Here is a 53716-nt window from a genome sequence, read left to right on the forward strand (position 1 = left end):
CCTGAAATAAAGATGGACAGACGTGCACTGGGACAGCCCAGAGACAAGCTGAAGGAGTGAATGCTCATTCCCCAAAGCTCTTGGCGGGGCTCTGGGGTGCAGAATCCCTCCCGCTGTGTATGGGAACTGCTGAGTCCCGGCATGATGCGCTGATTGAGCACCTGGGGAAATGAGCCGGTCAGCCCTGGGAGCAGAGTTGAAGGGTTTTTAAATTCTCAGAGATGGGGGCTTTAGACGGGATGTGAGGAGGAAATTCTTGACCCCCAGTGGGCGGTGAGGCCCTGCAATGTGCTGCCCAGAGGAGCCATGGATGCCCCATTCCCGGAGGCGTTGGAGACCAGGTTGGATGGGGCCCTGAGCGCCTTGATGCAAAGGGTGGCAGTCCTGTCAGTGGCAGGGAGTTGGACTGGGATGGTCTTAAGGTCCCTTCAGACCTCAGCCATCCTAAAGCTCTATGAGATAAGTGTGACAGGAAGCAGAGCTGGGCAGGTTTTGGGGAGTGCCAGGCGCAAAGCTGAGGGTAGTGAAGCTGTCTACATACCCAGGGATTTCAGAGCCCAGTTGGGCATCAAGTAGCTGTTTTCCACGATGCTGTCAATTTCAATCCGTGTCAACAGAAAAATTTCCTGGCAACAAACAGGGAATGGAGAGACAGCAGTGAGCACAGACAGGAGATGGGTGTGAGCAGGGAGTCCTACCCAAGAACTGCACTCCAGAGACACAGCAAAGATGGACTTTGGGCTCTGCCTGATCCCAGTGTTGCCAGCCCCGTGTCTGCTGTAGAACAGCCTGGACAGGCAGTCAGATCGTGCCCTGAGCCAGCCAGGCTCTGCAGAGCTCCAGTTGCAGCTGGCCTGGAGAATGGCCCTTCCAGCTAAGAAGTCTGAAGCACAAGTCTCTTGGCAGGGGCCGCATCCAGCCTCCAAGCCAAGCCCAGCAGGCCTCTGGCTGGGGCCCAGCCAGGGGGAACTCATGGCTCTGCACAGAGCACCCTGATCCCAGCTTTACCATGCAGACAGCACCAGCAGCAGCTCTCAGTGTGGGGAGCAAAGTAGCTCCAAGACACAGGGGAGGCTGAGCCTGAGAGCCAGGTGTGGGGCAGGCGGCCAGAGCACAGAGCTGTCCCTGTAAAGGGCTGGAAGGGAGCAGTACCATTACCTGTCTCGTCAGTTCGTCGATCCCATTCTCCTCCAGGACATCATACACTGATTGTGCAATGAGATGCTTCCTGATTGACAGCTCATAACTTATCAGGTGTAATTCTGGCCCAACCATTGAGTTCCTGAAGGCAAAGCAAAGCAAGTCTTGTTCAGCAACGCAGGTCAGAGTTTCAGTGCCACGAGGTGAATGATTCCGGGGGGTTGTGCCCTTCCTTATCCCCCAGCCCCTTTGGTTCCTTTGCTTTGCCAAGGGCTGCCTTCACCATATAGATGGGAAAGGCTGGAGCCCTGGGCACAAAGTGAAGGCGTGCATGGAGCACACAGCCAGCCGAGGCCAAGCTACAGAGCCAGGTGCATAGCAAGGAAGTGTTCTTACCCCTGAGACGGGAGCTCATGCACAGGTCCTGCTGACACCACCTGGAAGAGAAAAGCATTTGATGGGAGGAAGCACCAGGAGCACGGCCAGAGCTTCCAAAGGAGCTTCCCAGGGAGCCGCTGGCAGAATTTCCTGCTACTTCCCAGCACTTTGCAGAGGACCGCTGCCCAAAGTTGGGCCTTCAGCCCTCCACGTGCTTCTCCGTTTGCTCTCCCATCCCCTCCAGACTCCACAGTGTCACGGACAGGCCAAAGGCCCCTTCTTCCCATGTGCTGTTGCCTTCAGCCTGAGCTCCGTGCTGGGCACTGGGAAGATGCTGCCACACCAAAGCCCGTCCTGCTGCCAAGGCAGCCCCCAGCCTGGCTCAAGGGCCCACAGAGTCTCAGCAGCGATGGGCCCGTGGCCAAACTCCCCCTGTCCCCACGGAGGCTGAAGGGCAGAGCTTTGTCTTCTGCCGCACGCTGTGGCACTGACCTGCAGGACATTTCCCCAGGCTCCCAATATCCAGAGGAAGGCTCCAGCTGTGGGAGACATCAGTCAGGAGAGACCATTAGTTTGCCAGAGTGCTCGGAGCCCTGCAGCCCATTTCCCTCCTCCCAACCCAGCCGTGTGGGACAGTCCCGCTCCTTGGCTCCCGTGGGTTTGCCTCCAGCCCAAGGCTGGAATTCCCAGAAGCAGCTCCGAGCTCCTTTGGATGCCCTGGTAAAGATGGCTGTGCCATTGCACAACTGCTCCCATCCTGGGCACGGACAGGCCGTGTGCTGCTGGCAGGGGCTGTGAAAGTCACAGACTCATAGAATGGCCTGGGTTGAAAAGGAACGTAATGCTCATCCACTTCCAACCCCCTGCTATGTGCAGAGTCGCCAACCAGCAGCCCAGGCTGCCCAGAGCCACGTCCAGCCTGGCCTTGAATGCCTGCAGGGATGGGGCATCCACAGCCTCCTTGGGCAACCTGTTCCAGTGCGTCACCACCTTCAGAGTGAAAGACTTCCTCCTAGTATTTAATTTAAGCCTTCCCATCTCAGTTTAAAACCATTCCCTCTTGTTCTAACACTAGATCTAGATCAATCCATGTCTGTGACAGGGGTGCCGTAGGCCTGTGCCCCCCATGGTCTCCAAAATGTGGGAAGGGAAAAAGGAAAATGGTAGGTGGATGGGAGCTGGGCTCAAGGAAACAAACAGAGCAGCAGCAGCAACGAGTAACTACAATGCTGGAATGCAAGATAACACAATATAATACAATGTAATTGAAATTGAGGTCCTCTGGGCTGTGTAGTTCTTCTCTGCGCTCCACAGGATGTTGTGAGGTGGGAAACCAATAGCAAACATTACACAACCATGACAGTTATGCAGCTGCAGACATCTGGCCAGAAGGTGTGGTACAGGCGGCCGGGTCATGCCCCAGTACAAGCTGAAGCGTTGACCCAGGATAGAAATACGACCTGTATCTTGCCCTGGAGGGCAGACACTCCCCTCCTGCTACCCCTGAAACATCCGTATTACTCCCGGTGAGTCTTTGGGCCTCTAGGATCACCGGAAGGAATGAAATGCCATCAAAGCATTCCAGTGCTGCTGTCAGATCATGTGCAGCATCTGGTGATGGTCTGCATGGGACTGATGGAGCGTAGGATGGACCTGCACCTCACAACCACATGCCTCCAGTAGCACCATCTGGCACTGGCCCATAAAAGAACATGAACTTTAATTGAGCATCACTCATTTTAAATTGTGTCAGCATGTATTGTGACAGGAAATTATACAAGCATTGCGAGAGGATTTGGCAGAGGATTTGGTGTGTTCTGTGCTGAGCCTGAACACTGCCAAACAGGCTTCTCCTCAGCCGTGGCATCCTGTTCCCTTGTGTCTATTAGCACAGGCCACCAGCAGTTGTCCTGAGTATGGAACACTGCCATGAGCAGCCAGCAGCCCTGCTGTATGCCTGGAGGGCACTGGTTGTGTTCCCCCAACCCCCCCCAGGCCCCATGCTAAAGTTGTGTCTGTTTATGTCCACTGGTTATAGTATACAGAGCTGCGGAGCACGTTGGAATGGCTCCTCTGGGATCAGGTGGCCTTCTGCAGAAGCATCTCCAGCTCCCATCCTCGGGTCCATCTATGCTGACATGCTGGATGTAGGGATGTTCCCAGTGGCTGGCTTTGGTCACAGTGGGCGCTTCCTGACGGTGACCCCTCAGATCCAGGGGTAGATCACACAGCAGAGCTTAGCTGGGTCCTGCTGGCTGTTCAGATTGCTTGTTTTTCACTTGTTTTGTTTTCAATTGACGGAGTAGCTGGTGTGAATGGGGAGTGCTGCGCAGTCAGGACCAGTCGGTTATGGAAATGACACATGCCCAGAAATGTTATGAAAACAATTGTCCAGGCAGTGAGAGGTTCTGGTGGGACAGAAGGTGAAGCAGAGATGAGAATTTCATTTAACAAGGAAAGGAGGAAAAGACAGAAGAATACAGCAAGAATGGGGGATAGATTTACCTCCTAGAAAATTCAGTAAGCTCTGCATAACCTGACATGTGTGATGTCTGCATATTCCCCTAGAACGTGCAACACTTTGTTTCTTCATGTTATTTGAAGCTCTGCTGTGGTTTGATCAAGTTGCTCCTGATGCCAGCCACGGGTGCAACTTAAAACATTCTCAGCAGAACGGTAATAGAGGTTGCTCAAAAGGAACTAAAGGAATTAAAGAGTTAAACTGAAGCCAGCACTTAGCGTCCTCTCACCAGCCATCACCTCTGGTCAGCCATCAAAAAGGAGTGTACCATCAGTGGCCTTGAGGCCTAATTCCTACTGGCCTGTGTGGTGGCCCTGAGGGCCTACACCTAGTAACCAAGGGGTTAATGGAGACCTATGGAACAAGAAGCTTTTCAAGAGGCTGAGAGACCACGGATGCCAATGAGAGAGAGCACTAGACCTGGCCTGCAGGCCAGGAGAGAGGCCTCTAGTCCTCTAGCCATCTCAGCCTTCCTCTGGACCTCCATGTCTCTAAGCCCTCCCGTAGGTGTCTAAGTCTGTACACCTCTGCACCTTCTTTGGTGCCTGAGTGCCCCTGGGCCACCCTGTGGCTCTCTTGGCCTCTCTGTCTCAAGACCTCTAGTCCAGCTTCAAGGCCTTCAGACTTCTTGGGCTGTGGGTGTCCAGACCTCAAGGTACAAGTACAACCCCCAGCTCCTCTTGGCCTTTGCTCTTCTAGGCTTTCTCTTGCTTGGCCTCCATGCCTCCCTTTGGCCTCAAGACTACTAAGCTGCAAGGCCTCTTGGCCAGGCTCTGGGCCTCCCTCCAGGCTGTTTCGCCTTAAGGCCTCTAAGCCTCCTGGGCAACCTCTAAGCCTTTAGGCCTCCCCCTATGCCTCTAGGACAGCTTACAGGCATCTGTGCCTCCAGGTGTGTTCTCCATTACAGCTCTAAACCTTCCTTTGTGCCATAAATGCTCATGGACACGTGGTCTCTTTTTTGGCGTCCCTCTGTGCATCAGGCCCTCAAAACCTCAGTGCTTCCAGTCCAGCCCTTTAGTACCTCGGCTCCAGGCCTACCCTGAAGCTTCAAGGACTTTAGGCTCTACAGGGCTGTTAAGGCCTCTAAGCCCCCTTTTTTTGGCTGTGTCCGATAGAACCACCACTGCCCTTGATGCTCTGTCCCATAACCCCCACAGCTTAGCCCCGTAAGCTATGCACCATAAGCTTCTGTTTGCCTACAAGCTATGGCCTCTAAGGTTCCCCATGGGGCTCTACGCAACACGGCCAGGGACAGAAATGGGGCTGTTTCTGCCCTTCTTGTCACCCGGCCCCTCCCACCGTCTGTCAGGGGCAGGAACCCACAGGACCCATAGAGAACCAAAAGAACATCATAGAGAGTCATAGAGCCACATAAGAACGACAGGGAGCAATAAAGACCCACGGGGAGCCAAGGGGAACAAATACAGACCCATATGGGAGCTATACTAACACACTCACACATGTACCTGCAGGGACCCATAGAAGTGCATAGGGGAACATACTGCCCTGTAGCAACCAACTGTGCCCCACAGCCAGTTACGATGATGTTCAGTCACCATGGATCAAGGTTCACGGCACTGTGGGATGGCCTGAGTGGCCAACTCACACTCTTGGCCACCCTCCATCTCCCGTGGCTCCCACACCAACCCCACAGCACCACCCACACTAAGCCCTGTCCCACAAATGCAGCTGCTGCCGCTCAACAATTCTTATTGGCTGAAAGCAGGAGAGTTGAGAGATCCAAAGGGGTTGTGAGATCAGAGGTTGGGGCTGGAAGGCAGAGCATCTGCAGCTTTCGTTCCTCACTGAGTCCTTTCTATTGGGAAAGGAGATGGAGGGAGGTGAGAAGATGGAGGGCAGGGATGTGGGGTAGGAACCCACCTTGATGCTGATGTCACGGCTCCGTGCCTGCAGCTTGTCACCCTGGGACTCAGCCGTGTCAGCACGTTCCTCTGCCTCATCCAGCATGTGCTGTGCCCTGGGGAACTTGGCCAAGTTGGCCTGCTTGTCCTGTGGCTTAGCCCCGGTCCCCACCCCAGTCCCCCCCCCAAACACCCACCCAACTCATCCCCGCAGCTCCTCCTTCCCCCCAACCAGCCTCGAGTCGGGCAGAAAGTTATCGACATCTCTTCATTGAATGATCAATCCCTAAATAAAACCCTCTGGTAGACATCAGAGTTTAGGGGTTTTTAGGGTTTATTAGGGTTTTTTATGGTTTTTAGATTTTTTAGGGATTTTTAGGGGTTTTTAGGTGTTTTTAGATGTTTTTAGGGGTTGCCGTGGATTTCCACTCGGTACACGCAGGTGTATTCCGCGTACCCCCAGTTGCTCCACACATCCAGTTTGATCCTTTGGTAGGATTGAAGGGGCTTCTCCTGCCAATGCAAAGAGGAGAGGCTTTGTTATGGGCTCCGTTATGGGCCGGAGGGCTTATTAAGGGTTCATCAGGAGATGGATCCACCTCCATGGTCTCATCAGGGGTTGGATCCACCTCCATGGGCTCCACGGAGGGGGTCACACGTCTGGTCCAGCCGTGACGGGAACGGGCTCTCTTGCCTGTCTGCCGCCTGATGGTCATGGCGGGCCCCCTCCTCCTCCTCTTCGACCCTGCGGTCCCCAGCTACATCTTCCCACCTAAATCCTGGGAATCCTCCAGCCTCGCTCTCTTAGCTCCCCACATGGCTGTTAATGGCCAGAGCTCTCAGAGGTGAGTGCGTTGCGTGGGGCAGCAGTGACCAAGGTGACTGCTGTGACATGGCCAGGGTTCTAACATGGTGACCGCACTGCTGGCACTGGCGTTCCACATGGCATGAGGAGGGGGCTGTAGGACAGGGCACGGCACGGGAGCCAGAAGACAATGGTCCTTGGGTTAAAAGGGGAGGGGGACTGCGCACATTCCCTTTGTGTCCGCCCCCCCTCCCCACCGACTCCATCCCATAACCCCTGTAAACCACCCCAACACCATCCCATAACCCATCCCAACCCCAAACTCATCCCATAACCTCTAGAACCCCTGCCGGCACATGGGGTCCCATCCAGGCCAAAAGCCAGATGGCAAGGAGGGCCCGAAGGAGAAAGCCGTCTGGTCGGATGGTTGCGGGGCGCCTGCCAGGCCAAAGACCGGCTTGGGGATCCCTTCCAGGCCAGAAGCCTGCAGGCCTGGGAAGCCCTGCCAGGCCAAGAGCCTGCCGCCGGCCGGCAAACACTGGAACGCCAAAAGCTGACTGGCCAGCCTGGGGAGTCCTACTAGGCCAACATCCAGCCTGCCCGGGGCTCACTGCCAGGCAACAAAATGGCTGACTGACCTGCTGGGCCTGTGAGGCCAAAAGCCGGCCACGTAGTCCGGGGGGGACCTTGCCAGGCCTGAAGTTGGTAATGCGGTTAGATGGGCACTGCCAGGCTAAAAGCCAGCTGTCTGCTCTGGGGGGCACTGCCAGCTCAAATGCCTGCAGGCCAGGGAAGCCCTTCCAGGACAAAAGCCTGCAGACTGGGGTCCCTGCCAGGCTAGAAGCCGGCTGTCCGGCCTGTGGGGCCTGGCTTACCTTGCATTCCCTTGTCATAGTGAGTGAAATAAGTTTGCCTCCTTAGATGGTTGCTGCTGCTCTCTTGGTTTCCTTGTGCCCAGCTCCCATCTCCCTGCCCCTTTCCCTTTTCCCTGGTGGCAAATTCTCATCTTTTGTTGGCTCTGTGCTCCTCCCCTGGCTTTCTGCAAGGCTGCCATTTGCTGGAAGGCTGCTTCCATCAGCTTCTGACAGAAAGGAGACAAGAAATGCATGAAGAGCATCTCTTTGGAGGAGGATCTGAGCACAGCCAACCACAAGCTTCTGGTCAAGAGCAGTTTCTTCAGTTTACCGTTCCACTGCTACAGTGTTGTGCCACTTCTGCAGTGTCCTTTCCTCTCTCCTGCATCACACACCCTGCCCTTCCCTTCACGCGGCCCTATTTAGAGGCAGGTACCCACACCACAGCTCACAAGAGCTTCCTACCCACAGAGGCTTTCTCTTGCTTGGCCTCCACGCCTCACCTTGGCCTCAAGACTACTAAGCTGCAAGGCCTCTTGGCCAGGCTCTGGGCCTCCCTCCAGGCTGTTTTACCTTAAGGCCTCTAAGCCTCCTGGGCAACCTCTAAGCCTTTAGGCCTCCCCCTATGCCTCTAGGACAGCTTACAGGCATCTGTGCCTCCAGGTGTGTTCTCCATTACAGCTCTAAGCCTTCCTTTGTGCCATAAATGTTCATGGACTCGTGGTCTCTTTTTTGGCCTCCCTCTGTGCATCAGGCCCTCAAAACCTCAGTGCTTCCAGTCCAGCCCTTTAGTACCACAGTTCACGGCACTGTGGGATGGCCTGAGTGGCCAACTCACAATCTTGGCCACCCTCCATCTCCCGTGGCTCCCACACCAAACCCACAGCACTACCCACACTAAGCCCTGTCCCACAAATGCAGCTGCTGCCGCTCAACAACTCTTATTGGCTGAAAGCAGGAGAGTTGAGAGATCCAAAGGGGTTGTGAGATCAGAGGTTGGGGCTGGAAGGCAGAGCATCTGCAGCTTTCGTTCCTCACTGAGTCCTTTCTATTGGGAAAGGAGATGGAGGGAGGTGAGAAGATGGAGGGCAGGGATGCGGAGTAGGAACCCACCTTGATGCTGATGTCATGGCTCTGTGCCTGCAGCTTGTTAACCTGGGACTCAGCCGTGTCAGCACGTTCCTCTGCCTCATCCAGCATGTGCTGTGCCCTGGGGAACTAGGCCAAGTTGGCCTGCTTGTCCTGTGGCTTAGCCCCGGCTCCCACCCCGGTCTCCCCCCAAACACCCACCCAACTCATCCCCGCAGCTCCTCCCTCCCCCCAACCAGCCTCGAGGCGGGCAGAAAGTTATCGACATCTCTTCATTGAATGATCAATCCCTAATTAAAACCCTCTAATAGACATCAGAGTTTAGGGGTTTTTAGGGTTTATTAGGGTTTTTAATGGTTTTTAGATTTTTTTAGGGGTTTTTAGGGTTTATTAGGGCTTTTTAGGGGTTTTTAGGTGTTTTTAGAGGTTTTTAGGGGTTGCCGTGGATTTCCACTCGGTACACGCAGGTGTATTCCGCGTACCCCCAGTTGCTCCACACATCCAGTTTGATCCTTTGGTAGGATTGAAGGGGCTTCTCCTGCCAATGCAAAGAGGAGAGGCTTTGTTATGGGCTCCGTTATGGGCCGGAGGGCTTATTAAGGGTTCATCAGGAGGTGGATCCACCTCCATGGTCTCATCAGGGGGTGGATCCACCTCCATGGGCTCCACGGAGGGGCTCACACGGCTGGTGCAGGCATGATGGGAACGGGCTCTCTTGCCTGTCTGCCGCCTGATGGTCCTGGCGGGCCCCCTCCTCCTCCTCTTCGACCCTGCGGTCCCCAGCTACATCTTCCCACCTAAATCCTGGGAATCCTCCAGCCTCGCTCTCTTAGCTCCCCACATGGCTGTTAATGGCCAGAGCTCTCAGAGGTGAGTGCGTTGCGTGGGGCAGTAGTGACCAAGGTGACTGCTGTGACATGGCCAGGGTTCTAACATGGTGGCCGCACTGCTGGCACTTCTGGCACTGGCGTTCCACATGGCATGAGGAGGGGGCTGTAGGACAGGGCACGGCACGGGAGCCAGAAGACAATGGTCCTTGGGTTAAAAGGGGAGGGGGACTGCGCACATTCCCTTTGTGTCCCGTCCCCCCCCCCCCGACTCCATCCCATAACCCGTGTAAACCACCCCAACACCATCCCATAACCCATCCCAACCCCAAACCCATCCCATAACCTCTAGAACCCCTGCCGGCACATGGGGTCCAGGCCAGGCCAAAAGCCAGATGGCAAGGAAGGCCCGAAGGAGAAAGCCGTCTGGTCGGATGGTTGCGGGGCGCCTGCCAGGCCAAAGGCCGGCTTGGGGATCCCTGCCAGGCCAGAAGCCTGCAGGCCTGGGAAGCCCTGCCAGGCCAAGAGCCTGCCGCCGGCCGGCAAACACTGGAACGCCAAAAGCTGACTGGCCAGCCTGGGGAGTCCTACTAGGCCAACATCCAGCCTGCCCGGGGCTCACTGCCAGGCAACAAAATGGCTGACTGACCTGCTGGGCCTGTGAGGCCAAAAGCCGGCCACGTAGTCCGGGGGGACCTTGCCAGGCCTGAAGCTGGTAATGCGGTTAGATGGGCACTGCCAGGCTAAAAGCCAGCTGTCTGCTCTGGGGGGCACTGCCAGCTCAAATGCCTGCAGGCCAGGGAAGCCCTTCCAGGACAAAGGCCGATGATCTCACTATAGTGTCATACTTGATCCCAACAAAAAGACATTTTCTTCCAAAAACACTGCTTTTCATCTCCAAAAGAAGAAATTTTCTACAAAAAATCACTCTTCTTAGCACAATATGATTCTTTCTCCCCAGTATAAGATTTTTGTCTCAAAAATGCAATGATTTCAGCATTCAATATCTATTTATGTCAAGATTTAGACAGTTTTCACCCGAATATCACTATTTATCCCAGAATGCAGAAAGGTGCATTCTTTCTTTCCAGGATCCCAATAACCAGCTGTGCTGTTTATGACGCTTCATGGCTTCTCCTGGTGGTTCGACGTGTCCGGCCTCACCTAGAAAGGAAAACTCAAAGCACAAACAGTTCCTAACAGGTGCCACAGGAGGATTTTCTCTCTGCCACTGGATGGACCAACCAGATGCTGCCTGGAGGGTTTCACTTCACTGGAAGGACAGGAATGGGAGCCTGAGCACATCCAAGCTGAACTTCAATACTCAATGTGTTCAATGCTCACAACGAATGGGTTGGTTCCAATGGGCCCTATGCCCCCACTAAAGAGCTTTGACAGCTCACAGCACTTGCCCAGAGCACTGCGGGTTGTTTCTCCTCTGCACTGTGGGGTCTCAGGGGTGGGAGCCTGCAGTTTTCTAAGCTTATTTTGGCTGAAAACAAGTCCCGTGTCAAAGAAAGCCAAGCCTGCCCCTTGATCCTCATTGAGCTCTGAGGCCGACCTGCCCTGGGTGCCCAATGAGCACCAGTGAGAGCTGTAGCAATCGAGATGCTCATCATTAGAGATGGCAGCGGTCAAGAGGTTCAGGCCCATGCAGGAAGATGCTGAGAAGGGCAGCGGGCTCAGCATCTCATCCTGAGGCCAGCCTGCCTGAGGAGGCCACCTCCATCCCCACTGGTGGGGGCCATGGCACACAAGGGGTGAGCATCAGCCTGAAAAGAGCTGGGCTCCTGCAGGCAGGGCAGGCAGCAGGCGGGCTCAGAATGGGCAGCAGCCATCACCGCCTGCATTCCATTGCGTCGAATAGGCTGCTGTGTGACATGGAACCCAGGAGCCACATCAGAGCGGCTGCAGGGCGGTGGGTGCCACATCCTGGAGGAGCTTCTGGCGAACGACTGGAAGCATTTGGAAGGGATGAGTTCCCACGTGGCTGTTGCCAACAAGGAGCAACCCGCGTGTGTGATGCGCACCAAGATGAGCTGGTGGGAGGACGGCCCCGCAACAGGCTGTGGCTCCCAGGAGTCCAGATGGCACCAGCAAAGGTGTGGGGATCCACAGCCAGCACACGGCACCGTTGCCAATGGGCACCAGCCGGCCCCATTCCGCAAGCGGTGCGGGTCCTGCAAGCAGCTGTGTGAGTGGTACAGCAATGCGGGCCCAGTTTGCCAGCGGAACATTAACAGCATGCAGCAAGTGGAGCTGCTGCAGGAGCTGGAGCAGGTGAGCACCTAATGGACGGGCACACAAGGGCCGAGCTGCCGGCTGAAGGGCACCCTGCCCATGGCATGGCAGCAGAGGGCCAGGGGACAACGCTGCTCCCTTCCCCTCCCACAGGCTCATGAGCAGCTCATGGAGAACCGCACGGCCACGGCCAGGGAGTCTTTGTTGAAGGTGAGGAGATGCTGCTGTGTGGTGTGGGGTGGGAGAAGTGCCCTCGTGTGGGTCTGCAGCTCCAGCCCTGCAGGCCCTGCTTGCCCCGATGGAGGAGGCAGGAAGGGACGGAGCCCCATGGGAGCACCGGTGCCCTGACGGTCGATGCTCTTCTGCTTTCCCACAGAATGCCCAGCAAATACGGGCTGAAAGAATGGCTGCCCGTAAAGAGGAGCTGGAGCAGGTAGGGGGCAGTGAGGGCTCGTCCTCACAGCTCGGCATCCTCACGCCTCTGGCTGTGCAGGAGGACCTCGGTCCCAATCCCTCGGGTCCATGGGACCCAACGCAGCCACCCCTGGTGGTACACGCTTTGTCTTGCAGGAGAAGCAGCTCATTGCCCAGCTGGAAGAGCAGCTGAAGGCTGAGACAGAGGAGTTCGAGCCTGCCCGAGGAGCCGTCTGTCCTCACATCCACATCGCTGCCACCCAGCAACGAAGGAACGGGGTCTCCCACTGAGGAGATGGCAGCAGCAGGGGCTAACGGATCGTTGGTCAGCTGCTCATCCCGCCCGTGCCGGCCTCTCATTGGTCAGCGGGTACCCCGCCGACGCGTGTCGCCGTCTCATTGGTCAGCGGCAGCGCCGCCGGCTCCGATTGGCTGAGGCTCCGCGCGCGGGAGCGGCCGCCATCTTGTGTCTCGGGGCCTCCCGGCTCTCCCTTCGTTCGGCTGAAGCCGCTGCCGCAGCCCGGGCCACCCCGCACGGCAGCGCCGGTGCAGCCGCTGAGTGCCGGAGCTGTCCGGGCAGCACCGAGACGGAACCGCGGCACGACGGGAGCGGTGCTGAGGACGGCGGCGCCGGAGGTGTGCGGGAGAACGGGGCCGGGCCGGGCCGGGGAGAGGAAGCTGAGGTGGGCTGTGGGTGTAGGGGGCAGTGGGGGAGGAGTGGGGGGGATGGGGGAGTTGAGGGGGCTGTGGGGTAATGTGTGGCCGTGGGGGGGCTGTAGGTCCTATGGGGCTGTAGGGAGGGCCTAGGGTAATGTGGGGCTGTGGGGGGCAGTGGGATGGATGTAGGGGTGAACAGTGGGGGAGATGGGGTTGTAGTGGGCTGTGTGGGGATCCCGAGGGATAGGAGGAAATGGGTGGCTGTGAGGGGAATGTGGGGTCTGCCGGTGGCTGTAGGGGGATATGGGGATGTAGGTAGGTGAAGTGGGAATGTAGAAAGGTGTGAGGGGCTTATCGGGAGAGCTGTGGGTCTCTAGGGAGCACTGTTTGGGCTGTAGAGGGTTATAGGGCTGTGCGGGGTTTGTTAGGAGGATATGGGGCTGTAAGGTGCTAGGGGGAGTGTAGGGGTAGATGTAGGTGTATGTGGGGCTATGGGGAGCTTCCTAGTGGCCATAGGAGGGGGTATGGGGTTCTAGAGAGTTGTCTGGGACTTTTGATGTGGTCTAGGGCTATATGGGACAGCGGGGGCTGTGGGGAGAATATAGATGACTGTGGAGGGGCTAGAGGGCTGATGCTGGGCTGTGGGGGGCTCCAGGGGATCATGGAGCTCTAGGGGGCTGGGGTGCTCTGTAGGGCTGTGGGGGAGTTGTAAGGTTCTAAAGGGGGGGGTGTAGGGTGCTCTGGGTGGATTATAGGAGGATATGTGTCTCTAAGGGACTGTGGGTGGGCAGTAGGAGGATTCTAGTGGGATACAGTGTTATAGGGGATGTATGGGGCTATAGAGTGGGTTATAGGGGCATGTGGGGCTAGAAGGCTCTCCCTCGCTTCCCCTTTCATTTCCCCCTCCCCTTTCCCCTTCCATAGCAGAGTGGGTGAAACGCTAGTCCTGAAATTTCAGTCAGAATTGGAAGAGAGAAGGGAACGGCAGGAACGGATCAGCCGGGCCATGGGGCAATATCTGCTGGGGAGGTACCGGATGTTGGGGAAATGCTGCCCCCAGTGCCAGGTGGGGGGGGGGACATGGTGGGTCGGGAAGGGGCCCGGGGGGGGGGGGGCAGTGTGGGGGTTGTGGTAGAGATGGGGGGGCTGAGGGGGGGTCTGGAGGGGATAGTGGGGTGTTGTAAGCAGGGGAGCTGCTGCCCCCATTGCCAGGTGGGGGGGTTATGGGGTGGGGGATTGCTATGGGGGGGTATTACTGTTGGGGATGGAGAAATGTTGTGGGGTCTGAAGTGGGGGGTTGGGTTCATGGTGGGGAGGCGGGGGTGGGAGTGGGCCATGGCACTGTGGGGGGCTCCCTGTGACTCCCCCACCTCTAAACTGTACCCACCCCTCCCCACCCCCCAGACGATTTTCCTACAGGACTATTAGCAGCATCTCTGGAAAGGGGTGAGTTGGAGGGGGGAATTGGGGGTCAGGTGGTGGGGGGATGGGAGTGGGATGGGGGGTTGTAGATGGGGGGCAAAGGGTTGGAGGGTGGATACGGAGTGGGGTCAAGGGACCCATACTCCATGAACCCATGGAGTGGGGTTAAGGGACTCACCTGGCAGCCTCGTTTCGGGGGGGGCGGTGCCCCGAGCACCCCCTGCCTCAAAGAGGCGCCCAGAGCCCCCTGCCCCCCCTGTGGCCTCTAAGATCTGGGGGGCGAAATGGGGGCAGCGCAGCAGCAAAGATGTGGCGGCTGCGACCAACACGACGGGGGTGGGTCCTGCTGCACCCCAGGTGTTTAGATAAGGCCACCAGAGCCCGGCAGAAAACACCGGGAGGACCCCCCCGAGCTGCCAACCCCACCACAAAAGCCCGGAGCCAACAGCTGCCCCGCTGCCCTTCATCCCCTCCCCCAGCCGCCAGCTCTAAGTGGGGCAGGAGAAGCTCGGGGGGGTCGGAGAACGTGGGGAAGAGGCTGGTGGCCAAATGGGTGGTTAAGTGGGGCGAGGGGGGGGTCCTGAGGCAGAGGAGGAAGAAGAGGCGCAGGGAAGGGGCAGAGCTGGGTGCTGGGCTAAGGAAGCCAAGCAGTGTCGGAAGGAGGCAGGGATGGGACAAAGACCCCCCTGGGACCCCCAGAGGGCGGCGTGGAGCAACGCCGGCTCCGCAGTGGACAGCAGTTGGGCTTCTCAGAGCCCCCTAGCACCCATAGCAGCTGGGCCTGGGCTGCATGGGTTAGGAGGAAGGAGTGGACAAGGAGGTGGTGTGGAAGGGGAGGGATGGGATCCAGCGAGGGGCTGCTATGGAGGTCCCCCCTGGGATCCTGAGGTGCTCCATCATTGGGAGCCCTGGAGGTGGTGCCATGGGGGGGATCCTTGTGATCTGGATCCCACAGTGCTGTGCCAAGGGGACCCTTGGGATCCAGCAGCGCGATGTGGAGCGGATCCCCAGCATCCAGTGATGTGACAACACTGGGACCCTTTGCCTCACCACTGATGGACGCATCTCTCTCATTTCAGCCTGATATTTCTGTTGGCAACTGCTGGGCTTTCCGAGGTTCACAGGGCCATGCCGTCATCCAGCTGCCGGAGAACATCTGGCCCACAGCTTTCACCATGTGGCATGTCTCCAAGGCGGTGTCTCCCTCTGGGGATGTCAGCAGTGCCCCCAGAGACTTTGCCATCTTGGTAAGTCTCTGCCTGCTGCTGCTTCTGGAGGCCCCCGAGGAAAAAGCTTTGCCATAGAGCCCCATAAGAGCCCATTGAACCCCTATAGAGCCCCAGAGACAAGCAACAGAACACCATAACCACAACATAAGACCCTATAGACCCCCACAGACACCCTGAAGAGCCCTATAGAGCCCCCACAGACACCCCAGAGAGCCCCATAATGCTCCGTAAAACCCCATAGAGCTGCACAAGAAGCTCATAGAGAACCAAAGAGCCTCATGGTGCTTCACAGACACCCAACAGGGCCCCATAAGGGCCCTACAGACACCCAACAGAGCCCCATAACTGCCGCATAGAGCCCTGTAAGACCCCATAGAGCCACACAAGAGCTCATAGAGCACCATAGAGCCACACGGTAGACACTCAACAGAGCCACATACGACCCCATACAGTTGGGAGCTCCCAAATTTCAGTGGTGGGCTGCTGCAGAGCACGGCATCCTGCCTGAGGGCACCGAATCCCTCGGCTGGTTCCATGTCTCCAAAGGCCTCTGCTGCTCTTTGTGGCCGAGCAGCTGGGAGCAATTGCTCCACGTGCCCTGACTCAGGTTCACCCTCCGCTGTGCTCCAATCCTACCAGAGCACAGGGAGGGTTGGAAGGGCTCCCACCTTTGGCCTCAGTGTGTTCTTTATGGCACGGCCTGCCTAAGTGTGACCGCCATCATCTCTTGTCTTTGAGGGAGTGGATGAGGATGAAGTGGAAACTCTCCTGCGATCGTTTATCTATGACGTGGACGGAGAGATCGCGCAGACCTTCCATGTTCAGGTATGGCAAGTGCAATGGGGGAGGCTGGGCTGCCTGCACGGCATGGGAAGAAAGAGCTTTTTTTTTTTTCCTTTTCCCCTTCCATAGCAGAGTGGGTGAAACGGTAGTCCTGAAATTTCAGTCAGAATTGGAAGAGAGAAGGGAACGGCAGGAACGGATCAGCCGGGCCATGGGGCAATACCTGCTGGGGAGGTACCGGATGTTGGGGAAATGCTGCCCCCAGTGTCAGGTGGGGGGGGGCCATGGGGGGTTGGGAAGGGGCCTGGAGGGGGGGAGCAGTGTGGGGGTTGTGGTAGAGATGGGGGGGCTGAGGGGGGGTCTGGAGGGGATAGTGGGGTGTTGTAAGCAGGGGAGCTGCTGCCCCCATTGCCAGGTGGGGGGGTTATGGGGTGGGGGATTGCTATGGGGGGGTATTACTGTTGAGGATGGAGAAATGTTGTGGGGTCTGGTGTGGAGGGTTGGATTCATGGGGGGAGGCGGGGGTGGGAGTGGGCCATGGCGCTGTGGGGGGGTCCCTGTGACTCCCCCACCTCTAAACTTTTCCCACCTACCCTCCCTCCAGATCATTCTCCTACAGGACTATTAGCAGCATCTCTGGAACAGGGTGAGTTGGAGGGGGGAATTGGGGGTCAGGTGGGGGATGGGGGGGGGTTGTGAATGGGATGGGGGGGAGCAAAGGCTTGGAGGGCGGATACGGAGTGGGGTCAAGGGAGGGGGTATGTGGGGCTGGGACGGGGTAAGGGGTAGGGATGGGGGGTGAGGAATGGGGCTGTGGGGTGCTCAGGGGTTGGGCATGTGGGGGTTGGAATGGGGTCTTTGGGGGTCAAGGGGTGGGGGTGGGGGTGATATGGGATAGGGTCATGGCGGGTGAAAGGGGAATGGGGTCATGGGACGGGGGGGTGAAGATATGAGGAGGGGTTGCAGGGCCATGGAATAGGGATTTTTGGGGGGGGCGGTGAGGGATGGAGTGGGGAGGGGTCCAGGGGGTGGGGATTAGGTTGGGGTTGTGGGTCTAGATGGGGATCTGGATGGGAGGGTGGGGGCAATGGTTATGGGGGGGATGTATGGGATGGGGTGAGGGGGGACCTGGGGATGGGGGCGATATGGGATGTGATCGAGGTGGGGGGGTTGGGGGCTGTGGGATGGGGTTATGGGGAGTTACAAAGGGAATGGGATGGCAGTTGGGCTGGGTTACGGGATGGAGTGGGGGGGTCACAGAGAATGGGATGGGGTGGGGTGGGATGGGATGGGATGGGGGGGTTATAGAGGTGTTGGGATGGGTTTGGGGTTGGGATGGGTTATGGGATGGCGTTGGGGTGGTTTACAGGGGTTATGGGATGGGGTTGGGGGGGAGCTCACAGGGAATGTGAGCAGTCCCCCTCCCCCTTTAACTCCCATCCCCCCCTTTTCCTCACAGCGCCGCAGTCACAGGGAAGGGGCTGCAGCAACATCAACTGCTGCAGCAGTGAGAGCTGAGAATCCTAAGCACTAGGCCAACAGGGATATCTGTTTTTCTGCAGTATGAACCTTTTAATATTTAACATTTGCTCTTGCTCTTCTACATCACGACGTTATACTTAATATAAACATCTACATAGAAATAAACTATAATCAAAACATAATATGCGCATGGGTCTGCATACAAATATATACACAGAGTTACCGACTGTACTGCCCTAGCATCAGATTCCTTTGCGGTACACATTGAACATCCCCCCTAACCCTAACCCTGCACTAACCCTACACTAACCCTAACCTCTCCCTTGTTCTGCCTTTCTAAGGCCCTGGACTGGCCCACTGCCTTTTGGCCTGGCAGGGCACCTGGCCGGCTCGATTTTGGCCTTGGAGGGCTTCCTTTGCAATGTGCTGTGGAAAAGGGAGTTGAAGGGAAGGGAAGGGAAAAGAAGGGAAGGGAAAAGAAGGGAAGGGAAGGGGACCCAGTGTGTTTAGTGGAGCGTGGGAAAGATTGTGAGCCTGAAGTATTCGGCCCATGAGGAACCGGGGGAGATAGAGATGAGCGTGGAGTAACAGGGTTCTGATGTGCACAAGGGGTTGCCTGCATGTGAGCTCCTGCTCTGAGTCCTCGGTCCTTCAGCAGGGAGGTGGTTGCTCACACACAGACACTGGGTGATGCCCAAGGTGCCTGGGCTGCTCCTGATGTGTGCCAGTGCTTGTAAACCGTGTGGGAAGTCCCTTTGACAGACACCTTCTTCCTGGGCATCAGCTGAGGGCCAGAGAGGGGATAGCACCGGCTGTCTGGTGAATTCACATGCAGCTGCAAGTGCGGCACAGGGCCTTCAGGAAAGCCATGCCTATGGTGTGTCCGTGCTGCTACGTCAGCTCCAAGACCCACGATGGCTCTGATGCCTGTGTGCCACCTTCTGCACACTGATACCATAGATGAGCTCTCCAGTCCAGCTGTGTCCAGGGATGCTTTCCAATGAGGATGTTGACACGTGTGGTTTTGCACTAATGCAAACAGCAACACACAAGAAGCTCGAAATCTTGGTAGAGCTGCAGGCCTGAGCTCCTGTTTGGACCACAGGGGCACAGCTGAATGGCTTCCACAACTGCACTGTAGCACAAGGAGGATACAGAGTCTTTAGGATGGATGGGCGAGGAGACAAGGAAGGGCGGCTGCCCTCTGTGAGAGTGCACTGAGCTCTGCCGGGGGATGGAAGAGCAGCCATGTCAGAGCTAATGGAAATGGCCAACAGAGGAGACCAACAGTGACTGTTCTCAGCTTCCTGATCAGGGAGAGCAAGTGGAAGGTGCCCTCTGCAGACAGATGGGAGCCTGATGTTGTCAGGCTCTTGTCCCCTTTGGCGGCCTTTTGCACTCCAGTATGTGCTGCAGGGACAGCACAGCAGGGCATGTGGCATCCAGCAGATCCCTGGAGAGCACAGATGGCCGCTTCTTGACCAAGCCATGGAGGAACCAAAGAGGAGAGGTGCTCTGCTGGATCTCATACTCTCCGGCATGGAAGGTCTGGTAAGAATTGTGAAGGTCAAAGGGGCATCAGGCCATGTGCAAGATGCAAATGGATCTCTTTTTATTTATTTATTTATTTATTATTATTTATTTATTTAAATTTATTTATTTATTTTTATTTATTTATTTTTATTTATTTATTTATTTATTTATTTAATTTAAATTTATTTATTTTTTATTTCTCTTTTTATTTATTTATTTTATTTATTATTTATTTATTATTATTTATTAATTTATTTATTTATTATTTATTTTATTATTATTTTGATGCTGATGTCACGGCTCCGTGCCTGCAGCTTGTTACCTGGGACTCAGCCGTGTCAGCACGTTCCTCTGCCTCATCCAGCATGTGCTGGATGGCAGGAAATTTCCTGGCAACAAGTTGGCCTGCTTGTCCTGTGGCTTAGCCCCGGCCCCTACCCCGGTCTCCCCCCAAACACCCACCCAACTCATCCCCGCAGCTCCTCCCTCCCCCCAACCAGCCTTGAGGCGGGCAGAAAGTTATCGACATCTCTTCATTGAATGATCAATCCCTAATTAAAACCCTCTGGTAGACATCAGAGTTTAGGGGTTTTTAGGGTTTATTAGGGTTTTTTATGGTTTTTAGGTTTTTTTAGGGGTTTTTAGGGTTTATTAGGGTTTTTAGGTGTTTTTAGAGGTTTTTAGGGGTTGCCGTGGATTTCCAAACGGTACACGCAGGTGTAATCTGTGTTCCCCCAGTTGCTTCGCACCTCCAGTTTGATCCTTCGGTAGGACTGAAGGGGCTTCTCCTGCCAATGCAAAGAGGAGAGGCTTCGTTATGGGCCGGAGGGGGACCAGTGCCACATAGTGCCCCATAGCTCCCACTGTTCGCCCCATAGATCCCAAAGCATCCCATAGATCTCATAGTGCCCCACAGCTACCACTGTTCGCCCCACAGTCAATGATTTCCTGGAATTCTGATCCATATTCAATAGTTGTTTAGCATGCAGACCCCTCTCTTGTTATCACCCATCTTATCAGTGTGGGAATCAAATGTTGTTTGTGCCTTTAGAACAAGAGAAGAATCTTTTCTTTCAAGGTTTCAGTATATAAGTGAAGTAGTTTGTAGTTATTTCAAGGTCTCATTATATAAGTGAAGTAGTTTGTAGTTATTTCAAGGTCTCAGTATACAAGTGAAGCAGTTTTTAGTTATTTCAAGATCTCAGTATATAAGTGAAGCAGTTTGTAGTTATTTCAAGGTCTCAGTATACAAGTGAAGCAGTAGCAGAGGAGAGAGGCTTTGTTATGGGCATGGGAAGAGCCCCGGCACAACAAGTGCTTCCAAAGGCTTGCAAAAGGGACCCCGCGGGAGTCGGCCATGTTGGAGAGCAGAGGGTGGGCAGGAAAGCTCTTTCTTCCCATGACTTGCAGGCAGCCCAGCCTCCCCCATTGCACTTGCCATACCTGAACATGGAAGGTCTGGGCGATCTCTCCGTCCACATCGTAAACAAATGATCCCAGGAGAGTTTCCATTTCGTCCTCATCCACTCCCTCAAAGACAAGAGATGATGGCGGTCACACTTAGGCAGGCCGTGCCATAAAGAACACACTGAGGCCAAAGGTGGGAGCCCTTCCAACCCTCCCTGTGCTCTGGTAGGATTGGAGCACAACGGAGGGCGAACCTGAGTCAGGGCACGTGGAGCAATTGCTCCCAGCTGCTCGGCCACAAAGAGCAGCAGAGGCCTTTGGAGACATGGAACCAGCCGAGGGATTCGGTGCCCTCAGGCAGGATGCCGTGCTCTGCAGCAGCCCACCACTGAAATTTGGGAACTCCCAACTGTATGGGGTCGTATGTGGCTCTGTTGGGTGTCTACCATGTGGCTCTATGGTGCTCTATGAGCTCTTGTGTGTCTCTATGGGGTCTTACAGGGCTCTATGCGGCAGTTATGGGGCTCTGTTGGGTGTCTGTAGGGCCCTTATGGGGCCCTGTTGGGTGTCTGTCGGGCACCATGAGGCTCTTTGGATCTCTATGAGCTTCTTGTGCAGCTCTATGGGGTCTTATGGAGCATTATGGGGCTCTCTGGGGTGTCTGTGGGGGCTCTATAGGGCTCTTCAGGGTGTCTGTGGTGGTCTATGGGGTCTTATGTTGTGGTTATGGTGTTCTGTTGGTTGTCTCTGGGGCTCTATAGGGGTTCAATGGGCTCTTATGGGGCTCTATGGCAAAGCTTTTTCCTCGGGGGCCTCCAGAAGCAGCAGCTGGCGGAGACTTACCAAGATGGCAAAGTCTCTGGGGGCACTGCTGACATCCCCAGAGGGAGACACCGCCTTGGAGACATGCCAAACAGTGAAAGCCGTGGGCCAGATGTTCTCCGGCAGCTGGATGACGGCGTGGCCCTGTGAACCTCGGAAAGCCCAGCAATTGCCAACAGAAACATCGGGCTGAAATGAGAGAGATGCGTCCATCAGTGGTGAGGCAAAGAGTCGCCAGAGCTGGATGCTGGGCAAGGAGCACAGAATTTGTCTTCTGTGTGGGCTGCCGTGCTCCCCATAATGGAACGCTACTCAAGGGACAGGAGGGGAATATGCAAAGGTTTGGACAACAGCTCTGGAGTCAACCGCCTTTCTTTGCTTGCCCAGAGTCGGCGGGGCAGCCCTCCCCAGCATCTGTCAGCCCAGCACCCTCCCAACGCTGGTGTCAGTGATGTGGGGAAGAGTGTGGGCTGAGCAGAGCAGCTGGGCCAAAGGAAATGGATGTGCAGCCAGAATGGGGTGAGGATGGGGGGAGGGAGAATGAGGGGAAGGGTTGGGGGTAGGAAAGACTGGGGGAAGGATCGGGGAGGATGGAGGGAGGAATGGGGAGGATGGGGGGGAAGGATGGGGAAGTATGGGGGGGAAGGATGGGGGCAGAAGGATGGGGTGAAGGATTGGGAGGGGGAAAGGATGGAGGGGGACGGATCAGGGGAAGGAAGGACTGGGGGATGGAGGGGGAGCCCTTATGGGGCTCTGTGGGGTGTCTGCGGGGGGAGGGGGGCGAAAGCAAGGGGGGAAGCCCACAGTCAGCACTTCTCCTGCCATACCTGCAAGAGGGTCTCAGGGGACTTCGCAGAGGAAAAGAGGGGAGAAAGCCGGCCTTTCCCACCGTAACTCTTGGTTGTCCTCTCCACATCAACAGTGGCACCTGAAATAAAGATGGACAGACGTGCACTGGGACAGCCCAGAGACAAGCTGAAGGAGTGAATGCTCATTCCCCAAAGCTCTTGGCGGGGCTCTGGGGTGCAGAATCCCTCCCGCTGTGTATGGGAACTGCTGAGTCTGATGCGCTGATTGAGCACCTGGGGAAACGAGACGGTCAGCCCTGGGAGCAGAGTTGAAGGGTTTTTAAATTCTCAGAGATGGGGGCTTTAGACGGGATGTGAGGAGGAAATTCTTGACCCCCAGTGGGCGGTGAGGCCCTGCATTGTGCTGCCCAGAGGAGCCATGGATGCCCCATTCCCGGAGGCGTTGGAGACCAGGTTGGATGGGGCCCTGAGCACCTTGATGCAAAGGGTGGCAGTCCTGTCAGTGGCAGGGAGTTGGACTGGGATGGTCTTAAGGTCCCTTCAGACCTCAGCCATCCTAAAGCTCTATGAGATAAGTGTGACAGGAAGCAGAGCTGGGCAGGTTTTGGGGAGTGCCAGGCGCAAAGCTGAGGGTAGTGAAGCTGTCTACATACCCAGGGATTTCAGAGCCCAGTTGGGCATCCAGTAGCTGTTTTCCATGACTTTCTCAATTGCATGCCGTGTCAACAGCAGAATTTCCTGGCAACAAACAGGGAGTGGAGAGACAGCAGTGAGCACAAAGACAGGAGATGGATGTGGCCCATCCAGGGGGAACTCATGGCTCTGCACAGAGCACTAATGCCGGGGGCGGGGGCCACACGGATGGTAAGAAGCCCAGCGCCTGGACCAGCAATGGTGGAGCTGAGATGTTACTGCTGCAGGGCCTGGCACGGTGGTATGGTGCCAGGCCAGCTATGCTGCGGGCGGATCCACCTCCATGGGTTCATCAGGACCAGCCAGGGGGAATTCATGGCTCTGCACAGAGCACCCTGATCCCAGCTTTACCATGCAGACAGCACCAGCAGCAGTTCTCAGTGTGGGGAGCAAAGTAGCTCCAAGACACAGGGGAGGCTGAGCCTGAGAGCCAGGTGTGGGGCAGGCGGCCAGAGCACAGAGCTGTCCCTGTAAAGGGCTGGAAGGAAACAGGAGGGAGCATTATCATTACCTCTCTCTTCAGACCGTGGATCCCATTCTCCTCCAGGACATCAAACAATGATTCTACAATGAGCTCCTTCTTGACTGACAGCTGAGTACTTTTCAGGTTTGGTTCTGGCCAGACCAGTGAGTTCCTGAAGGCAAAGCAAAGCAAGTCTTGTTCAGCAATGTCCACCCCGCAGGTCAGAGTTCCAGTGCCACGAGGTGAAGGATTCTGGGGGGTTGTGCCCTTCCTTATCCCCCGGCCCCTTTTGTTCCTTTGCTTTGCCAAGGGCTGCCTTCACCATATAGATGGGAAAGGCTGGAGCCCTGGGCACAAAGTGAAGGCGTGCATAGAGCACACAGCCAGCCGAGGCCATGCTACAGAGCCAGGTGCATGGCAAGGAAGTGTTCTTACCCCAGAGACAGGAGCTCATGCACAGGTCCTGCTGACACCACCTGGAAGAGAAAAGCATTTGATGGGAGGAAGCACCAGGAGCACGGCCAGAGCTTCCAAAGGAGCTTCCCAGGGAGCCGCTGGCAGAATTTCCTGCTACTTCCCAGCACTTTGCAGAGGACCGCTGCCCAAAGTTGGGCCCTTCAGCCCTCCACGTGCTGCAGAGCATCTGCTGCTTCTCCGCTTGCTTTCCCATCCCTCCAGACTCTACAGTGTCACGGACGAGCCAAAGGCCCCTTCTTCCCATGTGCTGTTGCCTTCAGCCTGAGCTCCGTGCTGGGCACTGGGAAGATGCTGCCACACCAAAGCCCGTCCTGCTGCCAAGGCAGCCCCCAGCCTGGCTCAGGAGCCCACAGAGTCTCAGCAGCAATGGGCCCGTGGCCAAACTCCCCCTGTCCCCACGGAAGCTGAAGGGCAGAGCTTTGTCTTCTGCCGCACGCTGTGGCACTGACCTGCAGGACATTTCCCCAGGCTCCCAATATCCAGAGGAAGGCTCCAGCTGTGGGAGACATCAGTCAGGAGAGACCATTAGTTTGCCAGAGTGCTCGGAGCCCTGCAGCCCATTTCCCTCCTCCCAACCCAGTGGGGACATGCCGTGTGGGACAGTCCCGCTCCTTGGCTGTGCTGGGATGGCTTTGGGTGGGGAACACTCACCAGAAAGGACCGCTAGAAGCAGGACGTGAGTCCCCCTTCCCCTCTCTTGAGCGACACGTTGCCTAAGGGAGAGATCAGATGGTGGTTATCACAGCCCAGCGTGGGGACACGGTCTCCTGGGATCCTTTTAGCAGACAGCTGCCACCGGGTTCCTCTGCCCAGCAGAGTTGTGAGTCCCAGGGGGCCCTTTAGCAAGAGCTGGCCAGTGCCACAGCACCCATGGGACGCATGAGAGTGAGGGGCTCTGCTGTGCTAAGGTGGGCAGCGGCCTGGCCCCGTTCTGGCCCTCCCGAGAGCAGGAACAGGGCTGTGCCCACGGAAAGGGAGTTTGGGCTGCCTGGCTGGAGAAAGCCCGGCAGCACGCAGTGATTCTGGCTTCCCCTCCCCACATTCTGGGCCTGCTGCACCCACCTGCCCAGCTGGGCTGGCATTTTGGCTCCTTCACTCCTCGCACAGACACAGAGAACGGCTTGCTCTCCTCCCAGGAACACAAGCACCTCTCCACTCGCCTGCTCTGCACTCCTCGCGGGACTGCAGTGCTGCACAGCTCTGCAGTGTGGCTCAGTGGGACGGCAGGTTCTGATGTCATAATGGCTGACAGCTGTGAGGGCCAAGTGACGCCTTCTATGAGCTCACAGGGTGTGCCCAGGAGGGACAGACCCCGTGGGTTTGCCCCCAGCCCAAGGCTGGAATTCCCAGAAACAGCTCCGAGCTCCTTTGGATGCCCTAGTAAATATGGCTGTGCCATTGCACAGCTGCTCTCATCCTGGGCACGGACAGGCCGTGTGCTGCTGGCAGGGGCTGTGAAAGTCACAGACTCATAGAATGGCCTGGGTTGAAAAGGAACGTAATGCTCATCCACTTCCAACCCCCTGCTATGTGCAGAGTCGCCAACCAGCAGCCCAGGCTGCCCAGAGCCACGTCCAGCCTGGCCTTGAATGCCTGCAGGGATGGGGCATCCACAGCCTCCTTGGGCAACCTGTTCCAGTGCGTCACCACCTTCAGAGTGAAAGACTTCCTCCTAGTATTTAATTTAAGCCTTCCCATCTCAGTTTAAAACCATTCCCTCTTGTTCTAACACTAGATCTAGATCAATCCATGTCTGTGACAGGGGTGCCGTAGGCCTGTGCCCCCCATGGTCTCCAAAATGTGGGAGGGGAAAAAGGAAAATGGTAGGTGGATGGAGCTGGGCTCAAGGAAACAAACAGAGCAGCAGCAGCAACGATCTAAGGAGAAAGACTTACTTTACTAACTACAATGTTGGAATGCAAGATAACACAATATAATACAATGTAATTGAAATTGAGGTCCTCTGGGCTGTGTAGTTCTTCTCTGCGCTCCACAGGATGTTGTGAGGTGGGAAACCAATAGCAAACATTACACAACCATGACAGTTACGCAGCTGCAGACATCTGGCCAGAAGGTGTGGTACAGGCGGCTGGGTCATGCCCCAGTACAAGCTGAAGCGTTGACCCAGGATAGAAATACGACCTGTATCTTGCCCTGGAGGGCAGACACTCCCCTCCTGCTACCCCTGAAACATCCGTATTACTCCCGGTGAGTCTTTGGGCCTCTAGGATCACCGGAAGGAATGAAATGCCATCAAAGCATTCCAGTGCTGCTGTCAGATCATGTGCAGCATCTGGTGATGGTCTGCATGGGACTGATGGAGCGTAGGATGGACCTGCACCTCACAACCACATGCCTCCAGTAGCACCATCTGGCACTGGCCCATAAAAGAACATGAACTTTAATTGAGCATCACTCATTTTAAATTGTGTCAGCATGTATTGTGACAGGAAATTATACAAGCATTGAGATGAGTCAGATCTCTGTATTAGGGAAGACTCACCCTTTAGTTAACGCAATCACTGGTTCAGGCCATAAAGGGGTGGAGTATATGGGAGGTGTTGAATCATGGCCTGTACCTCTGATCGATCACCTGAGGTGAGCAATGAGTCAGCCAAAGGAGCACAGGTGAAGGCTTCATCTCTCCTAGACCCACTGAAGGGCTGACTGCCACAGGGGCAGGATCTCTTTTTAGAGATCGCTCCTCTTGGAGTTTTCTTGTGAGCCTACAACACTGGTGACCATTTTCCATTTATTTCTGATTATCCTTTTCCACTGCAATCATCTTTCCTGCTATATGCTCTCTAAAGACCAGCCTTGCTTCTCTGTATACTTGTCATTTATGTACTTGCTGATTATACAGTGGGTCCCCCTCAAACTGCCGGGCATCCAACCTTCCTCCTCCTCTGCCAGCTCACCCCCTGGCCCCGTCCACCTTTGCCACCTCCCATGTTGTGTTTGTCATGGAGATGCACGGTGCTGGGGCAGGCCAAAACTCAGTACCCTGACAGCAAGCACATTTCCAAAATCTCTGCTCCATTCCTCATCCTGCTGGCTCATTAGAAGATCCAATTGATAGCTTAGCCATCCAACCAGAGCAGAGGAAATGTGATTGCTATGGTAAGCCTGGAGAACAGAGCAGGGGAGTAAACATTTCCGCCTCTGGCTGTTTGTTCCTTGAGGGATGCCATCCATCTCCTTCCCACCCTTCCTAGACTGCCCACGTGCCAGCTCCAGATTCTGCCCAGCCTTTGGGGGAATCGCTGTGACCACACAGTCGCGCCACTGCCTTGTGCACTGGATTTCACAGCATCCTGATGGTGAGTAGTGGTCTTGTGAGGATGCTGAGCAACGCTCTTGAGCTCTGCCCTTTTCCTGGACCAGTGCCTCAAGCCATCCTGAGCCCAGAGCCTGTCTCTCTTTTTCCCTGATGTTCCATGGCAAAGTGAGCAAAATTGGACTTTGCCAGCCACTAGCTTCACAACCCAAAGGACAGCAGCAGAGCAGTCCTGCAGCTCATGGCAGCCCTGTGGCTCTGCCCTTTGCCAAGCTGGAGAGCTGAGTCAGCTCCGAGATGTGGGACCAGTTGTCCTCCTGACAGTTGATCCTGATCCTCCCCTGAGTCCTGTTGCTAACCACTGATAAGAGGAGCAGGTAACAGACAGAAGGATCTGGCCTTCTTCTGGGTAATAGACATCTGCATGAGGGAGATAGATTGTGTTTTTGCAGTGAAGCAAGTGCTTCTGGTATGTAGAGCAGGCCTTTGTTGTGGGACCAACATTTTCTGTATGCAGTGCAGGCCTTTACTGAACCCTCTCATGAAACAGTGAAGCTGTGAGGTGAGTCATTTTTCTTCCACTAGAGCAGTGAGCACTAACAGGGGTTGACTGTTTTTCTTCCACTAGCGGGGCAATTTGACATGGGTAGGACTGAGCACTGACGTAAGGCAGGTGTGCAGGGAAAAGGGAGAACCCAGTACAGAACAAAGTGAACATGCCTTAAGAAAATTGCCCACCTGCTTCACAATGACAGCACATCAAAAACAACAGGTTGGTAACCACTGCATATTAAAAAAACCAATGAGTGAACGCCAGGAGAGCATCACCCGCATTAGACTTAGAGTATATAACGGCATGGATTGCACCCATCAGCATGCAATTTCTCCCTTACCGGCAGGGGTTGCGTGCCCGTTATTGCAATAATGAATAAACATTGCTGCTATCACTAAGATCCTTGCCTTGCCTGAAAATTTGGATGTTGAGCTTTTCTCACACAGAGGTCTCACACACATGGCAGGGAGCATCCCAGGCCATGGTGTCAGAGGTGGCTGTCAGCTGGGGAGTAGGAATCGTGTTGGAAGCACTGGATGGCAATGCTTGGTGTCTTGAACAGAAGCACTCTGTTAGATTTGATGCAGGAAAAAGTGCTGTGCCACAGCCTTTGAGAGCATTTTGTCTGTTGTGCAGGCCTCACTGAGAAACTATGGCAGAGGATTTGGTGTGTTCTGTGCTGAGCCTGAACACTGCCAAACAGGCTTCTCCTCAGCCGTGGCATCCAGTTCCCTTGTGCCTATTAGCACAGGCCACCAGCAGTTGTCCTGAGTATGGAACACTGCCATGAGCAGCCAGCAGCCCTGCTGTATGCCTGGAGGGCACTGGTTGTGTTCCCCAACGCCCCCCCCCCAGGCCCCATGCTAAAGTTGTGTCTGTTTATGTCCACTGGTTATAGTATACAGAGCTGCGGAGCACGTTGGAATGGCTCCTCTGGGATCAGGTGGCCTTCTGCAGAAGCATCTCCAGCTCCCATCCTCGGGTCCATCTATGCTGACATGCTGGATGTAGGGATGTTCCCAGTGGCTGGCTTTGGTCACAGCGGGCGCTTCCTGACGGTGACCCCTCAGATCCAGGGGTAGATCACACAGCAGAGCTTAGCTGGGTCCTGCTGGCTGTTCAGATTGCTTGTTTTTCACTTGTTTTGTTTTCAATTGACGGAGTAGCTGGTGTGAATGGGGAGTGCTGCGCAGTCAGGACCAGTCGGTTATGGAAATGACACATGCCCAGAAATGTTATGAAAACAATTGTCCAGGCAGTGAGAGGTCCTGGTGGGACAGAAGGTGAAGCAGAGATGAGAATTTCATTTAACAAGGAAAGGAGGAAAAGACAGAAGAATACAGCAAGAATGGGGGATAGATTTACCTCCTAGAAAATTCAGTAAGCTCTGCATAACCTGACATGTGTGATGTCTGCATATTCCCCTAGAACGTGCAACACTTTGTTTCTTCATGTTATTTGAAGCTCTGCTGTGGTTTGATCAAGTTGCTCCTGATGCCAGCCACGGGTGCAACTTAAAACATTCTCAGCAGAACGGTAATAGAGGTTGCTCAAAAGGAACTAAAGGAATTAAAGAGTTAAACTGAAGCCAGCACTTAGCGTCCTCTCACCAGCCATCACCTCTGGTCAGCCATCAAAAAGGAGTGTACCATCAGTGGCCTTGAGGCCTAATTCCTACAGACCTGTGTGGTGGCCCTGAGGGCCTACACCTAGTAACCAAGGGGTTAAAGGAGACCTATGGAACAAGAAGCTTTTCAAGAGGATGAGAGACCACGGATGCCAATGAGAGAGAGCACTAGACCTGGCCTGCAGGCCAGGAGAGAGGCCTCTAGTCCTCTAGCCATCTCAGCCTTCCTCTGGACCTCCATGTCTCTAAGCCCTCCCATAGGTGTCTAAGTCTGTACACCTCTGCACCTTCTTTGGTGCCTGAGTGCCCCTGGGCCACCCTGTGGCTCTCTTGGCCTCTCTGTCTCAAGACCTCTAGTCCAGCTTCAAGGTCTTCAGGCTTCTTGAGCTGTAGGTGTCCAGACCTCGAGGTACAAGTACAACCCCCAGCTCATCTTGGCCTCTGCTCTTCTAGGCTTTCTCTTGCTTGGCCTCCATGCCTCCCTTTGGCCTCAAGACTACTAAGCTGCAAGGCCTCTTGGCCAGGCTCTCGGCCTCCCTCCAGGCTGTTTTACCTTAAGGCCTCTAAGCCTCCTGGGCAACCTCTAAGCCTTTAGGCTTCCCCCTATGCCTCTAGGACAGCTTGCAGGCATCTGTGCCTCCAGGTGTGTTCTCCATTACAGCTCTAAGCCTTCCTTTGTGCCATAAATGCTCATGGACATGTGGCCTCTTTTTTGGCCTCCCTCTGTGCATCAGGCTCTCAAAACTTCAGTGCTTCCAGTCCAGCCCTTTAGTACCTCGGCTCCAGGCCTACCCTTAAGCTTCAAGGACTTTAGGCTCTACAGGGCTGTTAAGGCCTCTCAGCCTCCTTTTTTTGGCTATGTCCAATAGAACCACCACTGCCCTTGATGCTCTGTACCATAACCCCCACAGCTTAGCCCCGTAAGCTATGCACCATAAGCTTCTGCTTTGCCTACAAGCTATGGCCTCCAATGTTCCCCATGGGGCTCTACACAACATGGCCAGGGACAGAAATGGGGCTGTTTCTGCCCTTCTTATCACCCGGCCCCTCCCACCGTCTGTCAGGGGCAGTAACCCACAGGAACCATAGAGAACCAAAAGAACATCATAGAGAGTCATAGAGCCACATAAGAACGACAGGGAGCAATAGAGACCCACGGGGAGCCAAGGGGAACAAATACAGACCCATATGGGACCTGAGGTCGCCCTATTAACGGTTTCATGCCCCCTTGAACTCTCTCTTCAAAGTTCTTTTCAAATTTCCCTTACGGTACTTGTTGGCTATCGGTCTCATGCCGGTATTTAGCCTTAGATGGAGTTTACCACCCGCTTTGGGCTGCATTCCCAAGCAACCCGACTCCAAGAAGCTATACTGACACACTCACACATGTACCTGCAGGGACCCATATTAGTGCATAGGGGAACATACTGTCCTGTAGCAACCAACTGTGCCCCACAGCCAGTTACAATGATGTTCAGTCACCATGGATCAAGGTTCACGGCACTGTGGGATGGCCTGAGTGGCCAACTCACACTCTTGGCCACCCTCCATCTCCCGTGGCTCCCACACCAACCCCACAGCACTACCCACACTAAGCCCTGTCCCACAAATGCAGCTGCTGCCGCTCAACAATTCTTATTGGCTGAAAGCAGGAGAGTTGAGAGATCCAAAGGGGTTGTGAGATCAGAGGTTGGGGCTGGAAGGCAGAGCATCTGCAGCTTTCGTTCCTCACTGAGTCCTTTCTATTGGGAAAGGAGATGGAGGGAGGTGAGAAGATGGAGGGCAGGGATGTGGGGTAGGAACCCACCTTGATGCTGATGTCACGGCTCCATGCCTGCAGCTTGTTACCCTGGGACTCAGCCGTGTCAGCACGTTCCTCTGCCTCATCCAGCATGTGCTGTGCCCTGGGGAACTTGGCCAAGTTGGCCTGCTTGTCCTGTGGCCTAGCCCCGGCCCCCACCCCGGTCTCCCCCCAAACACCCACCCAACTCATCCCCGCAGCTCCTCCCTCCCCCCAACCAGCCTCGAGGCGGGCAGAAAGTTATCAACATCTCTTCATTGAATGATCAATCCCTAATTAAAACCCTCTGGTAGACATCAGAGTTTAGGGGGTTTTAGGGTTTATTAGGGTTTTTAATGGTTTTTAGATTTTTTTAGGGGTTTTTAGGGTTTATTAGGGCTTTTTAGGGGTTTTTAGGTGTTTTTAGAGGTTTTTAGGCGTTGCCGTGGATTTCCACTCGGTACACGCAGGTGTATTCCGCGTACCCCCAGTTGCTCCACACATCCAGTTTGATCCTTTGGTAGGATTGAAGGGGCTTCTCCTGCCAATGCAAAGAGGAGAGGCTTTGTTATGGGCTCTGTTAGGGGCTGGAGGGCTTATTAAGGGTTCATCAGGAGGTGGATCCACCTCCATGGGCTCCATGGAGGGGGTCACACGGCTGGTCCAGCCGTGACGGGAACGGGCTCTCTTGCCTGTCTGCCGCCTGATGGTCCTGGCGGGCCCCCTCCTCCTCCTCTTCGACCCTGCTGTCCCCAGCTACATCTTCCCACCTAAATCCTGGGAATCCTCCAGCCTCGCTCTCTTAGCTCCCCACATGGCTGTTAATGGCCAGAGCTCTCAGAGGTGAGTGCGTTGCGTGGGGCAGCGGTGACCAAGGTGACTGCTGTGACATGGCCAGGGTTCTAACATGGTGGCCACACTGCTGGCACTGCTGGCACTGGCGTTCCACATGGCACGAGGAGGGGGCTGTAGGACAGGGCACGGCACGGGAGCCAGAAGACAATGGTCCTTGGGTTAAAATGGGAGGGGGACTGCGCACATTCCCTTTGTGTCCCCCCCCCCCCCGACTCCATCCCATAACCCGTGTAAACCACCCCAACACCATCCCATAACCCATCCCAACCCCAAACCCATCCCATAACCTCTAGAACCCCTGCCGGCACATGGGGTCCAGGCCAGGCCAAAAGCCAGATGGCAAGGAAGGCCCGAAGGAGAAAGCCGTCTGGTCGGATGGTTGCGGGGCGCCTGCCAGGCCAAAGGCCGGCTTGGGGATCCCTGCCAGGCCAGAAGCCTGCAGGCCTGGGAAGCCCTGCCAGGCCAAGAGCCTGCCGCCGGCTGGCAAACACTGGAACGCCAAAAGCTGACTGGCCAGCCTGGGGAGTCCTACCAGGCCAACATCCAGCCTGCCCGGGGCTCACTGCCAGGCAACAAAATGGCTGACTGACCTGCTGGGCCTGTGAGGCCAAAAGCCGGCCACGCAGTCGGGGGGGACCTTGCCAGGCCTGAAGCTGGTAATGTGGTTAGATGGGCACTGCCAGGCTAAAAGCCAGCTGTCTGCTCTGGGGGGCACTGCCAGCTCAAATGCCTGCAGGCCAGGGAAGCCCTTCCAGGACAAAGGCCGATGATCTCACTATAGTGTCATACTTGATCCCGACAAAAAGACATTTTCTTCCAAAAACACTGCTTTTCATCTCCAAAAGAAGAAATTTTCTACAAAAAATCACTCTTCTTAGCACAATATGATTCTTTCTCCCCAGTATAAGATTTTTGTCTCAAAAATGCAATGATTTCAGCATTCAATATCTATTTATGTCAAGATTTAGACAGTTTTCACCCGAATATCACTATTTATCCCAGAATGCAGAAAGGTGCATTCTTTCTTTCCAGGATCCCAATAACCAGCTGTGCTGTTTATGACGCTTCATGGCTTCTCCTGGTGGTTCGACGTGTCCGGCCTCACCTAGAAAGGAAAACTCAAAGCACAAACAGTTCCTAACAGGTGCCACAGGAGGATTTTCTCTCTGCCACTGGATGGACCAACCAGATGCTGCCTGGAGGGTTTCACTTCACTGGAAGGACAGGAATGGGAGCCTGAGCAGATCCAAGCTGAACTTCAATACTCAATGTGTTCAATGCTCACAACGAATGGGTTGGTTCCAATGGGCCCTATGCCCCCACTAAAGAGCTTTGACAGCTCACAGCACTTGCCCAGGGCACTGCAGGTTGTTTCTCCTCTGCACTGTGGGGTCTCAGGGGTGGGAGCCTGCAGTTTTCTAAGCTTATTTTGGCTGAAAACAAGTCCCGTGTCAAAGAAAGCCAAGCCTGCCCCTTGATCCTCATTGAGCTCTGAGGCCGACCTGCCCTGGGTGCCCAATGAGCACCAGTGAGAGCTGCAGCAATCGAGATGCTCATCATTAGAGATGGCAGCGGTCAAGAGGTTCAGGCCCATGCAGGAAGATGCTGAGAAGGGCAGCGGGCTCAGCATCTCATCCTGAGGCCAGCCTGCCTGAGGAGGCCACCTCCATCCCCACTGGTGGGGGCCATGGCACACAAGGGGTGAGCATCAGCCTGAAAAGAGCAGAGCTGGGCTCCTGCAGGCAGGGCAGGCAGCAGGCGGGCTCAGAATGGGCAGCAGCCATCACCGCCTGCATTCCATTGCGTCGAATAGGCTGCTGTGTGACATGGAACCCAGGAGCCGCATCAGAGCGGCTGCAGGGCGGTGGGTGCCACATCCAGGAGGAGCTTCTGGCGAACGACTGGAAGCATTTGGAAGGGATGAGTTCCCATGTGGCTGTTGCCAACAAGGAGCAACCTGCGTGTGTGATGCGCACCAAGATGAGCTGGTGGGAGGACGGCCCCGCAACAGGCTGTGGCTCCCAGGAGTCCAGATGGCACCAGCAAAGGTGTGGGGATCCACAGCCAGCACACGGCACCGTTGCCAATGGGCACCAGCCGGCCCCATTCCGCAAGCGGTGCGGGTCCTGCAAGCAGCTGTGTGAGTGGTACAGCAATGCGGGCCCAGTTTGCCAGCGGAACATTAACAGCATGCAGCAAGTGGAGCTGCTGCAGGAGCTGGAGCAGGTGAGCACCTAATGGACGGGCACACAAGGGCCGAGCTGCCGGCTGAAGGGCACCCTGCCCATGGCATGGCAGCAGAGGGCCGGGGGACAACGCTGCTCCCTTCCCCTCCCACAGGCTCATGAGCAGCTCATGGAGAACCGCACGGCCACGGCCAGGGAGTCTTTATTGAAGGTGAGGAGATGCTGCTGTGTGGTGTGGGGTGGGAGAAGTGCCCTCGTGTGGGTCTGCAGCTCCAGCCCTGCAGGCCCTGCTTGCCCCGATGGAGGAGGCAGGAAGGGACGGAGCCCCATGGGAGCACCAGTGCCCTGACGGTCGATGCTCTTCTGCTTTCCCACAGAATGCCCAGCAAATAAGGGCTGAAAGAATGGCTGCCCGTAAAGAGGAGCTGGAGCAGGTAGGGGGCAGTGAGGGCTCGTCCTCACAGCTCGGCATCCTCACGCCTCTGGCTGTGCAGGAGGACCTCGGTCCCAATCCCTCGGGTCCATGGGACCCAACGCAGCCACCCCTGGTGGTACACGCTTTGTCTTGCAGGAGAAGCAGCTCATTGCCCAGCTGGAAGAGCAGCTGAAGGCTGAGACAGAGGAGATCGAGGTAGTGTGGTGGGTTGAGGGAAGGGGTGGGGGGCTGCTCACCCCCATGTTGTGGACCTGGAGCTCATGTTTTTGTCTTCCAGGTGCTGCACAGGGAGAAACAGCGCCTGCGAGAGGAGCGGGAGGAGCTGGAGCTGGAGGGTGCCTGGTGAGTGGGTGTGGTGAGTGGGACCCACCCATGGGACCCTGCACCCCACGCCTGCACACGGGGGTCTCTGACACACCTGGGGCAGCAATGGGACTGCAGTGCTGCTGGAGATAGGGCTCTGGTTACTGCACGGTGTGGCAGAGCAGCCCCATCCCAGCCCTGGGGGGTGGGCACACAGTGCTGGGGAGCCCCCCGTGGTGATAGACTCCAACCAAGCCTTGTTCAACACAGGCAACAGCATCAGATGGAGCTGGAGGTGGAGTGTGAGCCTGGGGCTGTGCTGCCGGAGCTGGTGGAGGCACAGCTGGTAAGGGGCAGAACACACAGCACCCTCACCCCATCCAACAGGGGTCTCCCCATCCAACAGTGGTCTCCCCATGCAATGGGGTCTCCTTGAGGACAGGGCTCCTTCCAGCACTGTTGTGCTGCTGGGCTCCCGAGTCCTGCATGAACCCCCTGCTGTGCAGCAGACCCTGACCTCCATCTCTGCCCCATCTTCACCTACAGGAGAAGAAGGAGCGGGCGAGGAGACGTGGGTTCTCCTTCTGGATGCAGTGAGTATCCCCTCATTGCTCTTTGCCAACAGCAGCCGGGTTCCCATCAATGTGCTGATGGCCTGGACCCCTCTTCAGCCCCTTTGGCACCATATGGGGCTGTGCTGCCATGGGGCAGGGACGCCTCATTCCCAACCCTCTTTCACCCCACAGGACCATCTGCCTCATCTTCGTCTGCCTCCAGCTGCTGCTCATTGCTGTGCTGGGCTCTGCCCTATTTTACGCCCAGCACTATGACCAGGAGCTGCTCTATCGGCTCCTGCTGCGGGTGCTGCCCCAGCCAATGTACGCTTCCGTGGCGTACTTTGCAAGCAGGACCCTGCGTGTGGTCTGTGATGGGCTGCTGCCCATCTGACCACCCAGCTCAGTAACCCCTCCCAGCTCGGGGCTGCGTGCTGGGATAGGGGACAGGGCTCTGTCCCCACGGAAGGGGCCTCTCCTGTGCTCCTGCCCCCAGGCACAGCAGTGGGGCCGCCATTTGGGGTGGTTTACCACGGGTTATGGGATGGAGTCGGGGGAGGGGGCGCTCACAGGGAATGTGAGCAGTGCCCCTCCCCTTATAACTCCCATCCCCAACTTTTCCTCACAGAGCGCAGCAGACACAGCGAAGGGGCTGCAGCAACATCAACTGCCGCAGCAGGGAGAGCGCGGGAAGCAAGCCAAGGAAATGGCAGCAGAAACATCTCATGGCGAGAGCATCCTGCCCGAGGAGTCCTCCCACAACACATCTGGATCGCTGCCACCCAGAAGGGAAAAAGCGGGGTCTCCCACTGACAAGATGGCGGCAGCAGCATCTCGTGTGGAGCCCAGCCTGCCCGAGGAGCCGCCTGTCCTCACATCCACGTCGCTGCCACCCAGCAACGAAGGAACGGGGTCTCCCACTGAGGAGATGGCAGCAGCAGGGGCCAACGGATCGTTGGTCAGCTGCTCATCCCGGCCGGGCCGGCCACTCATTGGCCAGCGGCAGCTCCGGCCCGCCCATGCCGGCCTGTCATTGGTCAGCGGGTGCGCCGCCGACGCGTGTCGCCGTCTCATTGGCCAGCGGCAGCGCCGCCGGCTCCGATTGGCTGAGGCTCCGCGCGCGGGAGCGGCCGCCATCTTGTGTCTCGGGGCCTCCCGGCTCTCCCTTCGTTCGGCTGAAGCCGCTGCCGCAGCCCGGGCCGCCCTGCACGGCAGCGCCGGTGCAGCCGCTGAGTGCTGGAGCTGTCCGGGCAGCACCGAGACGGAACCGCGGCACGACGGGAGCGGTGCTGAGGACGGTGGCGCCGGAGGTGTGCGGGAGAACGGGGCCGGGCCGGGGCCGGGGAGAGGAAGCTGAGGTGGGCTGTGGGTGTAGGGGGCAGTGGGGGAGGAGTGGGGGGGATGGGGGAGTTGAGGGGGCTGTGGGGTAATGTGTGGCCGTGGGGGGGCTGTAGGTCCTATGGGGCTGTAGGGAGGGCCTAGGGTAATGTGGGGCTGTGGGGGGCAGTGGGATGGATGTAGGGGTGAACAGTGGGGGAGATGGGGTTGTAGTGGGCTGTGTGGGGATCCCGAGGGATAGGAGGAAATGGGTGGCTGTGAGGGGAATGTGGGGTCTGCCGGTGGCTGTAGGGGGATATGGGGATGTAGGTAGGTGAAGTGGGAATGTAGAAAGGTGTGAGGGGGTTATCGGGAGAGCTGTGGGTCTCTAGGGAGCACTGTTTGGGCTGTAGAGGGCTATAGGGCTGTGCGGGGTTTGTAGGAGGATATGGGGCTGTAAGGTGCTAGGGGGAGTGTAGGGGTAGATGTAGGTGTATGTGGGGCTATGGGGAGCTTCCTAGTGGCCATAGGAGGGGTCTGGGGTTCTAGAGAGTTGTCTGGGACTTTTGATGTGGTCTAGGGCTATATGGGACAGCGGGGGCTCTGGGGAGAATATAGATGACTGTGGAGGGGCGAGAGGGCTGATGCTGGGCTGTGGGGGGCTCCAGGGGTTATAGGGGCACGTGGGGCTAGAAGGCTCTCCCTCGCTTCCCCTTTCATTTCCCCCTCCCTTTTCCCCTTCCATAGCAGAGTGGGTGAAACGCTAGTCCTGAAATTTCAGTCAGAATTGGAAGAGAGAAGGGAACGGCAGGAACGGATCAGCCGGGCCATGGGGCAATACCTGCTGGGGAGGTACCGGATGTTGGGGAAATGCTGCCCCCAGTGTCAGGTGAGGGGGGGGGACATGGTGGGTCGGGAAGGGGCCCGGGGGGGGGGGGGGGGGGGGCAGTGTGGGGGTTGTGGTAGAGATGGGGGGGCTGAGGGGGGGTCTGGAGGGGATAGTGGGGTGTTGTAAGCAGGGGAGCTGCTGCCCCCATTGCCAGGTGGGGGGGTTATGGGGTGGGGGATTGCTATGGGGGGGTATTACTGTTGGGGATGGAGAAATGTTGTGGGGTCTGAAGTGGGGGGTTGGGTTCATGGTGGGGAGGCGGGGGTGGGAGTGGGCCATGGCACTGTGGGGGGCTCCCTGTGACTCCCCCACCTCTAAACTGTACCCACCCCTCCCCACCCCCCAGACGATTTTCCTACAGGACTATTAGCAGCATCTCTGGAAAGGGGTGAGTTGGAGGGGGGGAATTGGGGGTCAGGTGGTGGGGGGTTGGGAGTGGGATGGGGGGTTGGGGGTGGGGGGGGCAATGGGTTGGGGGTTTGGGGATGGGGGGACAAAGGGTTGGAGGGTGGATACGGAGTGTGGTCAAGGGACCCATACTCCATGAACCCATGGAGAGGGGTCAAGTGACTCATCTGGCAGCCTCGTTTTGGGGGGGGGGGGGGCGCCCCCAGCACCCCCTGCCTCAAAGAGGCGCCCATAGCCCCCTGCCCCCCCTGTGGCCTCTAAGATCTGGGGGACGAAATGGGGGCAGCACAGCAGCAAAGAGGTGGCGGCTGCGACCAACTCGACGGGGGTGGTCCCGCTGCCCCCCAAGTGTTTAGATAAGGCCACCAGAGCCCGGCAGAAAACACCGGGAGGACCCCCCCAAGCTGCCAACCCCACCACAAAAGCCCGGAGCCAACAGCTGCCCCGCTGCCCTTCATCCCCTCCTCCGGCCGCCAGCTCTAAGTGGGGCAGGAGAAGCTTGGGGGGGTTGGAGAACGTGGGGAAGAGGCTGGCGGCCAAATGGGGGGTTAAGTGGGGCGATGGGGGGGGTCCCGAGGCAGAGGAGGAAGAAGAGGCGCAGGGAGGGGTCAGAGCTGGGTGCTGGGCTAAGGAAGCCAAGCAGTGTCAGAAGGAGGCAGGGATGGGACAAAGACCCCCCCCGGGACCCCCAGAGGGCGGCGTGGAGCAACGCCGACTGGGCAGTGGACAGCAGTTGGGCTTCTCAGAGCCCCCTAGCACCCACAACAGCTGGGCCTGGGCTGCAGGGGTCAGGAGGAAGGAGTGGGCAAGGAGGTGGTGTGGAAAGGGAGGGATGGGATCCAGCGAGGGGCTGCTATGGGGGTCCCCCCTGGGATCCTGAGGTGCTCCATCATTGGGAGCCCTGGAGGTGGTGCCATGGGGGGGATCCTTGTGATCTGGATCCCACAGTGTTTTGCCAGGGGGACCCTTGGGATCCAGCAGTGCGATGTGGAGCGGATCCCCAGCATCCAGTGATGCGACAACACTGGGACCCCCGGGGTCTCTAAGGGCTGCATGGAAGGGAGGTGCATTAGAAGGGGAAGGGGTGCACTGGGATCCAGAGGAGCTCAGCCCCACGGTGACACGAGGCTGCCCAAGGCTGTTGGGACCCAGTGGATCATAGTGTGAGGCTGGGCCGGGATCTGGCAGCAGGTTGTGGAAGGAGCCACCTGCAGACATAGGAGATGCACCAGGATCTGGTCCAGCAGCACGGCAGGATTCAACAGGATCTGATGAGAAAGAAAAGAGATGGGGGTGAGATCCTCCATCCATACAAAGATCCCCTGGATTTCCCACCCCCCACCCACCAGCCCTCCATAAATCCATGGGACCTGATGGGGCGAAATCAAGGTAGACTACATCTACCGCTCTCCCCCCGTCCACCCAGCCCTGGCTGGGCCACACCCATCTCCTGTCTTTGTGCTCACTGCTGTCTCTCCATTCCCTGTTTGTTGCCAGGAAATTCTGCAGCTGACACAGCATGCAATTGAGAGAGTCGTGGAAAACAGCTACTGGATGCCCAACTGGGCTCTGAAATCCCTGGGTATGTAGACAGCTTCACTACCATCAGCTTTGCGCCTGGCACTCCCCAAAACCTGCCCAGCTCTGCTTCCTCTCACACTTATCTCATAGAGCTTTAGGATGGCTGAGGTCTGAAGGGACCTTAAGACCATCCCAGTCCAACTCCCTGCCACTGACAGGACTGCCACCCTTTGCATCAAGGTGCTCAGGGCCCCATCCAACCTGGTCTCCAACACCTCCGGGAATGGGGCATCCATGGCTCCTCTGGGCAGCACATTGCAGGGCCTCACCGCCCACTGGGCTCAAGAATTTCCTCCTCACATCCCGTCTAAAGCCCCCATCTCTGAGAATTTAAAAACCCTTCAACTCTGCTCCCAGGGCTGACCGGCTCATTTCCCCAGGTGCTCAATCAGCGCATCAGGCCGGGACTCAGCGGTTCCCATACACAGCAGGAGGGATTCTGCACCCCAGAGCCCCACCAAGAGCTTTGGGGAATGAGCATTCACTCCTTCAGCTTGTCTCTGGGCTGTCCCAGTGCACGTCTGTCCATCTTTATTTCAGGTGCCACTGTTGATGCGGAGAGGACAACCAAGAGTTACGGTGGGAAAGGCCGGCTTTCTCCCCTCTTTTCCTCCGCAAAGTCCCCTGAGACCCTCTTGCAGGTATGGCAGGAGAAGTGCTGACAGTGGGCTTCCCCCCCTTGCTTTCGCCCCCCTCCCCCCGCAGACACCCCACAGGGCCCCATAAGGGCTCCCCCTCCATCCCGCAGCCCTTCCTTCCCCCGATCTGTCCCCCTCCATCCTTTCCTCCTCCCCATCCTTTCCCCCTCCCCAACCTTCCTTCCATCCTTCTCCCCCCCATCCTACTCCCCCCTTTCTTCCACCATCCTTCCCCCCCATCCTCCCCATTCCTCCCTCCATCCTACCCCCCATCCTTCTCCCAGTCTTTCCTACCCCCAACCCTTCCCTCCCATTCTCCCTCCCCCACATCCTCACCCCATTCTGGCTGCACATCCATTTCCTTTGGCCCAGCTGCTCTGCTCAGCCCACACTCTTCCCCACATCACTGACACCAGTGTTGGGAGGGTGCTGGGCTGACAGATGCTGGGGAGGGCTGCCCCGCCGGCTCTGGGCAAGCAGAGAAAGGCGGTTGACTCCAGAGCTGTTGTCCGAACCTTTGCATATTCCCCTCCTGTCCCTTGAGTAGCGTTCCATTACGGGGAGCACGGCAGCCCACACAGAAGACAAATTCTGTGCTCCTTGCCCAGCATCCAGCTCTGGCGACTCTTTGCCTCTCCGCTGATGGATGCATCTCTCTCATTTCAGCCTGATATTTCTGTTGGCAACTGCTGGGCTTTCCAAGGTTCGCAGGGCCACGCCGTCATCTAGCTGCTGGAGAACATCTGGCCCACGGCTTTCACCATGTGGCATGTCTCCAAGGCGGTGTCTCCCTCTGGGGATGTCAGCAGTGCCCCCAGAGACTTTGCCATCTTGGTAAGTCTCTGCCTGCTGCTGCTTCTGGAGGCCCCCGAGGAAAAAGCTTTGCCATAGAGCCCCATAAGAGCCCATTGAACCCCTATAGAGCCCCAGAGATAACCAACAGAACACAATAACCGCAACATAAGACCCCATAAACCCACACACACACCCCCACAGACACCCCGAAGAGCCCTATAGAGCCCCACAGACACCCCATAGAGCCCCATAATGCTCCGTAAAACCCCATAGAGCTGCACAAGAAGCTCATAGAGAACCAAAGAGCCTCATGGTGCCCGACAGACACCCAACAGGGCCCCATAAGGGCCCTACAGACACCCAACAGAGCCCCATAACTGCCGCATAGAGCCCTGTAAGACCCCATAGAGCCACACAAGAGCTCATAGAGCACCATAGAGCCACACGGTAGACACTCAACAGAGCCCCATACGACCCCATACAGTTGGGAGCTCCCAAATTTCAGTGGTGGGCTGCTGCAGAGCACGGCATCCTGCCTGAGGGCACCGAATCCCTCGGCTGGTTCCATGTCTCCAAAGGCCTCTGCTGCTCTTTGTGGCCGAGCAGCTGGGAGCAATTGCTCCACGTGCCCTGACTCAGGTTCGCCCTCCGTTGTGCTCCAATCCTACCAGAGCACAGGGAGGGTTGGAAGGGCTCCCACCTTTGGCCTCAGTGTGTTCTTTATGGCACGGCCTGCCTAAGTGTGACCGCCATCATCTCTTGTCTTTGAGGGAGTGGATGAGGACGAAATGGAAACTCTCCTGGGATCATTTGTTTACGATGTGGACGGAGAGATCGCCCAGACCTTCCATGTTCAGGTATGGCAAGTGCAAGTGGGGAGGCTGGGCTGCCTGCACGGCATGGGAAGAAAGAGCTTTCCTGCCCACCCTCTGCTCTCCAACATGGCCGACTCCCGTGGGGTCCCTTTTGCAAGCCTTTGGAAGCACTTGTGCCATGGCGCTTCCCATGCCCATAACAAAGCCTCTCCTCTGCTACTGCTTCACTTGTATACTAAGGCCTTGAAATAACTACAAACTGCTTCACTTGTATACTGAGACCTTGAAATAACAAAAAACTACTTCACTTATATACTGAAACCTTGAAAGAAAAGATTCTTCTCTTGTTCTAAAGGCACAAACAACATTTGATTCCCACACTGATAAGATGGGTGATAACAAGAGAGGGGTCTGCATGCTAAACAACTATTGAATATGGATCAGAATTCCAGGAAATCATTGACTGTGGGGCGAACAGTGGGAGCTGTGGGGCACTATGAGATCTATGGGATGCTTTGGTATGTATGGGGAGAACAGTGGGAACTATGGGGCACTATGGGGCACTGGTCCCCCTCCGGCCCATAACGAAGCCTTTCCTCTTTGCATTGGCAGGAGAAGCCCCTTCAGTCCTACAAAAGGATTAAAATGGATGTACGCAGCAACTGGGGGAACGCGGAATACACCTGCGTATACCAATTGGAAATCCACGGCAACCCCTAAAAACACCTAAAAACCCCTAAAAAACCCTAATAAACCCTAAAACCCCCTAAAAAACCTAAAAACCATTAAAAACCCTAATAAACCCTAAAAACCCCTAAACTCTGATGTCTACCAGAGGGTTTTTATTTAGGGATTGATCATTCAATGAAGAGATGTCGATGACTTTCTGCCCGACTCGAGGCTGGTAGGGGGGAGGGAGGAGCTGCGGGGATGAGTTGGGTGGGTGTTTGGGGGGGAGACTGGGGTGGGGACCGGGGCTAAGCCACAGGACAAGCAGGCCAACTTGGCCTAGTTCCCCAGGGCACAGCACATGCTGGATGAGGCAGAGGAACGTGCTGACATGGCTGAGTCCCAGGGTAACAAGCTGCAGGCACGGAGCCGTGACATCATCATCAAGGTGGGTTCCTACCCCACATCCCTGCCCTCCATCTCCTTTCCCAATAGAAAGGACTCAGTGAGGAACGAAAGCTGCAGATGCTCTGCCTTCCAGCCCCAACCTCTGATCTCACAACCCCTTTGGATCTCTCAACTCTTCTGCTTTCAGCCAATAAGAATTGTTGAGCGGCAGCAGCTGCATTTGTGGGACAGGGCTTAGTGTGGGTGGTGCTGTGGGGTTGGTGTGGGAGCCACGGGAGATGGAGGGTGGCCAAGAGTGTGAGTTGGCCACTCAGGCCATCCCACAGTGCCGTGAACCTTGATCCATGGTGACTGAACATCATCGTAACTGGCTGTGGGGCACAGTTGGTTGCTACAGGACAGTATGTTCCCCTATGCACTTCTATGGGTCCCTGCAGGTACATGTGTGAGTGTGTCAGTATAGCTCCCATATGAGTCTGTATTTGTTCCCTTTGGCTCCCCATGGGTCTCTATTGCTCCCTGTTGTTCTTATGTGGCTCTATGACTCTCTATGATGTTCTTTTGGTTCTCTATGGGTCCTGTGGGTTCCTGTCCCTGACAGACGGTGGGAGGGACCGGGTGATAAGAAGGGCAGAAACAGCCCCATTTCTGTCCCTGGCCGTGTTGTGTAGAGCCCCATGGGGAACCTTAGAGGCCATAGCTTGTAGGCAAACAGAAGCTTATGGTGCATAGCTTATGGGGCTAAGCTGTGGGGGTTATGGGACAGAGCATCAAGGGCAGTGGTGGTTCTATCGGACACAGCCAAAAAAAGGGGGCTTAGAGGCCTTAACAGCCCTGTAGAGCCTAAAGTCCTTGAAGCTTCAGGGTAGGCCTGGAGCCGAGGTACTAAAGGGCTGGACTGGAAGCACTGAGGTTTTGAGGGCCTGATGCACAGAGGGAGGCCAAAAAAGAGACCACGAGTCCATGAGCATTCATGGCACAAAGGAAGGTTTAGAGCTGTAATGGAGAACACACCTGGAGGCACAGATGCCTGTAAGCTGTCCTAGGGGCATAGGGGGAGGCCTAAAGGCTTAGAGGTTGCCCAGGAGGCTTAGAGGCCTTAAGGTAAAACAGCCTGGAGGGAGGCCCAGAGCCTGGCCAAGAGGCCTTGCAGCTTAGTAGTCTTGAGGCCAAGGTGAGGCGTGGAGGCCAAGCAAGAGAAAGCCTCTGTGGGTAGGAAGCTCTTGTGAGCTGTGGTGTGGGTACCTGCCTCTAAATAGGGCCGCGTGAAGGGAAGGGCAGGGTGTGTGATGCAGGAGAGAGGAAAGGACACTGCAGAAGTGGCACAACACTGTAGCAGTGGAACGGTAAACTGAAGAAACTGCTCTTGACCAGAAGCTTGTGGTTGGCTGTGCTCAGATCCTCCTCCAAAGAGATGCTCTTCATGCATTTCTTGTCTCCTTTCTGTCAGAAGCTGATGGAAGCAGCCTTCCAGCAAATGGCAGCCTTGCAGAAAGCCAGGGGAGGAGCACAGAGCCAACAAAAGATGAGACTTTGCCACCAGGGAACGGTGGGCCGGTCCCCGTTACCTGAAGTAATAGACGTCGCTTTTCCCGGCGCTCAGCCCCGATTTCCGTATCACTTCTTCCTTCTTCCACCCGGGCGGTAACGCCGGACAATCCACCCGCCCTTGTTTCTCCATCCCCGGTACCGGAACCGAAAAGAGCCGAAAAAAGCCGAAAAAAGCCGAAGTTCGGCTGGTGTTCGGAGCCGGTTCGGCTGCCGGAGGAGCCTTCTGAAGGGCCTTCCGGTTTACTTCCGGGTTGGTCTGGCCACTTCCGTTCCGGTTCGGCTCTCTTCGGAAGTATTCGGAAGCGCTCGGGTCGTTCTGAAGCGACTTCCGGTTAACTTCCGGGTTGCTCCGAGATCCACTTCGTCTCCATTCGGAAGCGCTCGGGTCTTTTCGGAGCGAGTTCCGGTTTACTTCCGGGTTCCTTCGATTTCACCTTCGGAATTCTTCGGAACCGCTGGGGTCGGGTTCGGAACCGCTCCCAGCGACTTCCGGTTGACTTCCGGGTTGCTACAGGTGGCTTCCGGTCGGGTTCGGAGCTGTTCGGAACCTTTCGGAAACGCTCGGGTCTATTTCGGGATCGCTACGAGCGATTTCCGGGTTTTTCGCGCTTCGGTTCCGTTCGGAAGCGCTCGGGTCAACTTCGGAAACATTCAGAAACTTTCGGGTCCAGTTCGGAGCCGTTCGGAGCCGTTTGGGGTCGCTACGAGCGACTTCCGGGTTTCTTCAGGCTTTGGAACCATTCGGATCCTTTCGGAAGCTCTCGGGTTCACTTCGGAGGAGCTCGGAAACGCTCGGAGCCCTTCGGGTCCACTTCGGAGCCATTCGGGATCGCTACGAGCAATTTCCGTGTCTCTTCGGGCTTCGGACCCTTTCGGAACCATTCGGAACCGTTCGGAAGCGCTCCGGTCGACTTTGGAGACGCTCGGAAACACTCGGGTCCAGTTCGGAGACAGTCGGGATCGCTACGAGCGACTTCCTTGTTCCTTCACGCTTCGGAACCGTTCGGAACCTTTCGGAAGCGCTCGGATCGACTTCAGAACCACTCGGGTGCACTCGGAAGCGCTCGGAGCCGCTCGGGTCAAGTTCGGAGCCGCTCCGCTCGACTTCCGGGTTTCTTCGGGCTTCGGAAACCTTCGGATGCGTTCGGAAGCGTTCGGAACCCGGAAGTCCCTTTATGCCTCTCTAAACCCGGAAGTCTCTTCTAGCCCGTCCAACTCTATGGCCCTGGAGGACCGTCTCAATACAATCAATGCGTTGCCATCTGTTTAATGAGTTACAAGCGTTAATTAATGAGCTTTAATTAATCCCGGAGCAACATCCGGGTCTTTTCTAGATCCGTACTGAAGAGGCGAGCCAAGATGGCGGCCGGGAGAGACCGGAAGTAGCGATTGAGGCGCTGGGTTTGGAGTTCCTATAGGTGCCAAATAGTGAGCCATTAAAATGAATGGAGGCTCTGAGCTGCCAAACAGTGAGCCATGGGAATGAATGGAGGCCCATAGGTGCCAAATAGGGAGCTATTAAGGTGAATGGTGGGCCAGATAGCTGCCAAATAGTGAGCCATATGAATGAATGGAGCCCCATAGGAATGAACGGAGGCCCATAGTTGCCAAATAGGGATCCATTCGAATGAATGGAGGGCCAGGGATGCCAAATTGTTAACCCATAGAGCCCCATAGAGACCCCATAAACCCCATAGAAACCCCATAGCACCCCATAGAGCCCTATAGCCCCCCATAGACCCCCATAGGACCCCATAGAGCCCCATAGACCCCATAAGGCTCCATAGAGCTCCATAGAACCCCATAGAGCCCCACAGACCACCATAGAACGCCATAGAGCCCCATAGACACCCCATAAACCCCCACAGACCCCCATAGGACCCCATAGAGCCCCATATAGACCCCATAGCTGCCAAATAGTGACCCATAGACCCCTATAGACCCCCCATAGAGCCCCATAGACCCCCATAGACCCCATAGCTGCCAAATAGTGACCCATAGACCCCTATAGACCCCCCATAGAGCCCCATAGACCCCCATAGGACCCCATAGAGCCCCATAGACCCCCATAGACCCCATAAGGCTCCATAGAGCCCCATAGAACCCAATAGGACCCCATAGAACCCCATAGGACCCAATTGGATCCAATAGGACCCCATATAGACCCCATAGCCACCCATAGAGCCCCATAGACCCCTATAGACCCCATAGACCCCCATAGAACCCCATATATACCCCATAGACCCACCATATTCCCAGTGCTATAACCCAGCACCAATAGGATCCCGTCGGGGCACCCGCTCTTCAAGTAATGCTGGCTCCCCATAGGGAAGAATAGGACGTCCCCCACTTCCACCTCGAAGCTCAGGCTCTCCCCATTCTCCAACACCAGGCCGGCCTGCATTCGCATATTCATGAGCTCATTAAGCCTCATTTGCATCCCACCCCCCTATATCCCCTATATATAATATAGGGCCTTACCTTGCCACAGCCTTGGAGGATGTAAGCCAGCTCGTTAGCGTTAAGATGATAATGGGGTTGGCCAAGTTCATTAGGGAAGATCCTTAGGGTGGCTATGGTGAGAGGATCGGGGTGCTGCAATGAGTTATATATAGGATCATATAGGGTTATATAGGTTTATATGGGGGTCTATGGGGTCCTATGGGGGTCTATGGGGCTCTATGGGGCTCTATGGGGGTCCTATGGGGGGTCTATGAGGGTCGTAGGGGTCCTATGGGGTCCAATGGATCACTATTTGGCAGCTATGGGGGCTAATGGATCGCTATTTGACAGCTATGGGGCTCTATGGGGTTCTATGGGGGGTTATGGGGTCTATGGGGCTCTATGGGGCCCATTGGCCTCTATGGGGTCTAATGGGTCTGTATTTGGCAGCTATGGGGCTCTATGGGGTCCAGTGGAGGGTTATGGGGTCCTATGGGGCTCTATAGGGTCCTATGGGGTGGCTATGGGAGTCTATGGGGTCCTATGGGGCTCTATGGGTCACTATTTGTCAGCTATGGGGCTCTATGGGGGTCCTATGGGGGGGCTATGGGGTCTAATGGATCCCTATGGGGCTCTATGGGGCTCTATGGGGGTCTATAGGGTCCTATGCGGTGGCTATGGGACTCTATGGGGTCCTATGGGGGGTTATGGGGCTCTATGGGGTTCTATGGGGCTCTATGGGGTTCTATGGGGCTCTACGGGGGAATATGGATGACTATTTGGCAGCTATGGGGTCCTATGGGACTCTATGGATCACTATTTGGCAGCTATGGGGCTCTATGTAATCCAACGGATCACTATTTGGCAACTACGCTTTCCAGTGTAACCTAATGGATCACTATTTGGCAACGCTGGTTTCCTATGTCTTTTATTGGCTCACTATTTGGCAACAATGGGCCCCTATGAAAACCAATGACTCCTTATTTGGCACCTATGCATTCCATTGGCTCACTATTTGGCAACCGACCCCTCCAAGGTCCTGGCAGCTTAAAGGCGTTACCTGAAGGAGTGACTGGATGTAAATGAGATTCATTGGTTCCATCCAGGTCCTGGCAGGTCGATACGGAGCCCAGTGGAAAACTCCGCCATTAAATGGTGCCGGAGGGGAACCTAAGGGGGATAGAAAGGTCCTGGAAGGTTAAAGGAAGGGTCCTGGAAGGGGAATATGGGATTATATGGGGGTATTAAGGTCCTGGAAGGGGAAGAATGGGGTCTAATGGGGTCTTATGGGGTCTATGGGGTCTTATGGGGTCTATTAAGGTCCTGGAAGGGTAATGCCATGGAAGGTCCATGCCATGCCCTATAGAATATAGGGGAAATCCTATAGGGTTTTAGGGTAAACCCGCGAGGTAAATGGATTACAAGGTAGGGGAATAAGGGTTAAATGAAGCCATAGAGGAAAAGGAAGGATATTCTTAAAGGTGGAAGAGAGAAAGAGGAAGTGGAAGCAAAACCAAAGGCTGCGGCCTACCTGCACCACGTAGCCATGGACGTTGGCATTAAAATGCCAGTGGGGAACCCGGAGCGCTCCGGGTTTGATCCTGATTAAAGCCAGGCTCATTATGGCTTGATGCTCGTGGAGGCTTTGAGCGAAGACGCGAGCTTCTCGATCCGGATAACGCTTGGGATCCAGCCAGTACATCGCCCATTGGATTTCACCTCCAGGGTAGCGTTGTGGCTGGAAAGGAAATGGGCTTATTCCTTTTCCTCTTCCCCCTCCCCTTCCCCTTCCCATAGGAAAGGAAGAAGATACCCCATAGGACCCTATAGGACCCCATAAGCCCCATAGGACCCCATAAGACCCCATAGGACCCCATAAACCCCATAGGAATCAATAGGAAGCAATAGGACCCCATAGAACTCCATAAGACCCCATAAGACCCCATAGACCCCATAGGACCCCATAGGACCCTATAAGACCCCATAGGACCCCATAAGACCCCATAGGACCCCATAGGACCCCATAAGACCCAATAAGACCCCATAGACCCCATAGAGACCCCATAGAGACCCCATAAGACCCCATAAGACCCCATACACCCCATAAAACCCTATAAGACCCCATAGACCCCATAGTCTCACCCTATATCCTCCTATAGGATGAAGCCGTTAGTGCTGTGTAACTATTGCCTCAGCCGTATGCAAATGAGGGCTGGAGGAGAGCTCTGATTGGTTGAAAGACCAGGAAAAGCTTCGTTTGATTGGTTAATAGGGGGAATTTGGGGCTCCTTCCTTCCCCTTATGGGGTTCTATGGGGTCTTATGGGGTTTATGGGGTCTATGGGGTCTTATGGGGTCTTATAGGATCCTATTGGTTCCTATGGGGTCTTATGGGGTCCTATGGGGTCTCTATGGGGTCTATGGGGTCCTATGGGGTCATATGGGGCTTATGGGGTCTAATGGGGTCCTATGGGGTCTTATGGGGTCCTATGGGGTCCTATGGGGTTTATATGGGATCCTATGGGGTCTAATAGGGTTCTATGGGGTCTTATAGGGTCCTATTCATTCCTATGGGGTCTTATTGGGTCCTATGGGGTTGTATGGGGACTTATGAGGTTCTATGGGATCTTATGGGGTTCTATGGGGTCTTATAGGGACTTATGGGTTCTATGGGGTCCTATGGGGTTTATGGGGTCTTTTGGGGTCCTATTGATTCCTATGGGGTCCTATGGGGTCTATGGAGTCCTATGGGGTCTTATGGCATCCTATTGGGTTTAATGGGATCCCATAGGGTTCTGTTGGGGTCTTATGGGGTCCTATTGGTTCCTATGGGGTTCTATGGGGTCCTATGGGGTCCTCTTGAATCCTGTGGGGTCCTATGGGGTCTTATGGGGTCTTATTGGTTCCTATTGGGTCTTATAGGGTTCTATGGGGTTCTACGGATTCCTATTGGTTCCTATGGGGTCTTATGGGGTCCTATGGGGTCTCTTATGGGGTCTCTTATGGGGTTCTATGGGGTCCTATTGATTCCTATGGGGTCTTATGGGATCCTATGGGTTTCTATGGGGTCTTATGGGGTCTTATGAGGTCCTATTGGTTCTTATGGGGTCTTATGGTTTCTAATTATCCTATTGATTTCTATGGGGTTTATGGAGTCCTATGGGGTCTTATGGAGTTCTATTGGGTTCTATGGGGTCCTATTGGTTCCTATGGGGTCTCTGGTGTCTTATGGGGTCCTATTGATTCCTTTGGGGTCCTATGGGATCTTATGGGGTCTTATGGGGTCAATGGAGTCTTATAGGGTCTTTTTGATTCCTATGGAGTCCTATTGGTTTCTATGGGGTCTTATGAGGTCTTACTGGTTCTTATGGGGTCTTATGGCTTCTAATGGGGTCCTATTGATTCCTATGGGGTCTTATGGGGTCCTATTTGTTCCTATGGGGTCTTATAGGGTCTTATGGGGTCTGTGGGGTCCTATGGATCCTATGGGGTCCTTTGGGTATTATAGGGACTTATGGGGTCTTATGGGGTTCTACGGGATCTTATTGGGTTCTATGGGGTCCTATTGATTCCTATGGGGTCTTATGGGGTCCTATTGTTTCCTATGGGGTCCTATGGGGTCTTGTAGGGACTTATGGTTTCTATGGGGTTTATGGGATCCTATTCATTCCTATGGGGTCTTTTAGGGTCCTATGGGGTTCTATGGGGACTTATGAGGTTCTATGGGGTCCTATGGGGTCTCTGTGGGGTTCTATGGGGTCTTATGAGGTCTTATAGGGACTTATGGGTTCTATGGGGTATCATGGGGTCTTATAGGGTCTTATTGGTTCCTATGGGATTCTATGGGGTCGTATTGGTTCCTATGGGGTTCTATGGGGTCTTATGGGGTCCTATTGGTTTCTATGGGGTTTTATGGGGTCCTATTGATTCCTATGGGGTCTTGTGGGGTCCTATTGGTTCCTATGGGGTCTTATAGGGTCTTATGTGGTCTGTGGGGTCCTATGGAGTCTATGGGGTCCTATGGGGTCTTATAGGGACTTATGAGTTCTGTGGAGTCCTATGTGATTCTTATGGGGTCCTATTGATTTTTATGGGGTCCTATGGGGTCTATAGGGTCTTATAGGCTCCATCCCCCCCATATACCCCATATCCCCCGCAATAACACCAGACCCTGTCGCTCTTCCGCCATCTTTATTCTCATCCAACCGCATCCATCATCTCCCCCCTCCCCCCCACCCCCGGCAACACATCGACCCTCGTTAACCCCATAATTAACCCCTTAATTAACCTCTTAATTAATGCCTTAATTAACCCCCCCCCCCCATATTAACCCCATCGGAATGAAGGAAGAACAAGACGCCGACCAATCGGGCACCAGCTTTGTTAACGTGTGCGCATTAATTAATTATGCAAGTGAAGGGGGCGTGGCTTTGTCAAACCCCACCACGCCCAACCAACTAACATTGAGACCTCATTAGCATGTGATTATATATTCATGAGCCACTGGTCTGATTTGCATAGCCCCGCCCCCTTTCCCGGTCCCTGTTATTAAGTGCTAATGAGGCCTCGATTAATGGATTAATTATATAATGGCAGGTCATTAATTAATTAATCATTAATTAACTAATTAGGGGGGGGCGGAAGTCGCTCCGTCGTCGATATGGACCTGGAAAGAGAAAAGATAGAGCTAATTAGGGTTAATTAGCCTAATAATTAATAATCAATTAATAATTAATTAATCATCTGTCATGGTTTTGTAATTTTGTAATTTTGCTATCAGTATTCCACATCATAACATCATGTCAAGTAGAATACTAACAGAAGATACTTCTGTTGAATGTGCAGTCCACAGAAGAAGACTACGTATCCCAGAGAACAACAGGGGTAACAATAAGTCACGGGACCAGGACGCTGTATAATCTCGTTCTCAGGCTGGAGTGCCCTCCTTCTTCTCTCAAACTTCTCGGAGAGTGGGAAGCGTTCCAGCCGTGTCGCCTAGAGTTCACAGTAGGCCTCTCGGTTTTCGGGGACTCTCTCTCTTTGTTTCGTTCGATTTGTTAGCCTCAATTATATTATATTGTGTTATCTTGTATTTCGGTATCATATTTAGTAAAATAAGTTTTTCCTCCTTAGATTGTCGCTGTTTTATCCCACTCCCTTTTTTCCCCCTCCTTTCCGGGCCCCGGGGGGGGGGCCCACGGGGTGGCTTCCCCTGTCACGAGCATAGGTAAATCTAAGTAACCCGTGACAGATTTTTTGGTGGAGAATGCGGGCATAGAGCTTTTTAGCTTTTAGAACGACTCTCTCTTTACTCTTAAAGAGCTTCGTTAGGGGAGTGTTATCTTTTCATAGCTGCTCACGGAGAACGTGACCTTGAAATACCAGACAAATTGTCAACATTAAGGGCTGCTGTACATTCTCAGCATTGCTATCTAACTTTTGTGTAGAAAACAAAGGGATTTCTTTCTCCCTTAGAGCAAAGCTAGCTAGCTCTGACTTTTACAGAGCCTGCCAGCTATGAATCCACTCTTCATCCCAGTTGCTCTGTTTAAGGGATTGAAAGCAATTATGATCTTCTTAAAGTATTGGTCAACTATTAACACCATAATTTGGTGTTGTGGAATTGTGCAGGTATATAGCCTAATAAGGTGGATACTGATGGAGACACCTGCCTGGTACTTTTACGAGATGTGGTATGGTCAGAATTTTGGCACCTACACCCCAGATGGAATTGTGAATCTTACAAACACTTGCATCCCAGATGGAACAGGCAATTTTACAAATACTTGCATCCCAGATGGAACAGGCAATTTTACAAACACCACCATGTTTAATTCATTGTACAGGCTAAAAAAACCCTTTTTATTTAGGTTGTACTCTCAGATTTCCACACGCTTCTCAATAACTGAGATAGGGTTCATACTTGCATTCATGTTATCACTATCAATGCATGCATATATGTTCCTATGCATTCGTTCTATGCGGAAGTCTCCTCCAGAGCCAGAGAATGATGACTGGCAGGGAATATGGAAAGGTTTAGGAAAAGTCTTAGAAGCATGGGGACCCGCAGTGTCATGGGATTTCACTCTTGAACACCTAAGTGACCCTAAGAAATTAAGTGAGTATTTGGGTCAGAGATCTAAGGAGGTAAACCTTATGTGGGGTTTGGCTTATGCATACCGTGCTTTGTATCATACTATTCTGGAGAGAGAGAGTTTCCGATCTGAGATTCAAGCCCAAGTTAATTCTGATCAGTCACAGGAGGCATCAGTAGCAATATCAGTTGCCCCTGTGGAAGGCAAGAAATGGAAACGGGTGTCCATGCGTCTAGAACGAAAAGAAGAAGCACAGGGGGGGGCAGCAGAAGACCCAGGTGCCGGGCATGGAGCAGTACCGAAAAAAGCAAAGGCAAAAACCAAGAGGCATGAAGAAGAGACTGATGATGAGGAGGAAATCACCTATTGTCGACCTCTGAAGCTGACTGAAATCCAAGGCTCAAGAAAGGAGTTCACACGGCGTCAAGATGAAGGTATCCTTGCTTGGTTGCTTCGCTGCTGGGACAACGGGGCCAACAGCTTGTCTCTAGATGGTAATGAAGCTCGCCAACTAGGAAGCATTGCCTAAGATGCAGGTATCGACAGAGGGATTAGCAGATGTTCGGATGGAGCTGCCACTCTCTGGTTGCGGCTGTTAGAAGCCGTGAGAGAAAGGTACCCCTATAAGGA

At 55.2% G+C, this 53716-nt stretch overlaps 6 protein-coding genes across 18 annotated transcripts; 4 read left to right on the top strand and 2 right to left on the bottom strand.

The window, feature by feature from the left end:
• Window positions 1-11222: 11222 nt before the first annotated feature.
• On the top strand, window positions 11223-16397 carry LOC146756579 (uncharacterized). Its single transcript, XM_085524234.1, has 6 exons — window positions 11223-11236; window positions 11273-11756; window positions 11871-11927; window positions 12094-12150; window positions 12288-12767; window positions 16355-16397. Exons 1-5 carry the CDS (start codon window positions 11223-11225, stop codon window positions 12420-12422), a joined length of 747 nt encoding a protein of 248 aa, XP_085380360.1. The 3' UTR covers window positions 12423-12767; window positions 16355-16397.
• LOC146756580 (uncharacterized) lies at window positions 12676-42741 on the top strand. 11 transcript variants are annotated; one of them, XR_014937248.1, is made up of 11 exons: window positions 13541-13817; window positions 14193-14234; window positions 15290-15457; window positions 16178-16264; window positions 37544-37685; window positions 38032-38073; window positions 39591-39675; window positions 40215-40315; window positions 40979-41146; window positions 41878-41964; window positions 42535-42741. XR_014937248.1 is itself a non-coding variant. In XM_085524034.1 (9 exons), exons 2-9 carry the CDS (start codon window positions 13795-13797, stop codon window positions 42167-42169), a joined length of 927 nt encoding a protein of 308 aa, XP_085380160.1. In that variant the 5' UTR covers window positions 12682-12814; window positions 13713-13794; the 3' UTR covers window positions 42170-42741. The 11 variants fall into 11 exon arrangements, 9 of the variants coding, with proteins under 9 accessions (XP_085380167.1, XP_085380160.1, XP_085380159.1 ...); XR_014937249.1 differs by lacking the exon at window positions 42535-42741 and having other exon boundaries at window positions 13538-13817; window positions 37544-37648; XM_085524034.1 differs by lacking the exons at window positions 39591-39675; window positions 40215-40315 and adding an exon at window positions 12682-12814 and having other exon boundaries at window positions 13713-13817; window positions 37544-37648; window positions 41878-42741.
• Window positions 19690-23013, bottom strand: LOC146756581 (SUN domain-containing protein 2-like). Of its 3 annotated transcripts, XM_085524096.1 has the most exons (5): window positions 22929-23013; window positions 22294-22394; window positions 21488-21655; window positions 20681-20767; window positions 19690-20025 (listed from the first exon to the last, which is right to left on the bottom strand). In XM_085524096.1, the coding sequence occupies exons 1-5, from the start codon at window positions 22972-22974 to the stop codon at window positions 19918-19920; spliced, it is 510 nt and encodes a 169-aa protein (XP_085380222.1). In that variant the 5' UTR covers window positions 22975-23013; the 3' UTR covers window positions 19690-19917. The 3 variants fall into 3 exon arrangements, with proteins under 3 accessions (XP_085380222.1, XP_085380220.1, XP_085380221.1); XM_085524094.1 differs by having other exon boundaries at window positions 22294-22967; XM_085524095.1 differs by lacking the exon at window positions 19690-20025 and adding an exon at window positions 20163-20282 and having other exon boundaries at window positions 22294-22967.
• LOC146756582 (uncharacterized) lies at window positions 33603-34579 on the top strand. Its single transcript, XM_085524059.1, has 2 exons — window positions 33603-34226; window positions 34341-34579. The coding sequence occupies exons 1-2, from the start codon at window positions 33603-33605 to the stop codon at window positions 34533-34535; spliced, it is 819 nt and encodes a 272-aa protein (XP_085380185.1). The 3' UTR covers window positions 34536-34579.
• LOC146756583 (uncharacterized) lies at window positions 34637-35873 on the top strand. The gene is made up of 5 exons (XM_085524110.1): window positions 34637-34817; window positions 34900-34964; window positions 35196-35271; window positions 35472-35518; window positions 35672-35873. Exons 1-5 carry the CDS (start codon window positions 34710-34712, stop codon window positions 35871-35873), a joined length of 498 nt encoding a protein of 165 aa, XP_085380236.1. The 5' UTR covers window positions 34637-34709.
• A 3110-nt stretch (window positions 42742-45851) lies between the features above and the next one.
• On the bottom strand, window positions 45852-48855 carry LOC146756584 (uncharacterized). The gene is made up of 5 exons (XM_085524235.1): window positions 48507-48855; window positions 48053-48182; window positions 47032-47145; window positions 46799-46948; window positions 45852-45962 (listed from the first exon to the last, which is right to left on the bottom strand). Exons 1-5 carry the CDS (start codon window positions 48785-48787, stop codon window positions 45852-45854), a joined length of 786 nt encoding a protein of 261 aa, XP_085380361.1. The 5' UTR covers window positions 48788-48855.
• Between the last annotated feature and the right edge of the window lie 4861 nt (window positions 48856-53716).

This window comes from Coturnix japonica, chromosome 26 (genome assembly GCF_054131305.1).
Source record: "Coturnix japonica strain WE chromosome 26, WE-NBRP24, whole genome shotgun sequence".
In the NCBI taxonomy this organism is placed as follows: Eukaryota; Metazoa; Chordata; class Aves; order Galliformes; family Phasianidae; genus Coturnix; species Coturnix japonica.

Excerpts from the sequence above, each read along its gene's own strand:
- LOC146756580 (XM_085524032.1), top strand. The coding sequence starts at position 13,615 with ATGTATGGGGCTATAGAGTGGGTTATAGGGGCATGTGGGGCTAGAAGG. Across the intron at positions 14,235-15,289 it reads AGCAGCATCTCTGGAAAGGG|CCTGATATTTCTGTTGGCAA; the intron begins GTGAGTTGGAGG and ends CTCTCATTTCAG. Across the intron at positions 15,458-16,177 it reads CCAGAGACTTTGCCATCTTG|GGAGTGGATGAGGATGAAGT; the intron begins GTAAGTCTCTGC and ends CTTGTCTTTGAG.
- LOC146756584 (XM_085524235.1), bottom strand. The coding sequence starts at position 48,787 with ATGGGAAGGGGAAGGGGAGGGGGAAGAGGAAAAGGAATAAGCCCATTT. Across the intron at positions 47,146-48,052 it reads ACATCCAGTCACTCCTTCAG|CACCCCGATCCTCTCACCAT; the intron begins GTAACGCCTTTA and ends AACTCATTGCAG. Across the intron at positions 46,949-47,031 it reads TCCTCCAAGGCTGTGGCAAG|GCCGGCCTGGTGTTGGAGAA; the intron begins GTAAGGCCCTAT and ends ATGCGAATGCAG.
- LOC146756579 (XM_085524234.1), top strand. Across the intron at positions 11,757-11,870 it reads TGCTGCAGGAGCTGGAGCAG|GCTCATGAGCAGCTCATGGA; the intron begins GTGAGCACCTAA and ends CCCCTCCCACAG. Across the intron at positions 12,151-12,287 it reads GTAAAGAGGAGCTGGAGCAG|GAGAAGCAGCTCATTGCCCA; the intron begins GTAGGGGGCAGT and ends TTTGTCTTGCAG.
- LOC146756583 (XM_085524110.1), top strand. The coding sequence starts at position 34,710 with ATGGGACCCAACGCAGCCACCCCTGGTGGTACACGCTTTGTCTTGCAG. Across the intron at positions 35,272-35,471 it reads AGCTGGTGGAGGCACAGCTG|GAGAAGAAGGAGCGGGCGAG; the intron begins GTAAGGGGCAGA and ends CTTCACCTACAG. Across the intron at positions 35,519-35,671 it reads GGGTTCTCCTTCTGGATGCA|GACCATCTGCCTCATCTTCG; the intron begins GTGAGTATCCCC and ends TTCACCCCACAG.
- LOC146756581 (XM_085524094.1), bottom strand. The coding sequence starts at position 22,461 with ATGAGCATTCACTCCTTCAGCTTGTCTCTGGGCTGTCCCAGTGCACGT. Across the intron at positions 21,656-22,293 it reads CCCCTGAGACCCTCTTGCAG|CCCGATGTTTCTGTTGGCAA; the intron begins GTATGGCAGGAG and ends CTCTCATTTCAG. Across the intron at positions 20,768-21,487 it reads CCAGAGACTTTGCCATCTTG|GGAGTGGATGAGGACGAAAT; the intron begins GTAAGTCTCCGC and ends CTTGTCTTTGAG.
- LOC146756582 (XM_085524059.1), top strand. The coding sequence starts at position 33,603 with ATGCTGAGAAGGGCAGCGGGCTCAGCATCTCATCCTGAGGCCAGCCTG. Across the intron at positions 34,227-34,340 it reads TGCTGCAGGAGCTGGAGCAG|GCTCATGAGCAGCTCATGGA; the intron begins GTGAGCACCTAA and ends CCCCTCCCACAG.